The 72,089-nt window shown below is 35.8% G+C and overlaps 4 protein-coding genes and 1 non-coding gene across 6 annotated transcripts; 4 read left to right on the top strand and 1 right to left on the bottom strand.

The window, feature by feature from the left end:
* Positions 1-35,171: 35,171 nt before the first annotated feature.
* Positions 35,172-35,845, top strand: LOC116138917. The gene is made up of 2 exons (XM_031424594.1): positions 35,172-35,440; positions 35,535-35,845. Exons 1-2 carry the CDS (start codon positions 35,273-35,275, stop codon positions 35,634-35,636), a joined length of 270 nt encoding a protein of 89 aa, XP_031280454.1. The 5' UTR covers positions 35,172-35,272; the 3' UTR covers positions 35,637-35,845.
* A 2,416-nt stretch (positions 35,846-38,261) lies between these two features.
* Positions 38,262-40,427, top strand: LOC116138926. 2 transcript variants are annotated; one of them, XM_031424606.1, is made up of 3 exons: positions 38,262-38,506; positions 38,600-38,693; positions 39,924-40,427. In XM_031424606.1, exons 1-3 carry the CDS (start codon positions 38,339-38,341, stop codon positions 39,947-39,949), a joined length of 288 nt encoding a protein of 95 aa, XP_031280466.1. In that variant the 5' UTR covers positions 38,262-38,338; the 3' UTR covers positions 39,950-40,427. The 2 variants fall into 2 exon arrangements, with proteins under 2 accessions (XP_031280466.1, XP_031280465.1); XM_031424605.1 differs by lacking the exon at positions 39,924-40,427 and adding an exon at positions 39,039-39,796.
* Positions 40,428-41,796: 1,369 nt separating this feature from the next.
* LOC116138935 lies at positions 41,797-44,980 on the top strand. Its single transcript, XM_031424619.1, is given in 4 exon segments — positions 41,797-41,986; positions 42,612-42,750; positions 43,755-43,885; positions 43,990-44,980. Coding segments are annotated over 4 exon segments (1,170 nt in total). The 5' UTR covers positions 41,797-41,816; the 3' UTR covers positions 44,720-44,980.
* Positions 44,981-47,391: 2,411 nt separating this feature from the next.
* On the bottom strand, positions 47,392-49,762 carry LOC116138872 (CBL-interacting serine/threonine-protein kinase 10-like). The gene is made up of 2 exons (XM_031424538.1): positions 49,565-49,762; positions 47,392-49,437 (listed from the first exon to the last, which is right to left on the bottom strand). The coding sequence occupies exon 2, from the start codon at positions 49,069-49,071 to the stop codon at positions 47,656-47,658; it is 1,416 nt and encodes a 471-aa protein (XP_031280398.1). The 5' UTR covers positions 49,072-49,437; positions 49,565-49,762; the 3' UTR covers positions 47,392-47,655.
* Positions 49,763-66,745: 16,983 nt separating this feature from the next.
* On the top strand, positions 66,746-66,852 carry LOC116138948. The gene has a single exon (XR_004129374.1). It is a non-coding gene; the product is annotated as a small nucleolar RNA R71 (small nucleolar RNA).
* The last annotated feature ends 5,237 nt before the right edge of the window (positions 66,853-72,089 follow it).

Below are 72,089 nucleotides of genomic sequence, written 5' to 3'. Positions count from 1 at the left end.
GATTCTTTGTGAAGCTTATTATCTAGGGGGTGATAATAAACGAGCTAAGCTTCGAAAATATTTAACGTCACCTAAACAGAAAAAAATAAGGTCTATAAGAAATATGGACCATAAGTGACTAGATTATCAAAATTTATTACTTTATCAGGTCTAATTGCCAAATTAGAGTTCTGATTAACTAAAAGTATGTAAAGTGAAGTCAAATATTAACATTAGGTGTTCTCTAAATAAAATATCGTATGACATTTACAAGAAAAAGAGGACATGGCATCCATAGGAAAGGAGGAAATGTTGTAGACTGTGATAATAGAACATGTGCAAATATATGACATGGTGGGTATGAAAGTCAAAATCTCAAAATGTAACATTGTGTGAGACCTCGAGATCTATAAGAAAAATATCATAGGAGTACCATTATTACTCTATCTGTGTTCTGAAAACCTTATGTAATGATTGCATCGTAGCATGTGAAAGATTAAGATAAATTCTAATATGTTATTGAATTGACTTGGAAAAGCAAATTAACTGAAAGTTGCAAAAAAGAGAGGGGATAAGAGGAAATTACAATTTTTGGATTATATCAACACTACAATTCATGTTTGTATTCTTTGTGACCAATATGTTTTTTATTTTTTTATGAAAGACAAAACATAATTATGAGATACAATTATGTTTACTATAAATGATATGCGGTCCGAGGAAATGGGCATCGTACATATAGGGTATGTGCATACACATATAACCCAGGTTCAAAAATGAGAGTTTATATTCCTAAAAGAATAATGACTAATAGTGCTCTCGATTGTGATGCATGGGTCACATGGCAGTATAAAGAGAAACCTTGAAGAAGCACAGGAGAGAAATAGTCAACATCATGTGTGTGGGGATATATTAGATTAGTGGGACACCCATGGATAGGACCACCCAATCTATAATTGATAGTGTAAAGCATCAATGCCTTCCAAGACTTAATGAGCAAAAGACATTGATGTAGCTCCATCAAGATCATGAAGGACATCAGAGTGTTCCTAGGATACTTTCCCAGTCCAAACTTGTTCTTAAGCGCCCGAATCCTTAGGGGAAGTGGGGTTTGACGGACTTCTTTGTGAATGGAAAACTTACTATTCTTCCTGCACAAATTTTCTGGTGGGATCTTAGAATCGAGTATTTTCTCACACCGATTAAGTCATCTTCATTGAAGAGTATTTTGACTGCAATTCTGTTTAGCTCCCCCCCCCCCACCCCCCCCCCCCCTCCCCTACCTCAAGCAAATGAGCTCAAAGATAGTACGTTTTGAGAGCTGATGTCGTACTGCGCATCTAGTGTGCAAAATGATGGATCATGATGGGCTAGGATGGTTAGGTGTATCATGCCCTGATCGTTGCTCATGAGTTGGTTAAAATCAGACGATCGATGGTTGCCAGATGACATTGCATAGACGTCCTGCGAGCTTTGTGCGAGGTTGGGACTGCTTTGGCTATGGGGTTAAAAATTGGGCACATTGGGTTGGGTGTTTCATTGATCGTAGGGCAAGCATCCCTTGACAACCATACCGTTCATTTTCCTTCATGGGCATTTGCCTAGTACACCTTTCTATAGGGTTAACTCGCCCGTGGGACTACACGCTTAGTAGCGGGGAAGGACACCCTACAATGTTGGGGCATGACCAGTCGTACTCGGTGCCGAGACGAACCAGATTGGTCACAGTAGCGGTTATTTCCGAACCTATGTGGAGTAACCTTAGTGAAGCGTTGCGTGATCGAGGTCGTGGTGACAATACTTTTCTTAACTCACCACATTTTGTTGCACCGGCCATGTGCAGCAATCGTTCTTCTCATCTCCATCAATTGGCCATCTCGAGATTGAAAAGTCATACCCTTGCGTGATTTGTGAACTTGTTGCACTGCGGGCACTTGGTGGTTGACCTAGAGGAGTGATCTATAACCTCTTGGTGGTGGTCTCCACATTGTCCATGGTCCCGGTGGTTATTTTGGATCTGGTACGTACAGTGAAATTTAGGTAATCGGTTCACTAAAGTGCTTGTTTCTTATGGAACTAGGAAAGGGAGGCGGAGGGCCTCCTCTAGCATCAAAATGTTGATACGAAAACGCACCCAACCCTAGTGTCCCGATTGAGCTGGTGGAATCGAATCCGAGGGGCGTGATTAAAGTACTCAGCAATGACCAAAACAGTGCGTTAATAAGTAACGAGACCACACTCAATTTTAAAGCGTTTGGAAGTTAGAACTTGAGCTAGTCCAATGTTGTCTTATTGCTTTTTGATAACAGTACAAGAAAAACATTGAGTTCTGCCTAGATATATTGCCAAACCACTATCTATCATCTGGAGGGGGCTACATACAAGTGTGTAAAGAAGGAAAGAAGAACTTTATCGGGATCGGCAATTAAATTGAATTGCAATTTCTGATATCTCAGTGATTGTGCGCTAAGATCGCGCTTAGCTTGCTAATTCATCAGATCTTTCTGAAATATCCAAGATTTTAGCTTATTCGTGAGCTGTCGGGAACAATGCTAGAGTTAGTTGGGGATTAGCTGTGCTGGGTCGAGCTAATCTCAAGACGTTGTGCTGGGTTGGATAAGTGCTGTGAGGTCGAACTATTTTGATCGAATATAAATCCATCACGGGCTTTGACCTTTCCAAGCTTTAACAGGAAAAATCACACACACCCATTCCACGTTCGTATATGTTTGTACAATTTAAATCGTAAAAGAGCAGAAACTGCTTTAAGAAAAAAAAAAAAAAAAAACGTGGCCTAGCTTTAATAAAATAATACTTTTCTCTGTTTTCTAATATTATTGTATTCTTTCCTTAAATTATAAAATTTACTGTTTAAAAGATGATTTAACACAAATTGCAAACGGAACGTCACTGGACATATGAGAACAAGCTTGTCACAGAATACTGAGTAAAGATGAGTGGTAATTTTAGGGTTTTTATCGGTTGTCGAGGTGATTACTTTTGTAGTTTTTCATATTTTCTTTGGTGTTTAAGAAAATATGTGAAATCACGTTTTCAAATTTTTTCATGTTTTACATATATGTTACAACAAACATGTCAAAACATGGTTTCATTTTTAAGTTTCCAATCATTTTCAATATTTCAAATATGACATACAAAATTCATAAAAGAACTCACAATGTGAAAATAATTGACCCTTATTGTAAATAGGAAAGATTAAAAGTTTAATAATAAAAAACAAAAAAGAAAATATTTGTACAGTTAGTCTGGTTTATTTTATTTCCTTTATGTGGAGAGCATTTGCTTAGTATTAGTTTCATCCGGTTTCGTTCAAAACACTATTAAAAACACTCTTGAAGAAGGGGGTTTCTATAATGTTTTGAAGAGTTTGTTGATAGTTAAAGATTTTTTATATTATGAGCAGGCAAATGTGAAAGATATCAGTAGTGGGGAAAAATGAATAAAAAAGAGAGGAGGAAAGTGAGGCCCAAAGTACAGCCAAATCATTGGTTGGAAAGGCTAGGGCAGAAAGCGGCAATGAAATAAAAAAAACCAACTAACTCACGGTGCTTCAAAAACTATGACACAGCACCAATGCAAAAAACAAACATTCAGTGCTTTTGGCAAGTAGGAAGGTAAAAAATGCATAGCTTGAACACATTTAAACGTTTTTTTTCTTTAGCTTTTTATTAATGGGTTCGTTCTCAGCGATTGGTCAAGTAAACAAGTATTCTTGTCGTAGCCAAACTTATTTAGTTTTGTTGTGTACTTCATTGTTTGAGATTTCAAGGAAACCGCAATGTTTGTTTTATGGCCCACAACTGACTTAGATTTTACGAGTTGTAATGTTATGCGTTTCTGTCATTTGGATTTTTGGGTATTTGAACATTGAGTACTCGTTTACGCAGTTTTATATATTTTTTGTTTTTTTTTAGGGAGGAGCTGTAAAATCTATTGTTACTTGGATTTTCTGGACCGTCAAAGGTTCATTGTTGTGGTTAGACACGTGAGTGATTGTGTTGTGTGAAATGAGTATTGAAAATAAGTGCTAGAAAAGTACTAGAAGTAGCTTAAGGCTAAAACTCCATAGAAACTTAAACGTTCTAATGGGAGTCTAAAGAATTCCAAGAGAGAGAATATAAAAAGGTCCTAAGTACTGTGGACGATGTAAATTCGCAAGAAAGAGAATGGCGGGAAGAGAACTGAAGTCGAGCGGTAAAGATAAAAATTAGGAGGTCAGGAAGAGGAGTGATTGAGAAGGTTTTCCATGGAAGGTTTACCACCTGTAAATTTGATAGAAAGGAAGAGAATTATCACGGAACAAAATATGGGTGGGGTAGGGATATATGAATGAAGAGGTAGACAATAAGAAGCCATTATCATAAGATCGGGTATGAGTAGGGTCAAAAGTAATTTTGTTAAAGAAAAAAATGGTGACACATCTCGTACAATGTGGTTTCCAGTAGAAAAAGGATGCCAAGTTCTGGGACTAACGTTCTCTTCCCAAATTAGGATGGTGGTGGAGATGCACAAGTGTCCACTAGACAGAGAGGTAAGGAAAGGAAGCAGACAAAGTGGATGGTGGTAGGGAATGTTACATCGAAAGCAACTAAACCACAAGCACAATCTGTGTCAAATAAGGAACTGATGCATAGATCGGACAATACTAGATGTATCTCTCTTGAATTCATCGAAGAAAAACAGTTAGAACAAGGAAAGGTTTCACTGATGATTCAGGAGTCAGATGATCAGCAAAGAAGAAAAACGGTGTGATTCGATAGATCCATACGACATCTCCAAATAAGTGGCTAGATGATGAAATTGTGAGGGAGTAAGTTATTTGTGTCATTTGGGTGATGAGATCATTCATGTTTTTGCTCTTACTAATTACATGCACTTCTTTTAAACGGCTAAAATCGTGTAAAAAAAGATGTGGGGAACCAGAACCTTCCCCGATGCTCTACTTCTGATCCTAATGAACAATGTTACTTGTTTCTGCAAGACTCAACTCCTATATCTGTAGCATGGGCTGTAATTGTATTTAGAATTTTAGTCGAGTGGTGGTTGTAGTTAAATATATTGTGTGTTTGTTAAAAGTAATGAGAATTTGTTCTCTATTTTCGTCCCCTGGATTGGTGCAAGGACTGAAGAGAAATGTTATAAGTTGTAATGTCCAGATAAAATAATGATCTGATAAGTAGACACGATATTACTTTTGTTTGTCTGGGACTTTTCGATAGAAAAACAATAGCAATAAAGCTTGTGTATACTAAGATCGAGTGTTTATAGTAGGCATTTTTGCCCTATGTTGAGGCCTTAAGCATTGGTTCCTAAATTCTGATAAGGAGCTCTTAATAAGTGACATTTCTCAGCTGGTCCTTTTAGATGGCGATTCATGTCTTTCTTTTGGCACAATTTTTTTTTTTTTTTTTTTTTTTCTTTAATTTAACTGCTTACCTTGGTGTGTACCTTTGTGGAATGGAGGGTGATTGGTTTGTCTAAGGAATGTCAGAAAAACATTAGAAATTCCCTGTTATTGGCCTGCTTCTGGCTTGAATCTTTCTAAATTAAATGTCTCAGAAGTTCTTTTAGGACAGCGCTCTTAAGTTGTCGTGAACTCTTCAGGATACCAGCTGAGCTTCTGCTCAGTTTTGGTTACTTTTTACTTTATGTAAAGGGACATTTTGATTGCCTATTTAGAGATATTCCTAGACTCCTCTAATTGCCTTAGTTTAATTGTCAATTGCTTGTCTATTTATTATTTATTTACTTTTATAATTTTACCGTTCTCTTCCATTCTCTTTGTTCAGAGAGTGCTAAAGAGAAGAAAAAAGATTTGAGAAATGCTGAAAGCAAAGAATGCACACTTTCGTGCGAACAACCCCATCCCTCAATCATTTCCTTTGTGGAAGATAATGTAATTTGTATGGGTAGCCTTGAGATTTTACGATCTATTTTGATTATATCTCTGGACATCCTCATTCTGTATGTGATTCTGGATTATTGCTGTGGACAGTTATTGGGCGTAGACGCTTAATGGAAGCTGCGGAGAGCCGGATATAACATTGAGCTTTCTGAGCCTTAGGATATGTTCCCTTCTCAGCTAGTTCCGAGAGAGAGAGAATGGAAGGACCATGTAGGTTTGTAGGGACCGCATGTTCAGTTATCCATTTTTGTTTCTGATTTTAATTGACTTCTTAATCATATCGATCGATAATAAAAAATTAAAACAAGCTATGTGGACCGTGGATATTTCATTCAATAAAATCACTGTAAACTACTTCACAGCTTTTAGAATAAATTGAACATTTTCGCTGATGAAAGGTTTCCTCATCATTTCCCGTCTGATCTTCCAGAGATTGAATTGCAGGTAGAGATTAGAGATTTCAAATGGTCCCTTTTTTGTGTGCTGAACACTTCTTTCATTATTATCTCTTCTTTCTTTGTTTTATTTTATGATATTTGTGTTCCAAGTGTTTAAGTGCTGATTTAGAATATCAATATTTAAAAATGGCCAATCTTTGTTTGTCTATTGTAGATTTTTAACTTTCGAGTTAAGAAATTTTATAAATCCTAGTATCATATGCAATCGTCTCACTAGCACTTTTTAGTGGCTTAGGATGTCTGGAGAATTTAGTCAATTATGCTATTTACTTTTGTACGGAAACTCTTTGACAAAGAATGTTCACTAAGTTATAAATGCTGCTTCACTTTGCTATTTGGTCATCCAATAAAAGATTCTTTTTGGTTCTTTAATGGGTGTGTTAAAATTGGTTTCACTTTCTGACAGTGCTAAGTGGATATTTATATATTTTTATAACAGTTGTTTATGCAGGTTTTGTTGCCTATGTGATGCTTTATGTGATTTAAAAGGAACCTTTTTAAGAAATGACAATAATGAATAAGGCTTCTTAAAATTTATATGTCTATTAGGAAGGTCAAATGTTGGGAAGTATCGCTGTTAATGCACGAACACCCGACAATGGGGTGTTGTGAAGGACATCAGACAAGCCAGGCAGCACTCAGGTCTTATATTTTCGCAAACGGATTGACAGTTTGGAATTTTGCAGTATTAACAGTTTTTTTAACAGGACAATTAATTTTCCAACTGGGAACAAAAATCTGCTTGTTGATTGCCTGGCTGCCGAATGGGTTTTGCTTATGCGAAGGAGGAAGTAAAGATGCTGGGAGGGAACTTGTGAGTATATGGCAACTTTGTGGAGTTATTGTGGCATAGTGCTTTATTCTAAAGGTGTTTTTATATTGACATGATAATTCTGCCTCTGAGGTTAGTGTTTATCTGATCATCGTGTCATCAGTCAGGGTTTTATCTGACCTCATTTGTATGCCAATTAATCCAAAAAGTGGTATATATTTGTGGGTTGCTGCACATTAAAAGTGCTAGGACCGACATATTATGGTCAATTTTGGGCCGTATCACAATCTATCTCAAAGTTAGGGTCACTGCACTTAGGTGTGTTCTTTTCTTTCTTTTTGTTTTTTTCCTCAAATGATTATGTCTGGACTGTGTTTGTTCTTTTGACTTAATGTTTATTCTAAGAAAATTAGATTTGATCATTTTTCCTGGTAATCTTTTTACACCTATAATAATAAAAGTGATGATGTTGTTGAATCTTCTTTTTACCCATAATTTGCCTCCAGTTTACATTTGTCATCAAACCTTTCTCTTCATCCAACAAAGATCAGCATTCAGCACACTATCACCAAGTATTACTATTACTTTGCAGCAATAATCTAAATGTCTATTTTCTCATCAACCACTGACCACACTAAAAAAATTAATGAGGACAAATATGGCATTGTGTTGGTTTACGTGACTAGTTTGTTAAAGAACAAACCAATTAAACATTGATTCAGATATGAAGGAGAGGAAAAAGAAACAGATCATATAAAAATGCATTATATTGAGAACCGATTTCAATTTTGTATAAAAAAATAATGTAACCTAATTTTGGATGAATTCTCTTGAGTTGAACTTTTTTACAAAATGCAGTATGCCCTGATGATAAATGGATTACATTGGAAACTGCAGTATAATTGGTAGTGTTAGTCTTGTCACTTTTTCCTCTGTTCAAGGCTACAGAAAAGTGTTCGGTTAACAATAATACTTTCAGAGAATGTCTTTGTTACAACTTGTAGTTTCATAACTTTGAAGTATAGTGGTCGGTATGTGCTGTGGCTCCTTGAAGGTCTGATCGCATCATCCTCTATTCATGTGGGTGCAAGTTCAGATACATGACTAATGTGTATGATCTTCTTGTTTCTGATGTAGATCTAAAAATGTTAGTGTAAGTAAAATGTCGCATCAATTGTCTATGCTGTACCTTGCTCCTAAAATGTAAAAAATATAGGTAAAGGAGTATGTTTCCACAGAGTTGGTCTAAACGAGTTGCCTCTATCGACACCAAAATGGGGAAGAAGCCAAGAGAGCATGAACTTATTGATTTAATGGAAAAAGGTACCCTTCACAGTTTTCAATTGAGCTTGTTACATGATTAAAAGAGCCATATGCATTCCTTTTGTATTATGATGCCATGCTTCTTAATCTGCAATGGGGAAGCAAAATCGAGATATCTGAGACTGTCATTGGATAGTACGACAGACTTCATTTGGCAGGCTGGCGGTAGTGGTTACACTTAACATAGAGTATATAAATTGGCGATGGTTTCATATAGCAAACAACGCATTACCATATTTGGTGTTGCATTTTTATCCTTCATGTTCATAAAATATCTGGAATACTAAACTTTTGCACATACACGAGGGGTTAATCTCTTTCATGATTACTTTGCAGAATCTCAAACTAAATACCCGATTTGTATTAACTAAAACACGATACTGTGTTCCCAGTTGATGTGGCACGCCGCGCAATGCAATGAGAGGGTGAAATTTCCTTTTCTAGAAGTAGCATTTCACCATTATGCACCTTCGTGACTAACAGCTTCTAATTCCACTTATTATGCAAACCTCAAGGAACAAACAAGTCTATTGTTCAAGCCTGTGGGGTAAGACAACTCCTCATTGCTGTACTATTTGAATCTTTTTTTTTTTTTGTTCTAATTTAATATTAAATAAAAAAGGCATTTCTCTAATTGGCTTTGTTTTGCTTCAGATGATGGTAAGCTCGAAATCTGGAGCAGGTATTCGAAGCTTCAGAACAGTGCTCTTCTAAGACGCTCGGTTTGCCCAAACTCTAGGTGTTACTAAGGTGAATGCTGGGAAATTGTTTCTAAAAACTAACTCAGTTGATAATTTAACGAACTAAAATTATCAAAAAATTTGATTGCAGAAAGGAATGATTGATGTATGGCCGGCCTAACATACCCAGTTTAGCTAGAAGAAAGATATTTTGGTAATTGAAAGTGTTCAATAGAAATATATAATCTTTCAAAAGTATCATCTTCATAGTTCTGTATAAGAAAATTATGTTCTGCTCATCTGTATATCTTAGATTGAAGCTGAGATATGGAATTAATTCAAGTTTTTTGACTTGCCAAGCAGTGTGATAAGATAAGATTGTGGTGGGCCTTGTTGCAAGAAATTTGTAGTTTAGTAATTATTTAATTTCAATATTAGTGGACACTAAGTCAAATGCGAGAAAGGTTAAGTGGTGGATTAGTGGAACTTGAGATAAGGGCTGCTTAGCTTAGTCCACTCAAATAGGTTAAAATAATTTTTTCAAAATGGAGTTAATCATTTTGGTCCCTAAAGTTTAGTGTAACCAATTAGGTCAGCAAATTGAAAGTAACTCTTAATTCTTATTTAAAAATTAATAGAATTATAAAAAAATAAAAGGTGTAATGACAATTTTGTTAACATTTAGAACAGTTTGGTTATTATAAGAAAATAAAAATATTAGATTAGGGATGCTTAGAATTCTATAAAAATTCTTCAAACGATTGTTTACTGTTTGTGGAAAACAATTAAAAAAAAGATACAAAGTTTTTAAAAACAAAAATAGGACACTAAGGTCTGAAAACCGTTTAGTTCAACCTTAAAAAGGCTAAATAGTAAATTATTTGATTATATAAAGTTAAAAAGAGTTATATAAATATATTAAGCAATTAGAGATAAACATTCCTTCATACAGGAAATGTATATTACGATTATTTTAACTCTAACTGTCAAGGAAAAATATTAAAGAAATAATTAAATTGCCTTGGAATTACTAAGAGGATATTCTTATATAATATTTTACCAAAAAAAAAAAAAAAAAAAAGGCAAATAGGAGAGCCAGTAAATAGTCTAGAATACAACATAATTACCATTGTTAAAAAGAAATTAAATCAAATAAAATAAATTAGCCAAAATATTTTTTAATTTTTATTTTTGGAAATTATCATAAAGAGGACTGAAAATCATTTGTATATTGAATAAATATCATAATAGTCAACATAATAAAAATAATGACTATCTCATGCTAACTCATTTTTTAATTAAATCAACGGTTTTATACCATTAAGTGTCTTATTTTTGTCTTTTAGAAAATGTTGTCTTTTTTTTAATTATTTTCATTAACATATGTTCTATTTGATTTTTTTCAACCGTTAAGAATTTAATTTTACTTTTAGATTCTATTAGGTTACTGTCTTTTGTGAAACCTGAGCGCCAAAATGTCAGACCAGTTGAGGATCTTTGGACTGTCGTGGTATACAAGTGTAGGGACACCAATTGAGATTTTGTACCACGTGGGTATATGTATTTTTTTAATCCCTTATTAATCTTGATAACATTATAGAACATAGATCATATAATATAAAAATAAAAATGATTGAAGAAACTAATATGTAGAATGAACTTCTTAAACTTCATATCTAACAATTGTTATAAATATATATATTTAGTTTGAAGGTCTTTAATTAATTTTAAGGGTTTCATGAATTAGCTACATGTATGTATGTTATATGTATTTTGGTTAATTTAACTATGATTAACATTGGCTAATTGAGGCTACATAATACTAGATTTGACCTATGGACGAATATGCAAACATACATTTCCTACTTTTTTGAGGAATAGAATGAGATTTTAAAAAAAGCACATCCACTAATAATGATTACCAAGCTCTAGCCTAAAGGTAAATTCTAGGGAGAAAATTTAGCTGCCCGGTCATCCGAAGTTTCGATTTAAGAAAATGGCCGTGAAAAGTGTTTTCATTTTTTTTTACTTACAGAAAAATGACGTGGCACAGTTAGGATTAATTAAACAGGTAAAACTGGTGTTAAAATGAAAAGATTAAAACATATGTGGGTCCGGAATATAAATAATGAAGTTTTTAAATTTGAAATTTCTCAAAACAAGCCCCACCTATTCACCTCGCTAAACGAAATCATTAGGGCAAAAAAGCGATTTCTTGTAACCACAAGGGAGACTGCGATTTTTTCCGATCGAACCTGCAAATTTGCCACCCTAAAATCAATTTCTTCAACCCTAAACCGAATAATAGCCGTGATTTTCAGCAAGATAGTCGCGATTTCCGATGATTTCTTGAACCCTAAATGGATTTGTACGATGTTCGACGATACAGTCCACATTTCTGACGAAATTGAACTTTGACACCAAATTCAATCAACCATGGTTGACACTCACAATGAGGAGCGGAAAACCCAACCACTTCAAATCTAGATTCCAGTGGGCAAAGAGTTTAATGGCTAACTCGGTGGATCATCCGAATCAGGAGGAGGGTCCATAGCCGAAGAGACGCCGGTGCAAAGAACAAAGGGAAGAATCGGCAAACGGTCTGAAACGAGGAGTCAGGCGAGAATTCAGGCCAGAGAAGGAGTCCGGTGAGAATTCAAGCCAGAGGAGTTGTCCAAGGATTCAGGCGACGAGGAGGAGGCCGAAGAAAGAAAGGGTACATTGTTTAGGAATATTGCTTGTATGTCGCTTAGCGATCATTGTATCGCTAAGTGATAATCTGTTTTACCTATGATCGCACTCATGATCGCTTAAGCGATACAAGAGCGCTTAAGCGATTGAATTCGTTTAATCTTGGTCGCTTAAGCGATTTCAGATCGCTGAAGCGATCTTGTCGAGGCAGAAATAAGAATATAATAAACGATCTTGTTGTATCGTTTTAAGGATTCTTTCATTTACTCTTGGTCGCTTAAGCGATCTTGCACGAGCAGAGTAAGATCTCTGTAAGCGATCCAAATCGCTTAAGCGACTACATGGTAATTTTTTGGTGCTGATATTTTGTTTATTAGTTGTTTTGGTTTATTTTTGTTGCTGACATTTTGTTTATATCGATTGTGCAGATTGTGAGGATCGTAAATTGTAGAGACTACGAGTTGGAGCTTATAAGTAAGAAGGTACCCCAATTCCCTGCAAGGATGACGGTGAGGTCGAGTTGGGATGTTTTTGACAGAATAAGGGACATTTTAGCTGGAATGAGGCATGGTGAAAGAGATTTCCATCGCACTTGTTTCAGTCATATTGGAAAAAGGCATTTTAAGGGCAGGGAGTGTATTACATGTTGCTGCACTCAGTAAAATGAAAAAAAAAAAAAAATGTGGTTCGTGGTGGATGGAAAGCCACTACGGTTTGGGATGATGGAGTATGCCTTGGTGACGGGCTTAGGATGCGAGGAAGTGCTAGATAAGGCGGAGGCAAACGCAATAAGGACGAGTCCGAGAGCCATAAGGTTTCGTAAGAAGGTTTTGCAGGGGGCAAAGTCTATTACAGGAGAGGTTAGAAACAGTTCGGTTTAATGATGGAGAGAAGATAAAAGTGTGCTTGCTATTGTTTTTACATTCTATCTTATTGGCTAGTGACTCAACAAAAGCTGTTGAGAAAGATTGGTTGTTGTTTGCAAGCGACTTGGAGTTCTTTAATTCTTATCCGTGGGGACGGATATCATTTGAGCGAACTATCAACAGCCTGAAAAAACCAGACATGGCGTTAAAGCATACCTAATGGGTCGGGAAGGATAAACTAAGCACGTATAATTTGTTTGGGTTAACATGGGCAATGCAGGTAAATATTAATAGCTCTCTATTATATTTTTTATAATATATGTGTTCGAATTATGATATGGACTATTTTTTTACAATGTAGGTTGGGATGTACGAGGTCATCCCTGTCTTCACTAAGGCGGGGGGGAGGAGCAACAGTTTGGATGTGCAACAGCAATTTCCTAGGATGTTGTGGTGGCATGTCGGGAGGTGTAACCATTCAGATTACGACCAAATAGAGATTGAGATTCAAGCTGCTGGGGTAAGATTAAAGGATTAAGCTTTAAGGATTATGCTTTTGAATATGCAGTTATTTAAAATGTCGCTTCAATTTGATTGATTTTGTTTCTTATTGCAGGGAGTCGTTCGTCCCTTTCTCACCGCTACTGGGGATGAAGCGGAAGAGGACTATGTGACATCTTTCAAAGCACTGGAGGATGAAAGGGATGAACAAATAAACCACCTCATAGGGGACCTAAGAGGGGTCACGCATGTGACGACAATTGCAGGGCCATTTCTTGACAACGTGGTTGATGCCGATGATTATGAAGCTCCAATAGGCGGGAGGCCCGAGGATGAAGAGGAGAAGAGGGAGGAAGAGGTTCGTATGCCTCAGCAAACTGGTACAACAAGTACCGCTTTGCCGAGACATCGGCGTCGGGAGAATGAGGTTGTTGACCTCATAAACGGCTTGTTTGAGAGTTTTACAACAGCCGTTGATGCAAGGTTTGAGAGTTTTACAACAGCCGTTTATGCAAGGTTTGACAAGATGGAAGAGTGCATGAAAAGGGTGGTGGAGAAAGTGGATAAGCTGGTAGAGAAAGTTGGTACAGTGGAGGAGGAAGTTGGTGGAGAATTAAAGGCGATTGAAGTGCAAATTGACTTGAAAAGAGAGAGCCAAAAGAGCAAGTTTGTGAAATCGCCTTACATGGTAGTGACACAAGTAAAGAAGAAGAAAATTAAGAAACAAATGGAGGAAGAACCAGAAATGGAGGAGGTTGAAGAGGTTGGTGGAGGAAGTGGGGCGGTGATAATGGAGGAGGACGAGGTGGGAGGCGAAGGAAGCAGGGATGTAAAAATGAAGGAAGGGGGAGGAAGTGGGCTAGCAAAATTGGACTCAAATGTCGATTTGTATAGGCCAATAGAGGAAAAGAAAAAACTCTTTTATGTCTATTACAATGGATTAGGAAGTAATGTCCATATAAAGTGTAAGACAGGGGATTATCCCCCGGAATGGTTTGAGAAGTTGTTCACGATGGGCACATGGCTTGAGGACTCGGTGAGTTATTTTCGCTTAATTTTCCTTATTTTTGCCTATGTTTTCCATACTTATCTTGTTGTTTTTATTTGATGCAGCACATCGATGAGATATTGGCACTGATGAGGCTACGACAGACTACTGATGGTGATCTATTGTATCCCGACTATGCCATCACCAATGTGGCATTTAGCCAAACGCTTGTTTCGGCATATCGTACTTTAATTAAAAATGTCGTTGCTAGTGGTGCAGCAAAAAGACCGAAGCGAAAAAGATTGGCCCCAGTACAGTTGGACTGCATCCTTGATGATTTTCATTTTGATGACAGAATTATGCAGTATATACGGGGGGATCGGCCCAAATATGGCCACGGTTGGGCCTTTGTTAAAAGAGTGTACAACATCATCCTCGTCAAACAGATGCACTGGATAGCAGTCGTTGCGCATCTAGAGGAGGGGTTGCTGAAGATCCTTGACTACAACCCAACTATTTGTCAAGACAAGCAGTTGGAGGTCGAGTTGGAGCCATTATCCAGGTTGGTCCCCTGGCTGTTGCATGACAACGGGATGTTTGGACACTTGGGTGATCAAGTACTAACCGGAAAGTGGCCAATTAAGCACTCTACCAGCCCAATAAATGAGTCAGGCTAAATTTTGTATAAAACTAACTTACATAATACAATTGTTCTATAAGTTTATTCTAATGCTAATGTCTTCTTCCTATTGTAGTTCTGAATGTGGGGTATATGCCCTAAAATTTATTGAGTTCGACATGACTAACACCCCGATGGACGGGTTGAATGACAAAACAATAAGAGACTATCGGGGGGTTGGGATGTCGACTGCTTCCATAGGCAGATGGATCCGTTTTGAGTGAGCAGAACCCAATAAAAAGGTATGAAAGTTGGACTTTGAATTTTGTAGTTTATGTGATGTTGATGTTGATGTTGATGTTGATACTTGGGTTGTGGTGCTGATGCTACAGATATCATGCTTATATGGAGCTTTACCGAAAGACACGGACTGAGTGAACTTCTCACCTACCCACTCTGTAACTTTTTTACGTGTTTTTTTTTATTTACAAAAGTTGACGTGTCTGCAGGTGTGTGCCAGATAATTTTGCAAGTTCCTGGCGAACAATAAGAGGAAACTTCTCAAAGGCTGGTTGGCAAGAGGAGGCATCTGTAATAAAGGCTGTTGGGAAGGCATGGTACCAAACAATGATCTCAGAGAGGTTGCTGGCAAACAGAATTCGAAAACTTCTCAAAGGCTGGTTGGCAGGAAGAGGCATCTGCAATAAAGGGATTGTGCAAAGGTGTTAGTGACATTAAACTCTTTGGCATCAAAAAGTACATTAAAGGCACTATATAGGAAATTCTTGTGCTGTGGCTCTTCTTGCGACAGCCAAAAGCCTTGTGCCTGTAGAATCATTGTAAAAAATTGGATCTGACATTTAGGAGATTTTTTTTTTGTCCGTATAAGATATCTCATTAGCAGTTTGAATTTACTATGTATGGTGTGATCATTTGCTTCACCCAAGTTGGATAATGGTTTTTTAGCGTTTTGTTTCATTTTGTGTATCACTACAATGTGTGATGTACCGGTGTGATTATTTGATTCACCACAGTTGGAGCTAATGGTTAGCTTGTCCATATATTTCGATATTTGCCGCATCCCATGCCTATTTTTTATTTTGTGTTTCGATAAACAAGTTACATTGATGTCTCTTATATTTTGATTTGTGATGAATTAGATTGATATAAATTACTTAATTTTGCGATACAAATTCTTTTCGGATTTGGGAGGGAAATGAGTGATGTACAAATGTTTCCCAATCACAGTCATTTCAAAATTAATTAACTTAAAGAATGGCATGGTACCAAACAATTACATATATGACCGACCACATATATCTCTTAAATGACCAAGAGTCTATTATGAAGCATCACTTAAGCGATACGATTACCTATCTGGGCAGATGTTCATTCTGCCTTGGCCAAGATCGCTTAAGCGACAGAGACTCGTTTAGGAAAAATCGCTTAAGCGATACATAAGATCGCTTAAGCGATCATAGATCTGGGTAGATTCATTCTGCTTTGGACAAGATCGCTTAAGCAATCTCAGATCGCTTAAGCGACCAAGAGTCTTTTAAAAAATCGCATAAGCAATACAAATGGATCTCTGAAGCGATCATAGATCTGGATAGATTCATTCTACCTTGGCCAAGATCGCTTAAGCGATCTCAAATTGCTTAAGCGATCAAAAGTCTTTTATGAAAATTGCTTAAGCGATACAAATGGATAGCTTAAGCGATTTTCGATCTGGGCATCTGCCGCGTTATCGATCGCTTAAGCAACCATGAGTAAAAGCAAAGAATTGCTTAAGCGATACAGACGGATCGCTTAATCAACTAGAGTAAAAGCAAAGAATTGCTTAAGTGATACAGATGGATCTCTTAACTGACTGTGTAAATACAGAGGATAGCTTAAGTGATCCTATGTATTCGGATATTATTTGTTGTATTTCAGAGCATCGGTTAAGCGATTAACGCTATGTTAAACATATAGGGTTTACAATTCATTCAGTAGACTATGACCGTTATTATATTTATATTAAACATATAGTTCTTTTATGTCAGCATGAAACATATAAGGTGTAGAATGTTTACGTCTATGTTAAACATATAGGGTTTACGATGTTAGAGTAGATGCCCTAGAGCCAATCAATTATTGTAGAATTGACTCTTTGTAATAATGTTCATTAATCAATAAAAGGCATTTTATTCTATATCGCGTAAATCATTATTATTGCAATATGTATTGATATANTAACATTGTGTGAGACCCTGAGATTATAAGAATAAAATCTCATAGAGTACCCTTATTACTCTATCCTGTTTCTTGAAAACCTTATTTAATGATTGCTATCTTAGAATGTTGCCAAAAGATTAAGATAAATTCAATCTGTTATTGAAATTGAACTTTTGGAAAAGCAAATTAAATGAAAGTTGCAAAAAAGGAGAAAAGAGGAAGATTACAATTTTTTGGATTATCACACTACAATCATGTGTATTCTTTGGTTGACCAATTATGTTTTATTTTTTATGTAAAGACAAAACATAATTATGAATACAATATATGTTTATTATAAATGATATCGTTCGAGGAAAATGTGATCAGTAATCTAGGGTATTGCATACAACATATAACCCAAGTTTCAAAATTGGAGAAGTTATATATTCCTAAAAGATATATGACTAATATGCTCTCGATGTATGCATGGTCACATGGCATATTTACTAAAGTATAAACCTTGAAGAAGCACAGAGAGAAATAGTCACATCATGTGTGTGTGGGATATATTAGATATAGGTGGGACACCCATGATAGGACCCACCCAATTATAATATGATATTGTAAACTGCATCAATTGCCTTCAAGACTTAATGTAGCTCAAAGACTTGATGTAGCTCCATCAGATCATTGAAGGAATCAAGGTGTTCCCTAGGATCACCTTTCCCATCAAACTTGTTCTTAAGCGCCCGAATCCTTAGGGAAGTGGGGTTTGACGGACTTCTTTCGTGAATGGAAAACTTACTATTTCTTCCTCCAAATTATTCTGGTGGGCTCTTAGATCATCGAGTATTTTCTACACCCGATTAAGTCCTCTTCATGAAGAGTATTCTGACTGCAAATTCTGTTTAGCCCTACCTCAAGCAAATGAGCTCAAAGATCAGTCGTTTGAGAGCTTGCTCTGTCATGCGCTCTAGTGTGCAAAGTGGAATCATGATGGCTAGGATGGTAGGTGCTATCATGCTCCTCGATACGTTGCTCATGACGTTGGTTAAAATCAGAACGTCGATTGTTGCCAGATTGACATGCATAGCCGATCTCGCGAGCTTGCGAGGTTTGGGCCTGCCTTTGGTATGGGTTAAAACTGGCACATTGGCGTTGGGTGTTTCATTGATTAGGGCAAGCATCCCTTTGACAACCATTACCTTCATTTTCCTTCATGGGCTATTTGCCTAGTCACCTTCTAGGGTTAACTTGCCCGTGGGACTCACGCTTGTGAGCGGAAGGCACCCTACAATGTTGGGCATGACAGTCGCTCCTCGGTGCCGACGAACCAGATTGGTCACCAGTAGAGTTATTCCGACCTATTGGAGTAACCTCTGTGAAGCGTGGCTGATCGAGGTCTTGGTTGACCAACTACTCATTTCTTAACTCAACCACATTTTGTTGCACCGCCTGTGCAGCAATCGTTCTTATCATCTCCATCAATTGGCCATTCTCGAGATTTGAAGTCCATACCCCTTGCTGATTTGTGACCTGTTGCACTAGCGGCACTGGTGGTTGACCTAGAGGAGTGATCTGATACACCTCTTGGTTGGTGGTCTCCACATTGTCATGGTTCCCGGTGGTTATTTTGGATCTGGTACGTACCAGTGGAAATTTTAGGTAATCGGTTCACTAAAGTTGCTTGTTTCTTACTGGAAATAAGGAAAGTAGGCGGAGGCCTTCCTTCTAGCACAAAATGTTGATACGAAAATCGCACCAACCCTAGTGATCCGATTGACCTTGGTGGAATCGGAACCGATGTGCGTGATTAAAGATAATCAGCAATTGAACAAAACATGCGTAATAATGTAAAGAACACACTCAATTTTTAAAATGGTTTGGCAAGTTAGAACTTGAGCCTACGTCCACTGTTATCTTATTGCTTTTGATAAATTACAAGAAAAACATTGAGTTCTGCCTAGAATAATTTGCCAAACCCTCTCTCATCATCGGAGGGGGCTTACATACAAGTTTGTAAAGAAGGAAAGAGAGAAATTATCGGGATTGCAATTAAATTTGAATTGCAATTCTGATATTCTCGTGATTGTGCGCTAAGATCGCGCTATCATTGCTATTGATCAGATCTCTTCTGAAATATCCAAGATTTTAGCTTATTCGTGATCTGTCGAACAATTGCTAGAGTTAGTTGGGATTAGCTTGTGCTGGGTCGAGCTATATCTCGACGAGCTTATGCTGGGTTGGATAAGTGCTGAGTCGAACTAATTTTGGATCGAACTAAATCCTCACGGGCTTTTGACTTCTCCAAGCTTAACAGAAAAATCACACACAACATTCACGTTCGTATACTGTTTTCTTACAATTTAATTCGTAAAAGAGCAGAAACTGTTTTAAGAAAAAAAAAAAAAAAAAAGTGCCTAGCTTTAATAAATAATAATATTTTCTCTTTTTTTTCTAATATTTTATTCTTCTCTTCCTTAAATTATAAATTTTCTGTTTAAATCTAGATTTTTAACACAAATTTGCAAACGGAACTCCACTGTTGACATATTGAGACAAGCTTGTCAAGAATGAGTAAAAGAAGTGGTAATTTTANATCAATATGAAACATGTAAGGTGTAGAATGTTTACGTCTATGCTAAACATATAGGGTTTATGATTTGTTCAGTGGACTATGACCGTTATTATATTTATATTAAACATATAGTTCTTTTATGTCAATATGAAACATATAAGGTGTAGAATGTTTACGTCTATGCTAAACATATGGGGTTTACGATTCGTTCAGTGGACCATGACCATTATTATATTTCAAAGGTAACCATGGAATCTTAGTGAACATATATTCTTCTTCTTTGTTCAGAACATAAATGGTGCGTTTGGTTGAATATTCCTATAAATATTACAAATCCTATTCCCAAAATATTTCTTTGTTTAATTATTTAGGAAATATTAGTATTTTTTTAATAAATTTTAACCCATTAACTGAATTAATTTCATTAATACTGCTTGAAAAAGTTTAAAAATTAACAAAAACACCCCCACCCACCCAACTTCCCAGATTTTGGCTACCACCGACAGCTACGAACGATAAAAAATGGCCAGTAATGCCAGATCCACTGTAGATCTGGCCAGAAGAGGCCACATCTGGCTGTCATCGACTTTCAAAGAAATGGCCAACATTGACGGTCAACGACTGCCAAATCTTGGGCATCGTTGACCGAAACGACGGCCATATATTTGGCCATTGCAGGTGGCCAGATGTGGACTTTTTCGTCCATCAATGGCTAGTTCTGGCCGTGATCTTGCCTTTTTCGGCCACATCCGTGGTCGATCTAGCTGGAAAAGGCCATATCGATGCCCTATCCGCTTGATCCGACCGCTATGCGTCGTAACACCCTTTCCTGGTAGGATTCCAACGGTGGTGGCCAAAATCTAGGAAGTTGGGTAGGTGGGGGTGTATTTATTAAATTTTAAAATTTTTCATTGGTCAATTAAGCGATTGTACTAAAAGGAACTTCGTTTACACAAGGTCACTTAAGCGATCGTAGATATTGCTTAGGCAATTCTTTTCTTTTTCACTTGGTCGATTAAGCAATCGTGGATCGCTTAATCGATCATGTGATTGGCAGAATCAAATCTGCCCATGTGCATGATCGCTTAAGCGATCCGAGATATCGCTTAAGCAATTCTTGTCTTTTTGTCTTGGTCGATTAAGCAATCCGTGATATCGCTTAAGCGATACTGTTTGAAAAATCCTTTGTCGCTTAAGCAATATACTTAGTCGCTTAAGCGATCATGGGCAATATATACTTTTCCAGCTTTTCTCTTGAATTTTGACAAACTAAAATTACCAACACGTATTAATTCCATACTTTCTCCTCAATTTGTGTCAACCACACAAAATGTAATTACTTAAGAATGGCTAGGTACAAACAATTACCTATAGACGACCACCTATATCTCTTAAATGACCAAGAGTCTATTATGAAGCATCACTTAAGCGATACGATTACCTATCTGGGCAGATGTTCATTCCTGCCTTGGCCAAGATCGCTTAAGCGACAGAGACCTCGTTTAGGAAAAATCGCTTAAGCGCTACTAAGATCGCTTAAGCGATCATAGATCTGGGTAGATTCATTCTGCTTTGGACAAGATCGCTAAGCAATCTCAGATCGCTTAAGCGACCAGAGTCTTTAAAAAATCGCATAACATACAAATGGATCTCTGAAGCGATCATAGATCTGGATAATTCATTCTACCTTGGCCAAGATCGCTTAAAGCGATCTCAATTGCTTAAGCATCAAAAGTCTTTTATGAAAATTGCTTAAGCGATACAATTGATAGCTAAGCGATTTTCCGATCTGGGCATCTGCCGCGTTATCGATCGCTTAGCAACCATGAGTAAAAGCAAAGAATTGCTTAAGCGATACAGACGGATCGCTTATCAACTAGAGTAAAAGCAAAGAATTGCTTAAGTGATACAGATGGATCTCTTAACTGACTGTGTAAATACAGAGGATAGCTTAAGTGATCCATGTATTCGTATTTATTTGTTGTATTTCAGAGCATCGGTTAAGCGATTAACGCTATGTTAAACCTATAGGGTTTACAATTCATTCAGTAGACTATGACCGTTATTATATTTATATTAAACATATGTTCTTTTATGTCAGCATGAACATATAAGGTGTAGAATGTTTACGTCTATGTTAAACATATAGGTTTTACATGTTAGAGTAGATGCCCTAGCCATCAATTATTGTAGAATTGACTCTTTGTAATAATGTCATTAATCAATAAAAGGCATTTTATTCTATATCGCGTAAATCATTATTATGCAATATGTATTGATGTATGTCCTTAGAATGGTAGAGCCGTGACGAGGGTATCAAGTGTTTCAATCTTGATAGTGGAACCCTATGAGCACATGGTGGCCATTCTAGAAACGTCCGTAGCCCCAGTATTAATTGAACTAAGGGCAACAGATAATATGTAAGGCTATCATAGTGTTGAACACCCTGTCGAAGCAGTGACTGATCTCACTTGTCAATGTTTTTTGGTGACAACCTGTGCAACACATGGGTGTTTGTTGTACGATTACACCCAACCAAGTTCACTGGACTGACCCACCAGAGGATTCCATATGGATGGTAACCCCAATGTCTATGGAACAAATCCTCTAACGAATGGTGGTGCATGTGATCCTTAGACTTGAGATCACCGGAGCGCTTGTGCACCGATTGGTTGTAGTGACCTACCTAACGCAGTTCTTTTCAAGCTGTCAATACGGTGGTGATTGCTGTATCAGGAGTGTATCAAGACTATGGTGGATTGACAGAGGATTCATCACTCCCGGTACGGAGAGAAGTTATCTCACGGCGCAATTCATTATACGCAAGGACACTAAACTGGGCCATAGTGGGATTGAGTTGTTGCTCTATCCAGTTTATATAGGGTCATTGGTCCAGAAACTGAATAAAATATCGAGAGTACCCGAAGGTTGACCTATTTCTATGCCTTCGTCTCGTCGAATAACGTATTGATAAAGGATCGAATTGTACGGTAACCATATCGTGACAGTAGCTACTTTGCTGAATCCGAATCTATCGAGTGGCCATGATGCCTTGCTAGGGGCCAATCTTGGTCTGTGTATAGTGAGACGATTAATTGGTGTTAATCGCAATACTATACACTGCCGATATGAGGAGCCTAAGGGTCCACACATAGAACAATTTAAGATGCAGAAAAAGAAGGATGTTTTCGTCTTTTAAGCGAAAGGTATTTTGGTAATTTCACAGTGCAATTAAATTTGCTGAGGTCGTAGCCTTTATTTATATTTGTTAGAAAAATTAAATAAGTGAAATTACGTTTAAATGTGTGTTCGCACATATTTAAATATATTATCATATTGTTAAATGTTATATATATTTAATTAATATATTAATTGATTTTAATTGAGATAATGATGGAAATTAAATAAATCAAATTGGGAGTGTTTGGCAACATGGGCGTTTGGGTTTGACCCAAGCCTATTCCGTATGGGATTAGGGCAAATTGTTTTTAAATATAAAAGGAAAAATGTGTGTGTATTTAATTAATGATTTTTCTTTGTAAAACCAAAAACCACACAGCAGCCCCCTTTTTGAATACACTCCCACGGCAGATTGATTAGGCTTTGGAATCAATTTCATTGATTTCTTCTTCTTCTTAATCTTGAAGCCAAAGAGGATCTAGCAAATCCCTCTTTGGTTCTTTTAAGATTGTCTTCGTGTGGACCACGCAGGTTCGATCCTACACTTGGATCGGTACAAAACGTTCGACGACAAATTTGGAGGAGCCTTCAACGTGCGTTTGTTTCTCTTAACTCATGTTGTATATATTTATGCAGATTTTATTTAATATAAATTGTTAAATCATACCCTTGATCTGGCTCATGTAAACGATCCTGTATATTAATTTTTCGTTTCCGCTGCGTATTCGGGACCGTTTACTAACATTACGATTCGTTCAGTGGACTATGACCGTATATATTTATATTAAAATATAGTTCTTTTACGTCAGTATGAAACATGTAAGTGTAGAATGTTTACATCTATGCTAAACATAGTTTATGATTCGTTCAGTGGACTATGACCGTTATTATATTTATATTAAACATATAGTTCTTTTACGTCAGTATGAACATGTAAGGTGTAAAATGTTTACGTCTATGCTAAACATATAGGTTTTACGATTCATTCAGTGGACTATGACACGTTATTATATTTATATTAAACATATAGTTCTTTTACGTCAGTATGAAACATGATTAAATGGTTTACGTCTATACTAAACATATAGGTTTATGATTTGTTCAGTGGACTAACCGCTATTATATTTATTTAAACATAAGTTTCTTTATACGTCAGTATGAACATGTAAGGTGTAGATGTTTACATCTATGCTAAACATATAGGGTTTACACCCGTTCAGTGGACTGTGACCGTTATTATATTTAATTAAGCATATAGTTCTTTTACATCAAAACATGTAAGGTGTAAATGTTACGTCTATCTAAACATATAGGTTTTTATGATTCGTTCAATGGACATGCCGTATTATATTATATTAAACATCATTCTTTTACCCATATAAAGTGTAAGACAGGGGATTATCCCCCGGAATGGTTTGAGAAGTTGTTCACGATGGGCACATGGCTTGAGGACTCGGTGAGTTATTTTCGCTTAATTTTCCTTATTTTTGCCTATGTTTTCCATACTTATCTTGTTGTTTTTATTTGATGCAGCACATCGATGAGATATTGGCACTGATGAGGCTACGACAGACTACTGATGGTGATCTATTGTATCCCGACTATGCCATCACCAATGTGGCATTTAGCCAAACGCTTGTTTCGGCATATCGTACTTTAATTAAAAATGTCGTTGCTAGTGGTGCAGCAAAAAGACCGAAGCGAAAAAGATTGGCCCCAGTACAGTTGGACTGCATCCTTGATGATTTTCATTTTGATGACAGAATTATGCAGTATATACGGGGGGATCGGCCCAAATATGGCCACGGTTGGGCCTTTGTTAAAAGAGTGTACAACATCATCCTCGTCAAACAGATGCACTGGATAGCAGTCGTTGCGCATCTAGAGGAGGGGTTGCTGAAGATCCTTGACTACAACCCAACTATTTGTCAAGACAAGCAGTTGGAGGTCGAGTTGGAGCCATTATCCAGGTTGGTCCCCTGGCTGTTGCATGACAACGGGATGTTTGGACACTTGGGTGATCAAGTACTAACCGGAAAGTGGCCAATTAAGCACTCTACCAGCCCAATAAATGAGTCAGGCTAAATTTTGTATAAAACTAACTTACATAATACAATTGTTCTATAAGTTTATTCTAATGCTAATGTCTTCTTCCTATTGTAGTTCTGAATGTGGGGTATATGCCCTAAAATTTATTGAGTTCGACATGACTAACACCCCGATGGACGGGTTGAATGACAAAACAATAAGAGACTATCGGGGGGTTGGGATGTCGACTGCTTCCATAGGCAGATGGATCCGTTTTGAGTGAGCAGAACCCAATAAAAAGGTATGAAAGTTGGACTTTGAATTTTGTAGTTTATGTGATGTTGATGTTGATGTTGATGTTGATACTTGGGTTGTGGTGCTGATGCTACAGATATCATGCTTATATGGAGCTTTACCGAAAGACACGGACTGAGTGAACTTCTCACCTACCCACTCTGTAACTTTTTTACGTGTTTTTTTTTATTTACAAAAGTTGACGTGTCTGCAGGTGTGTGCCAGATAATTTTGCAAGTTCCTGGCGAACAATAAGAGGAAACTTCTCAAAGGCTGGTTGGCAAGAGGAGGCATCTGTAATAAAGGCTGTTGGGAAGGCATGGTACCAAACAATGATCTCAGAGAGGTTGCTGGCAAACAGAATTCGAAAACTTCTCAAAGGCTGGTTGGCAGGAAGAGGCATCTGCAATAAAGGGATTGTGCAAAGGTGTTAGTGACATTAAACTCTTTGGCATCAAAAAGTACATTAAAGGCACTATATAGGAAATTCTTGTGCTGTGGCTCTTCTTGCGACAGCCAAAAGCCTTGTGCCTGTAGAATCATTGTAAAAAATTGGATCTGACATTTAGGAGATTTTTTTTTTGTCCGTATAAGATATCTCATTAGCAGTTTGAATTTACTATGTATGGTGTGATCATTTGCTTCACCCAAGTTGGATAATGGTTTTTTAGCGTTTTGTTTCATTTTGTGTATCACTACAATGTGTGATGTACCGGTGTGATTATTTGATTCACCACAGTTGGAGCTAATGGTTAGCTTGTCCATATATTTCGATATTTGCCGCATCCCATGCCTATTTTTTATTTTGTGTTTCGATAAACAAGTTACATTGATGTCTCTTATATTTTGATTTGTGATGAATTAGATTGATATAAATTACTTAATTTTGCGATACAAATTCTTTTCGGATTTGGGAGGGAAATGAGTGATGTACAAATGTTTCCCAATCACAGTCATTTCAAAATTAACTTAAAGAATGGCATGGTACCAAACATTACAATATGAGACACAATATCTCTTAAATGACCAAGAGTCTATTATGAAGCATCACTTAAGCGATACGATTACCTATCTGGGCGATGTTCATTCTGCCTTGGCCAGATCGCTTAAGCGACAGAGACTCGTTTAGGAAAAATCGCTTAAGCGACATAAGATCGCTTAAGCGATCATAGATCTGGGTATTCATTCTGCTTTGGACAAGATCGCTTAAGCAATCTCAGATCGCTTAAGCGACCAAGAGTCTTTAAAAAATCGCATAAGCATACAAATGGATCTCTGAAGCGATCATAGATCTGGATAGATTCATTCTACCTTGGCAAGATCGCTTAAGCGATCTCAATTGCTTAAGCGATCAAAAGTCTTTTATGAAAATTGCTTAAGCGATACAAAGGATAGCTTAAGCGATTTTCGATCTGGGCATCTGCCGCGTTATCGATCGCTAAGCACCATGAGTAAAAGCAAAGAATTGCTTAAGCGATCAGACGGATCGCTAATCAACTAGAGTAAAAGCAAAGAATTGCTAAGTGATACAGATGGATCTCTAACTGACTGTGAAATACAGAGATAGCTTAAGTGATCCATGTATTCGGATTTATTTGTTGTATTTCAGAGCATCGGTTAAGCGATTAAGCTGTTAAACTATAGGGTTTACAATTCATTCAGTAGACTATGACCGTATTATATTTATATTAAACATATGTTCTTTTATGTCAGCATGAAACATATAGGTTGTAGAATGTTTACGTCTATGTTAAAAATATAGGGTTTACGATGTTAGAGTAGATGCCCTAGAGCAATCAATATTGTAGAATTGACTTTTGTAATAATGTTCATTAATCAATAAAAGGCATTTTATTCTATATCGCGTAAATCAATTATTGCAATATGTATTGATTATGTCCTTAGAATGGTAGAGCCGTGACGAGGGTATCAAGTGTTTCAAATCTTGATAGTGAGAACCCTATGAGCACATATGGTGGCCATTCTAGAAACGTCCGTAGCCCCAGTATTATATCGAATAAGGGCACAGATAATATGGTAAGGCTATCATAGTGTTGAACGCCCTGTCGAAAGGCAGTGACTGATCTCACTGTCAAGGTTGTTTGTGACAACCTGGTGCAACACATGGTGTTTGTGTAGGCGATTACACACAACAGTTCACTGGACTGACCCACCAGAGGATTCCATATGGATGGTAACCCCATGTCTATGGAACAAATCCTCTAACGAATGGTGGTGCATGTGATCCTTAGACTTGAGATCACGGAGCGCCTTGTGCACCGATTGGTGTGTTTGACACTAGCCTAACGCAGTTCTTTTCAGAGCTGTCAATACGGTGGTGATTGGCTGTATCAGGAGTGTATCAAGACTATGGTGGATTGACAGAGGATATCCACTCCCGGGTAGGGAGAAAGTTATCTCACGGCGCAATATATACGGCAATGACACTAAACTGTGGCCATAGTGGGATTGAGTTGTTGCTCTATCCAGTTTATATAGGGTCATTGGTCCAGAAACTGCATAAATAATATCGAGAGTAACCGAAGGTTGACATATTTCTATGCCTTCGTCTCGTCGAGATAACGTATGATGAAAGGATCGAATTGTACGGTAACCATATTGACAGGTAGCTACTTTGCTGAATCCGAATCTATCGAGTGGCCATGATGCCTTGCTAGGGGCCAATCTTGGTCTGTGTATTAGTGAGACGATTAATTGGTGTTAATCGCAATACTATACATCCGATATGAGGAGCCTAAGGGTCACACACATAGAAGACAATTTAAGATGCAGAAGAAAGAATGGATGTTTTCTCTTTTAAGGCGAAAGGTATTTTGGTAATTTCACAGTGCATTAAATTTGCTGAGGTCGTAGCTTTATTTAATTTGTTAGAAAAATTAAATAAGTGAAATTCCGTTTAAATGTTTGTTCGCACATATTTAAATATATTATCATATTGTTAAATGTATATATATTTAAATATATATATTAATTGATTTTAATTGAGATAATGATGGAAATAAAATAAATCAAATTGGGAGTGTTTGGCAACATGGGGCGTTGGTTGGAGCCAAGCCTATTCCGTATGGGATATAGGGCAAATTGTTTTAAATATAAAAGGAAAAAGTGTGTGTAATATTAATGATTTTTCTTTGTAAAACACAAAAACACACAGCAGCCCCCTTTTGAATACACTCCCCGGCAGATTGATTAGGCTTTGGAATCAATTTCTTGTTTTCTTTTCTTCTTAATCTTGAAGCCAAAGAGGATCTAGCAAATCCTCTTTGGTTCTTTTAAGATTGTCTTCGTGTGGACCACGCAGGGTCGATCCTACACTTGGATCGGTAGCAAAACGTTCGACGACAAATTTGGAGGAGCCTTCAACGTGCGTTTGTTTCTCTTAACTCATGTGTATATATTATGCAGATTTTATAATATAAATTGTTAAAATCATACCCTTGATCTTGGCTCATGTAAACGATCCGTTATATTAATTTTTCGTTTCCGCTGCGTATTCGGGACCGTTATTAACATTACGATTCGTTCAGTGGACTATGACCGTTATTATATTTATATTAAAATATAGTTCTTTTACGTCAGTATGAAACATGTAAGGTGTAGAATGTTTACATCTATGCTAAACATATAGGGTTTGATGCGTTCAGTGGACTATGACCGTTATTATATTATATAAACATATAGTTCTTTTACGTCAGTATGAAACATGAAGGTGTAAGTTTACGTCTATGCTAAACATATAGGGTTTACGATTCATTCAGTGGACTATGAACCGTATATATTTATATAAACATAAGTTTTTTACGTCAGTATGAAACATGTAAGAGTAGAATGTTAGTCTATACAAACATATAGGGTTTATGATTTGTTCAGTGGACTATGACCGCTATATATTTAATTAAACATATAGTTCTTTTACGTCAGTATGAACATGTAAGGTGTAGAATGTTTACATCTATGCTAAACATATAGGGTTTACAACTCGTTCAGTGGACTGTGACCGTTATTATATTTTATTAAGCATATAGTTCTTTTACATCAAAAACATGTAAGGTGTAGAATGTTACGTCTATGCTAAACATATAGGTTTTGATTCGTTCAATGGACTATGGCCGTATTATATTATATTAAACATATAGTTCTTTTACATCAATATGAAACATGTAAGGTGTGAATGTTACGTCTATGCTAACATATAGGGTTTTGATTTGTTCAGTGGACTATGACCGTTATTATATTTATATTAAACATATAGTTCTTTTATGTCAATATGAAACATATAAGGTGAGAATGTTTACGTCTATGCTAAACATATGGGTTTTACGATTCGTTCAGTGGACCATGACCATTATTATATTTCAAAGGTAACCATGGAATCTTAGTGAACATATATTCTTCTTCTTTGTTCAGAACATAAATGGTGCGTTTGGTTGAATATTCCTATAAATATTACAAATCCTATTCCCAAAATATTTCTTTGTTTAATTATTTAGGAAATATTAGTATTTTTTTAATAAATTTTAACCCATTAACTGAATTAATTTCATTAATACTGCTTGAAAAAGTTTAAAAATTACAAAAACACCCCCACCCACCCAACTTCCCAGATTTTGGCTACCACGACAGCTACGAACGATAAAAAATGGCCAGTAATGCCAGATCCACTGTAGATCTGGCCAGAAGAGGCACATCTGCTGTCATCGACTTTCAAAGAAATGGCCAACATTGACGGTCAACGACTGCCAAATCTTGGGCATCGTTGACCGAAACGAGGCCATATATTGGCCATTGCAGGTGGCCAGATGTGGACTTTTTCGTCCATCAATGGCTAGTTCTGGCCGTGATCTTGCCTTTTCGGCCACATCCGTGGTCGATCTAGCTGGAAAAGGCCATATCGATGCCCTATCCGCTTGATCCGACCGCTATGCGTTCGTAACACCCTTTCCTGGTAGGATTCCAACGGTGGTGGCCAAAATCTAGGAAGTTGGGTAGGTGGGGGTGTATTTATTAAATTTAAAATTTTTCATTGGTCAATTAAGCGATGTACTAAAAGGAACTTCGTTTACACAAGGTCACTTAAGCGATCGTAGATATTGCTTAGCAATTCTTTTCTTTTCACTTGGTCGATTAAGCAATCGTGGATCGCTTAATCGATCATGTGATTGGCAGAATCAAATCTGCCATGTGCATGATCGGTAACGATCCGAGATATCGCTTAAGCAATTCTTGTTTTTTGTCTTGGTCGATTAAGCAATCCGTGATATCGCTTAAGCGATACTGTTTGAAAAATCCTTTGTCGCTTAAGCAATATACTTAGTCGCTTAAGCGATCATGGGCAATATATACTTTTCCAGCTTTTCTCTTGAATTTTGACAAACTAAAATTACCAACACGTATTAATTCCATACTTTCTCCAATTTGACAACCTAATTCCAAACTAAAATCACCAACAAAATTAGGCCATGTAACAAGAAATATAAAGAATGATTATTAAAGGTAACAATAAAATTTAAAACATCAATATTGAAAACAATAACTCATCAACGGTTGGCCTTCGCAACTCCCTAAATTTCATCCTTCTTCGAACCTAATTGTCTAGATCTGCATGTGATTACTTCTGGCAACTGCTTCTCTGTGGCTAGGTTACTTGCAAATTGAGCACTTATTATCTTCCGGGGAACCTCAAAGGCTGATGGAATACGTTTTAACTCTTTTTCTCTCTTTACTGTCTTCTTGAATGGCGGAGGATGATAATGTCAGCCAACTCTGGCGGCACTACCCCTTGCTCTCCTAGAGGCACTGGATATATTGTTTTTGAATAAGCTAGCATGTAGTGATTGCCATATAGAGAGGGGAGCAAAGTTCCATGTAAATTCTTAAACCAAAATCCAGCTTCCGTGGTGTTTCAGTGCTGCTAGTGTATGAAGACAAGGTAAACATTGAATGTCAAGCACTTTACAGCTACAAGTTTTACTAACAAGGTTAACTAGGGCATTTGGACCATAGCCGCACACAATGAACTCTTGAGCATTAAGAGGATAGGCAAACAGTGCATTTGACAGTTCCATACGTTCTCGCAATAATTTTTTAGCTGACGGAACAAGGGTTGTAGTAAAATTATCTGACTCCGTACAATGCTCATGGAACCACCGTGACAATGTCCTCGGATTGCATCAAAAAGTGCAACTATTGGAAACTCTCTTTCTATTACAACTTTGAATTTATGACTCCGCTATATTCGTGGTCATGACATCAACCTTCTTCAGAAAGTAAGCTCTACTCCATCGCTCAAAAACACATCATGCTCAAGATACTTACAACTCTATCATCCTTGATTGGATTTGCTGGAAGTGTTCCTCGAACTCATCAACCTGATAAGCTTTTGCTGCCAGTAATATGTCTGAAGGAGGCCAGCCACACTTAAACTTTTATTTTATGTTCTCACCAAGGTGCCTCATACAGAATCCGTGATGTGCTTGACGATAAATAGTGGCAATCCCTTCTTTATAGAGTTGTGCCTATCGGATATTATGCCAACTCGTCACTGTTAGGCACTATTACGTAATTGCTGAAAAAACCAAGTCCACGACTTGTCATTCTCAAAGTCAACCACATACTATGCAACAGGATATGTATGATTCTCACTGTCCTGTGCAGTGGCCCAACAATGTACCTCCATACTTTCAGTCGAAAGCAACCATCAACAGCCAACACCTTTCTCATGTTTACAAAACCCCTTATAGCAGAACCGTAAGCAACAAAAGATATTTAAACATCATATTCCTGTCCCATTTCAAAGCCGTCTTGCTACCTTGGTTTGTCAACTCAAGCATATAATGGTACGTTTCTAATACTGTATACCCGTTTCGGCGTGCCCCTCACAAAATCTTGTGCATGTTGTCTTCCTTTCCAGCATTTCCAGTAACTAACAACACATCCTAATCTTGTGGGCACAAGTCTTTGAATGTCTTTAGAGAGATGGACCTTTCCCTTCAACAAACCGACTTTTCACAAATTGTCCATAACATCAGCGGACACTTGTCGATGCTCACCTGAAATATGTCCCAAACCACATGTGTGCTCAGGGGTATATGTGCTAAGAATAAATTTTTCCGACTCCGCCAACCTCTATATAAACCCGCTACTTGCACTTTCGGTCACGACATGCAACCGTCACAGCCAATGAATTTGACTTTTTGGTAATGAACTCAAAATTACCTCTAGGCAACAAGTTTTAGCTTCCTCACTACTTCCTCTTTGTTGTCAATAAATACTCTATGCGCAACTCCGATCCATCTGTAAAAACATGAGCTGATTCATTACTATCTCCATTACCCCCTCTGAACCTGCATAAACAACCATAGTGTTCTCTTTCTCACATCTACGCCTTTACATAATCTAGTATTAAAGGAATCTCTACATCTGTGGGAACATCGGGGTCCTCTCCTCAACATTTTCATCTGCCTCCTATCACCAACCTCTTCTAAAGTGTCCCCCTCACCACTCAATTCACCGTCTACTCTTGATTTTTACAACAAATCAATGGCCTTGTAGTTCAAATTAAAACCAGGCAAATCTCCACCTACTGCCTCGTTATCCCTTCTTTTAACCAACTTCCACAGTTTTTCTACAAAAGAAACCCTTAAAATCAGCCTCGAACCTTATCAGCCACATCAATCATATATAACTTCACACTTTCATCCGACTTTAATATAGTAGGAGGTACCTTATAATGTTCAGAACTCTGCTTAAAACATACTTCACACTAATCACTATGCAGCAACTCAATTACCTCTTCTAATTTTCATTGATCAACTCATCAAAACTAACCTCTGTGCTACAGAAGTTGTATAACTTCTTTGCTCTTCCAATCCACTTCCAACTACTTTCTTCCTCAATACACTCACCAAAATATTCAACACCCAAAACAACTTGTCCCATGTGTAATAATAGCCAACTACTTGTAATGCAAGAAAAAAAAATATTCTTAAATGCTATACTAAGGGTTCAAATATTTTAAAAAGAATCTGCATAGTCGCTTATATGGTCTGCTGTATCGCTTAAGCGATCATGGTTATTTATACTGGATCGCTTATAAATAACCATGATCGCTTAAGCGATCTTATGCCATTTACTGATCGTTTAAGCAATCTGCTCCTATACACCTGACTTTTACTAGATCGCTTAAGTGATCTTATGTCACATACCTGATCGCTTAAGCGATCTATCTGCTGCATTACCAGACCTACCAGATCCCTTAAGCGATACACCAGATCGCTTAAGCGATCCATCATACCTAGAACACATTTTCAATCATCTCTACCTACAATCAATCCATCATACCCAAAACACATACCCAGAACAAATTTTCAACAAATTTCACTCCTTTCAACTTGCATTACATCAAACACAACCCAACCACCTAAACAACTAAATCAAAATCATAACCCAAACACCATCCATTATTAAATATTTGTAAATCTAAATATAAAATGTAAAGAGGAGATACACATACTTAGACGAAATGTGAGGAGGAGGAGGAGGAGGAGAGGGATCCTTCGCAGAGAAGATGTTAATGGTGGAGGAACAAGAAAGTGTTAATGGCGGAGGAACAAGAAGATATAGAGGAATGAGGAAGAAGAAGATGTAGAGGACGGAGGAAGAAGAAGATGTAGACGAAGAAGAAGATGTAGACGAAGCTAAGAAGAAACAGCAACCAAGGTAGAGATGCGTTAATGGCGGGAGGAAGAAGAAGGTGTTTGGGTTTGTTAGCAAGAATTTCGGGTTTTTGGGAATATAATATAGTTTTTAAAAGATTACATAATACTTCATTAATCCTAATTAAGCAGTAATTAAGTTTAATTACTCTTAATCAATAATATGGCTATTTAGTTAACACTCTAAAACTTCATAGCCTTTTAATTAAATTCAAACTTCAGCTGTCGTTTTAGTAAACTGCCCCATTCTAGAGGTATGGAAAATGAGGGAAGAAGGGAGTTTAAGCCACTCTTACCAGGTGGTGAATGAGGGCAGTCAGGGGCAGATGCTACTCTAGTTGAGTGCCCACCCTCAATTTTTTTTTTAAAAAAAATATTAATATGTATAATTTCTAAATTTTGGCCCACCCTAACAAAAATATTAATATACAATTATTTTTTATTTTGACCCACCCTAACAGAAATTTCTAGATCTACCCCTAAGGGCAGTGATAGAGAACTAGAGATTGATAACGACGCAGAAATGCTGACGACAAAAGGGTAGAACCACAAGAAGCAGCAACAAGGGTGGAAGATGACAATGGGCCAGCGACGGTGTTGGAACGAGGAGTTCTGTTTTCAATGTTTTGCCATTTGCATTGCGATATCCAGATTTGATAGGTTTGAATTTTGATAATTTAATCTAGTCATCTAAATGCCAAATAAGTGAATAGAGGCAAAAAGAAAACCCTAACTGATTTGGTTATTTGTTAAGTAATAGACTAATGGTCTAAATAAATGTATAAAAGAATTTTAAGTACACTAAAAACCAAAGAAGCTCATTAGCACAATTGGATAAGATCTCATTACTAAGGATCTAGATTTAGAAGTCTAGTGTTAAATTACTATTGTTCTTATCTTTTTTATTTTAAATGAGAGAGTCAGTTCTAAGCTAGTTCCAAATCGGATACCTTATTCTCGGTCCTAGTTCCTTAAATTGGTGGAATCTGAAACCTACCCACACAGTATCAATTCCTTAAATTTGAGATCGAAAACCTAACCTATGGAAGGTGACTCCGGGTAGGAATCGAAATTGCAATGCCCAGTACCATGTCGCTTCGGGCCTACCCTATATTTTTGCTCACCCTTACCTACCATGGTCAATCACAATAAATGCACCTCTGTGAAATTCCAATCTTACTGCAAAATCACTTAACTCTCGATCACGATCATTAGATTCCGGGGGGGTAAATGCTAGTAAATCAAACATAGGACTTGGTAGTTGGTGATGGACCTAAACCCCAGGGGGGTCAAGAGAATTAACTCCATAAAAAAGTGATGGGTTAGGTCAACTGCTTCAATTTGCACAAATGAGTCGTGTTTTTATTACCAACCATTTTTGACGATCAAAAACTTCAACTTAACCATTTCATTTCATTTCATTTCTCAGATCTGAATGTCACAAAATTAGCACCAATGTGTCCTCTCAGACTCATTCTTGTCTTCCTCTCCGCCACTCTCGCCGGTTTTTTCCTCCTGAGGAACCTTAAATCTCAGCCCCACAATGTTCTTGATTCCGACAACGACTGCAACAACACCACCAATTCGTCGACCCAACAACCCCCCGCCACTCCTTTCTCCAAGGTTTTCAAACTTTTAATCTGGTCCCTTTTTTATTTCTGGGTTTAATGTCTTGGTAAATTAAATATGTATATTTTTTTTTTACTCTTTTTTGCAGGTTCGTTTAACAATGGAATCTGGGTTTTGGTCTTTTGTGGACATGGCTAGTGGTAAATATTTGTGGAGGCATTTGGTTTCTTCTTCTCCAAAACGTGCGTAGTTGAAAATTTTCATCTTGATTTTGTGATTGTTGTTGTTGTTGTTTTTGTAAGGAAAAAAAAATTGTCATTACATGAATTACTCGAGCAATTTAAAAGGGTTATATAAGATGGGTTGTGGGAAATGAAAAAACTGAACAATAATTGTATTTTTAGTGTTTGTATGATTGGATTTTGGTAAATTATCAATATTTGCTATTGATTTGATGAAGTGGTAAAATTTTGGTATTTATAACAAGTACTTTTGGTGGGCGGGTTTAATTAGACTGTTTGATCAAATTGGGAATTATAATTGGATCAACTGGATGCGGTTAATTTTTCAGTTTTGTGATGTGTAGAAGAAGCTGAATGGAGATTCTATTTCATGACCTTATCTTGCTTGCTGGGACTTTAAGTTTAGAATAATTTTTGCACGCAAACTGATGTGGTACAGAATCAGCGGAAGAGTAAACGTATTAGTTTGTGTACGGAATTTATATTAGAATTACTCTTAATTTTATCTAAGATGATTTGACTCGTATGTGGAAAAAATTTTGATACTCTTCTTATTGTGATTTCATCATCTGTTATGGGTTTTATACAGCAATCTATAGATCTTTTTTTTTTTCATTTTGCACCATATATTCCCTCTTCTAGTTTGGTGTCATCTATGAAGGCGGTTAGAATGGGGAGTAGTCATTAATGTTTAGGATGTTGGAATCATTGGTTCTTTTTAAGGATTTATTGTTTTAAGTTATTATATCTTGTGTGAAGATTGATTTATGGAATAAATGAGTTATGGTGTACTTTAACATCTAAATTTGTTTCTTGTTCATGTTCATATGATTATTATTTGTCCTTTTTATTGGGGTTCAGAGGAGGAGTTTGTATGTTTTGTGGCCTGCCTCCTCTCCTTCTGTCTTTCTTAGGAGATTGTTATATCTAGTCTTTCTAGTCATCAATGATCTCCATGCCACAGTAAGATAATCCCAATACTAGATCGTCCGGTTTCTATGGTCACCCATCTAAGAATGGGATCATTTCAAATCCTTGAGACTCTTTCTGTCTTACATCTGGATTCTGAACCTAAAAAATCCAAGCATCTAACCGTTTTGTGCTGCCATAGATTGTTGATACATATACAATGGATGGGATAGCGATCTACTAGTCTTGCCAGTTTGGAATTGGATGTAGTCTTATAAAGAACATCTGATTTTGTGACATCCAGTTTTTCACGTCTGCAGGTCATGAAGATGATTGCTTATACTGAAAACAGGAACTTCTTAGAAACAACTTCTGTGAAATCTCTTAACACTTCATCACTTCTATATCATAGCCAAGCATGCCAAAAAAATAACAAAATCGCATGTGCTGTCTAAGAACATTCCGTTGCAGTAGAAATAGATTGCAGGGGTTAGTTAAGAACAATTTTGTTATTCACCTGCATTTTCATTGGTATAGTTCTGAGTTTTGAATGTGATTTGATAAATACTTAATATGAGATTAGTCCTTTTCCCTTTTTTTTATTTTTTTATTTTTTAAATTGATCATGTTATTCATTATGCTGAAGAACATGAGTTTCATTTTCTGTCTTGTTAAGGGCTAAAGAGAATCTGTAAGTAATTGCTTCTTTCTTCACTAACAGTTTCTGTCATCTGTTTTACTTTTTTCTTTAGTTGGTGAGAATGGTGAAGTGAAGGCCTTTTCTCTGCTAAAGTTTGACAACAGATTCCCTAATTTTAGTTTAATCTCTGTCTCATGTGCGGTGGTTTATATAAGTTGAAAGTTTTGGAATATTAGAGATAGCTTTAGCATTTTCATTATCATCTTAAACATTTAAATTAGTTAAAAGTTCTATTAATAATTTCTCTAATTAATTAAAGGGATGGGATGTCGTAACTTAAAAAAAATTTATTTAATTTTTTTGATATTCTTTGTGAACCGTTCATCTGTTTAAATCCAACACCATAATTTTAACTTACTAAATCCTCTCATGGTTACGAATAACATAGTTACAAACAAACAAAAGTTTCTTAGTTTAAGGACATCGGTAAGAAGAATGTTAATTTTAAATTTTAACAAATTTTATTTAAACTCATTAGCACAATTGGATAAGATCTCATTACTAAGGATCTAGATTTAGAAGTCTAGTGTTAAATTACTATTGTTCTTATCTTTTTTATTTTAAATGAGAGAGTCAGTTCTAAGCTAGTTCCAAACCGGATACCCTATTCTCGGTCCTAGTTCCTTAAATTGGTGGAATCTGAAACATACCCACACAATATCAATTCCTTAAATTTGAGATCGAAAACCTAACCTATGAAAGGTGACTCCGGGTAGGAATAGAAATTGCAATGCCCAGTACCATGTCGCTTCGGGCCTACCCTATATTTTTGCTCACCCTTACCTACCATCACAACAAATGCACCTCTGTGAAATTCCAATCTTACCGCAAAATCACTTAACTCTCGTTAACGATCATTAGATTCCGGGGGGGTAAATGCTAGTAAATCAAACATAGGACTTGGTAGTTGGTCGTGGACCTAAACCCCAGGGGGGTCAAGGGAATTAACTCCATAAAAAAGTAATGGGTTAGGTCAACTGCTTCAATATGCACAAATGAGTCGTGTTTTTATTACCAGCCATTTTTGACGATCAAAAACTTCAACTTAACCATTTCATTTCATTTCATTTCTCAGATCTGAATGTCACAAAATTAGCACCAATGTGTCCTCTCAGACTCATTATTGTCTTCCTCTCCGCCACTCTCGCCGGTTTTTTCCTCCTGAGGAACCTTAAATCTCAGCCCCACAATGTTCTTGATTCCGACAACGACTGCAACAACACCACCAATTCGTCGACCCAACAACCCCCCACCACTCCTTTCTCCAAGGTTTTCAAACTTTTAATCTGGTCCCTTTTTTATTTCTGGGTTTAATGTCTTGGTGAATTAAATATATATTTTTTTTTTGACTCTTTTTTGCAGGTTCGTTTAACAATGGAATCTGGGTTTTGGTCTTTTGTGGACATGGCTAGTGGTAAATATTTGTGGAGGCATTTGGTTTCTTCTTCTCCAAAACGTGCTTAGTTGAAAATTTTCATCTTGATTTTGTGATTGTTGTTGTTGTTGTTTTTGTAAGGAAAAAAAAAATTGTCATTACATGAATTACTCGAGCAATTTAAAACGGTTGTATAAGATGGGTTGTGGGAAATGAAGAAACTGAACAATAATTGTATTTTTAGTGTTTGTATGATTGGATTTTGGTAAATTATCAATATTTGCTATTGATTTGATGAAGTGGTAAAATTTTGGTATTTATAACAAGTACTTTTGGTGGGCGGGTTTAATTAGACTGTTTGATCAAATTGGGAATTATAATTGGATCAACTGGATGCGGTTAATTTTTCAGTTTTGTGATGTGTAGAAGAAGCTGAATGGAGATTCTATTTCATGACCTTATCTTGCTTGCTGGGACTTTAAGTTTAGAATAATTTTTGCACGCAAACTGATGTGGTACAGAATCAGCGGAAGAGTAAACGTATTAGTTTGTGTACGGAATTTATATTAGAATTACTCTTAATTTTATCTAAGATGATTTGACTCGTATGTGGAAAAAATTTTGATACTCTTCTTATTGTGATTTCATCATCTGTTATGGGTTTTATACAGCAATCTATAGATCTTTTTTTTTTTCATTTTGCACCATATATTCCCTCTTCTAGTTTGGTGTCATCTATGAAGGCGGTTAGAATGGGGAGTAGTCATTAATGTTTAGGATGTTGGAATCATTGGTTCTTTTTAAGGATTTATTGTTTTAAGTTATTATATCTTGTGTGAAGATTGATTTATGGAATAAATGAGTTATGGTGTACTTTAACATCTAAATTTGTTTCTTGTTCATGTTCATATGATTATTATTTGTCCTTTTTATTGGGGTTCAGAGGAGGAGTTTGTATGTTTTGTGGCCTGCCTCCTCTCCTTCTGTCTTTCTTAGGAGATTGTTATATCTAGTTTTTCTAGTCATCAATGATCTCCGTGCCACAGTAAGATAATCTCAATACTAGATCGTCCGGTTTCTATGGTCACCCATCTAAGAATGGGATCATTTCAAATCCTTGAGACTCTTTCTGTCTTACATCTGGATTCTGAACCTAAAAAATCCAAGCATCTAACCGTTTTGTGCTGCCATAGATTGTTGATACATATACAATGGATGGGATAGCGATCTACTAGTCTTGCCAGTTTGGAATTGGATGTAGTCTTATAAAGAACATCTGATTTTGTGACATCCAATTTTTCACGTCTGCAGGTCATGAAGATGATTGCTTATACTGAAAGCAGGAACTTCTTAGAAACAACTTCTGTGAAATCTCTTAACACTTCATCACTTGTATATCATAGCCAAGCATGCCAAAAAAATAACAAAATCGCATGTGCTGTCTAAGAACATTCCGTTGCAGTAGAAATAGATTGCAGGGGTTAGTTAAGAACAATTTTGTTATTCACCTGCATTTTCATTGGTATAGTTCTGAGTTTTGAATGTGATTTGATAAATACTTAATATGAGATTAGTCCTTTTCCCTTTTTTTTATTTTTTTATTTTTTAAATTGATCATGTTATTCATTATGCTGAAGAACATGAGTTTCATTTTCTGTCTTGTTAAGGGCTAAAGAGAATCTGTAAGTAATTGCTTCTTTCTTCACTAACAGTTTAGGTCATCTGTTTTACTTTTTTCTTTAGTTGGTGAGAATGGTGAAGTGAAGGCCTTTTCTCTGCTAAAGTTTGACAAGAGATTCCCTAATTTTAGTTTAATCTGTGTCTCATGTGCGGTGGATTATATAAGTTGAAAGTTTTGGAATATTAGAGATAGCTTTAGCATTTTCATTATCATCTTAAACATTTAAATGAGTTAAAAGTGTTATTAATAAGTTCTCTAATTAATTAAAGGGATGGGATGTCGTAACTTAAACTTTTTTATTTAATTTTTTTGATATTCTTTGTGAACCGTTCATCTGTTTAAATCCAACACCATAATTTTAACTTACTAAATCCTCTCATGGTTACGAATAACATAGTTACAAACAAACAAAAGTTTCTTAGTTTAAGGACATCGGTAAGAAGAATGTTAATTTTAAATTTTAACAAATTTTATTTAAAAGGAGGCTTACTAAGAGTTTTGGTGACACTTCTCCGTTTAATTTTACAAAAAATATATGTAACCCTCTATCTAAAGGACGTGATCCTCTTGGGTGCCGTTTGGCACTGGTGGCTAGCGGTCGGCTGTCCTCTTGAGTGGTTAAGGTGTTTTAGTTAACTTTTAAACTTTTATTGTGAGAGTGTTTAGTAAATTAATAAAAATAAGAGGTTAAAAAATAATCTATAATAGTAATAATATAATAATAATATTAAAATAGAAAAACAATTCAATAATCTATATAATATACTCTCCAATTTATTTTTCTCGACCAAACGTATAAATATAACATACTTATTAATTTATTTCAATCTAACTAAACATATTTCTTTAAACATTCTCAATAATTTTTAAATAATCTATATTTTCATTAATATAACATTCTAAATAATATAAAATTTTATGACCTAAACGCATTCTTAGGTGTTAAAATAAATAGAAAAAAATAAATTTAATAAATATTCATTAACTCATAATAGGTATAAGTTAATGCTTAATAAGGCACTCTTGTTATTACATCAAACCTTAAAGAGGTTAATATTTCTATCTCAAAATATTAAAAAATAGAACTAGAAGTTGCAAAGACCTTGTTTCCCCCTTAGGTTTTTCTAAATAATAATTTATTTATTTTTCTGCAGGTATCTAAATAAAAATTTATCCATGTTGTCAGTATTTCGTTAGCGTTTCGGTGTTTATTTGAATGGAGCAGCTACTGTAACATGTATAAGTCAATTACCGGAAATCCTAATGAAACAATGATAAGAGGGGGTAAATTGTTATACATGATACCTGAGGGAAAAATGTTTAATTTGATGGAACCTCAGGGGTAAATTTAACTCAAGTTACAAATAACGAATCCAAAAGAAAGGGTACTATTGTAATTTCGTTTTTAGATTGGAAATTATTTAAAATTTAAAATTCAGTTTATAAAGCAACGATCAACGGTCAATTGTGTCGAAGTTTATAAAGCAACGATCAACGGTCAATTGTGTCGAGAGAGAAAGGAGATGAGGAAGAGAAAAGAGAGAAAGGGAATTGAGTGCCGCCCAGAAACCCTAAACGCAAATCCAATTAAAGAAGAAGATGATGAAAAGAAAGGCAAAGAAGGAAAAGGGTTCTTCGCTTGCTATCTTTTAACTTCTCTCTGCCCCCGTTACAAGGGCCACACCTAAACATCGTTCCGTTCTTTTTTCAATTACTTATCCTCATTCTTCAATACGACGCCTTTTTTTTTTTTTTTTTTTTTTTTTTTTTTTTTTTTTTTTTTTTTGTTTTTTCTCTATATCATCATTGTATCTGCTCAGCCATATGAATTTTTAACTGTAAATTCAAGCTCACTCCTGATCTCATATCTACAGTTTATTGGATTTTTTTTTTAAAAAATAGGATATATTGATTGCTTTTTCATATATTTGAAAATCTTATTGTTTGGATTCAAAATAAAATCTTATATTTGGACTGCTTTCTTTTTATTTTACTTTATTTTTATTTGATCAAGCGCTGCATGATTTTGTGCTCTTTGTTACATATTTTGTGGCTTCTGATTTGATTTAGTTATTTATTTTCCAACAAGAGTTTATTTTTAATTGTGTTTGTGAGGTCATTTTATTTTATTTATGATCTGGCAATTTTAGCTCATTTTTTAATGATCTGATAGTTACAGTGTATTGGATTTTTATTTTATTTTTACAATTTGTTAATTGCTTTTTTCTATTGTGTATGAAACTTTTTGGTTGTTTTTGATCCAAGTCAGAAACCAATATTTGGGCTGTTTATGTAATGGCAGTATTGGATAATTGCAGATTCACTGTGAATCCGAGCCGTCGAATAAGGCAGCATAATGGTGAAATAAGGTGTGGCGCTTTTAGAACGAAGACGAGACGCCCTTGGGAAATGGTTTTATGCATTTATGGCTTCCCAACAAATGTGTCTGCTCTTCAGGTTATGCCTATAATTCTCTAACTTTTATACAGTTTTTCCGTAATGTGCCATGTCTTGTAAAGTGATGAATGTTTAGCTGTCTTCAAGTCATATTGTTTTCTTTTTACATGTCCTACTTGATGAATTGTATTCAGTGTCCGTCTCACATTATTTGATTCTTGTGTCTATGTCAATGTAAAGTTCTACATGGGTAATTGAGCTAGTAGAATTCGAGATTGATGCTCACACTGCTGATGGCTTCTATTTTAGACCGAAAACTTGGTAGGCTGTATCTGTCGCATGCTTTTCTGACCTATATTAGACCACCTGGTTTTGAAAATTTATAACCATGTTCTCCAATCCTTTCTATTCACCCTTTCCCCGTATTTTGTATGCATGAAAAACAACTTTGACCATTATCATTGCATCTTTTTGTCTGCATTTGCGGCAGTGGGATAGCTTTTAACCTATTGGTGAACTCTGGTCCAAGTCAGAGAAGTTCTAGTGCTTGCATAATCAAATTTTCGATGAATTATTATTTACAACATTTTTTTTTTTTAAATGATAGAGCCACCGAAGGTTACGCACCGAATATGTACACTGAATGATGTGACAAAATCCTGACCGTTAGATTCATTATAACTGATAATGAATCAACGGTCAGAATTTTGTTACGTCATTCGATGCGCAACCTTCGGTAGCTGTAGCATTACTCTTTTTTTTTTAACCGGATTGGAATTTGTTATATGCTGTATGAGATTCCAGTTCATGAGGAGGTCAACGTAAGTAGCTAATTTGAGATAAGTAATGTAACGCAACGCAAAGACTTGTTGGATTAAATAGAGTTCCAAATTTGTTAAAATTCTGTTTCAACTTAGCCCTTAATTCAGAATTACATCTTCATTGCTTATTTAGAGTGACGGAATGATTTTTCAGCCCATATTAGAACTAAATAATATGTCAAATCAGAATTCTACAGAGTAATGCTAACCTATTGAAGTGGCCAATTTGATTGATTCTTGCAGTTTGAGTGGGCCTGGCAGCACCCAGCAAAATCACTGGCTGTGAGGCAGGCAGCAGCAACTTTTAAACCCTCTGGAGTTGCTAATAAGATTAAACTCGCATACACAATGCTCAACCTCCCCAACTGGCAGAGGTAAGATTACATTTTTATATGCAACCATAAATGTATATCATCTTGGCTATTGTCTTAACTTCATGATTAGTTGGTCTTATACAAAACATGCCTCGTGTTATCAGCCTGAGTATCACTGTAAACTATTTTTCAACGAAGTACATGAAACATGCTGCTAGTTGCCCAAGCCTGCCAGATCATATGAAGGTCCAAGTTCGTTCAATGAATGGTCTTCCCTGCTATACGAGAAGAGAGGAGAGTTTATTTGGGGATGAAGATGGTTGGGGTGATGAGGATTGTGATGAAACTAGCGACAACAGTGGAAGTTTGGAGGAAACATCAACTGATAAATCTATTAATGCTTCAGAAGATTTTTCACATGGCAATGATGAGGCTTTCTGTGAACAATTAGCGCAGGTTAGACAGTACGGAGATGGGCAACCAAGAGACTCATCAAGTCTAGAGGTAGACTGTCAACAGTCTTTTGGTTCGATCAATTTCCTAACTAGAACAACATCTTCAGTGGTTACCAGCATTCATTTTACAGCAACAACAAAAGAGGCAGATACGTTTGGATTTATTCATGGGAGTACAAATGAATTCGGTCCGCAAAAAATTGAACAATTTGGTGCTGCAGTAAACACAGATGAAAATCAACCACCATGGCTGAAGGAGAAACAACCTAAAACTACTGATGTTACTAATAAAGATCAGCAAACAATCCAAACTTCTCAAGTTTTTCCGAAAGTCGAGATTATAGATTTGTTGACACCATCTCCTAGCTGCAGAATCAGGCCATGCGATAAGAAGAGAAGGGTTTCTAGTTTTTCTCCTGTGATCATTGATTTGACTTAGGCCTACCTCTCAGTGGCGTCAAATAAATAGGAAAAAGAATAAAAGAGGAAAGAGAATGATAAATGTTGCACTACAGTATTTAGTGTTTCTCCTGTACTCAAGAGTCTAGGCTTCCAGTTTCGTCCAATAATATTATTTTGGACATACTGCTATCAAATAATCGTGAAAAGAACAAAAATGAAAACATTCATTGTACTCTGATGATGTTTATTACGTGGAAATTCTTTTTCATAATAACAGATGATTCGTCCCTCTTGTTCTCATGAGTGTTTTGAGTATTTTTGGCTTTGCACCGGAGGTCTGGAATTTAGTCCTGTACATGAAATTTATGGATATATACTGTAAAACCTCTCAAAAATCATAATAACGAGACTAACTGATTTTATTATTATAAGGAGGTTATAACTTAATAGAGGTATAATTAAAAAAATTTCTTATTTCATAATTCATGTTTTAATAGTACAATATTATGATTTCAATTCATATTTTAATAATATTAAGGTTTCAATTTAGCGCTTCAATTGCCTACTTTTAAAACGGATAAAAGATCGTATTTTGAAACCAACAAAGATAACTATCCTTGATGGAATTGTAAATGCATTTGCTGCATGACAATTGATGTGAAGCCATAGACAATTGTCAATTGTTTTAAGCATTACAAAATTAGGATCCCCAATATCGATGAATTGCAAGTTACAAATGAAGTAGATGAGGAGAATCAAAGAATCATTGTAGAATTGAGTAATTAGATTCGATAACTTCACTACACTAATCGAATAAATATTAATATCTTCATTAATCATCCAAATGAGTAACAAGTCATGTATGTTTTAACCAAAGAAGAAATCATTTATACAATTAAACAAGAAGAGAAATAAAATAATTATGAGGATAATAGTACGGAAATACAAAAAATTTCATGTCAAGAAACTATAAATATGCTTGAGAAGCTGGAAATATTTTAGCTTTAACAAGAAAATGTTCATGCTAGATAATGTACTCGTAAGTTAAAAGATGTAATAACAACTCTAAAACATAAATTATTGTCTCAAACAACTTCAGATAAATATTTTATTTCATCTTAAACCTTTAATGTACACATCATATTAGTTTTTGCAATATACAGATAATTATTATTATGTGGAGGCAACTTTCCTTAAGACGAGAATTAGAAAAATTATAACTTATTACATTGTGAAGTTTATTCTTATTTATAACTATCCCAAATCGAAAATATAATTTTTTATGACTTTATAGAGTTTATTCCTATATAAATTATTATTGTAGAAAGATTTTACTATATAAAATTATAACTACGTAAAGTTTATTCTTATATAGTATGTCATTATAGAGAGGTTTTACTACGTGAACTATAACTATATAGACTTTATTCTGAATATCATTATTTTGAGGTATTACTGGAAAGATTTTATTGTATATGAGAATTGTAAACTGCAGTTTTCTTAAAGTTATGACATAATGGTACTTAAGTTTGGTAAAGCAGATCTAGAATATCTGCGAACTCTCTGCTGTTGACATAAAGATGTTTCAAATTGAAGTCTATCTCTTACTTTTGTTATTACAAAACATACATATTATTAAAAGCTGGGGCAATTCAGTGTTATCTTCTTCTGATGTGGGAACCCATTTCCTAATAAAATCTTACTACTATCAGCTACGACAAGGAAGTTCCGGAATTTACATAAAATAATTTACTGCTTTATGAGTATACTAGTATGTTTAGGATTGTTTTTAAAGTATTAAGCCATTCTTTTTATTTCAGATATTTGATTGAAAAGACAAAATGTTTTTTCAAATTTAAAAATATTCAACTACTTTTTGAAACGGCACTAGATTCAATCAAATTACTTGATAAGATTTTCAATAAGAAAAGGAGGTTCTTTCTTTTATGTTATTGAAGTTGCTTGTTAATATATAATACTTAATTGGTAATAATATAGTCCAAAGAACTTTCTTGGGAACATATAAAACTTGTGATTGATAATGAACATAATAGTAATATATTAGATGTCCTTCAAAATTCCAAATGTCTTTTTGAAACCATTTCTGGCTGTTGCCAAATGACCAACACTGCTTGTCCCTGCAACAATAACTCTGAATTCACGTGAAATGAAAATGGTGGCAATATTATCAGCCTCAAATCATGGAGGCCAATCCTTATCAATCACATGATTAATGCACTGCTATGTTGCTTTAACTCTACTACAATAAGAATCAATGAGGGACCTGCACATCATTTTTGCCCATTTCACACAAACACAAGGATTTTCTTCAAAAAGCTTGTTAGGTACATGTCCTGTGGCCATAATGTCAAGTCAAATGGTATCACAAGGAAAAAGTGTACAACAAAGTATTATGCAGGGAAGCAATTATTAATTACATTCTCCAGACTACAACCAAAACTTGCGTGAAGAATTACATACGTGGATTATATCCACCAGCATGCAGTAATAAATGCAAACAAACACTCAATTGATCAAAGCATTAAGTACAGATACCAAACAGCTAAAGATGTCATTACGTTTGTCTAATGCAAAACAAGAAGTATTTGCTGCAGTGCAAGATGAGGTTCGACAACTCTGGTAACTACAGAGAAACTTAAGGCTTGCAAAGCAACACAGATCTCTTACTAATTCAACAGAACTATATATAAAATCAAGGAGAAGATAGCTAAAGAGGCATTAATATCAGTGGACAGTCCCTCTAATTGTATTAAACTAGAATAAATTTACAAGACAGTGTAATATACGTGAGTCATTGATCACATATACAAAAACAATAAATTCATTGAGATGGAGACATCACACTTACAAGGGCAACAATAAGTTAAGAAATCAACTGAAAACATACAAGCATAAGATACCATGAGAATCTGGCGTTATGAGAAGAATAAAAAAATGCAACAGCTGCGGCTGCTATTGTTCTTGTTGATGTTGCTGTTGCTCTAACTGCTGTTGTTGTTGCTCTAACTGCAGTGTTTGTTGCTGCTCTAACTGCTGTGGTAAATGCTGCTGGTGCTCACCCTGCCAAACCCAAACAATATCGCGGAGACCAGGCCTAATACACTCTTTCATCATCTTCTGATATTCCAGTGTATCTCCATTAGATTTCTTCATCTCCACCAAATGAAAAGTTGGAGTTATCTGAAATATCTCTGCATCAATGGACAAGATCCCCTTCTTACCTTCCTTTAGTCCTTCCAACTTCAACAAACCTCCCTCCTTCTTTATCACCTTCAGCCTCAGAAATTTAGCAATTTGTACCAGCTTAGAGATGATAATTGAGGCAGGTTGTTTGGAAGTAAATCTTGCTTCTCTCTTTTGAGGATTTTCATCAAAAAACCCGGACAGGTCAAACCCAGCAGAAAGAGAAATAATATCAAAAGCATTCAAGTTGCGAAGTTGGAGCAACTCTTGCTTTACCTCTGCAGTCATATTACCATTCTCTTGAGAACCAGAAGCACCTGTATCTTGAGGAACTACATCCTTGCTTTCTGATTCACTTTTGTTCTGTTTGGGGTTCAATCCTTTTCTGAACCAAGAACTCTCCCTAATCTTCGATATTGAGATCCTAGTGCCGGGGTTTGGATCCAATATTTTGCACAGCAGCCTTCGTACTTCCTGAGGAAACCAATGAGGGCATCTAAAGTCGGCCTTGCCAATTTTCCTATACATCTCCATTAAGTTTGAGTCATGAAATGGGAGATAACCTGCCAATAGGACATACAAAACCACTCCACAAGACCAAACATCAGCCTTTTCACCATCATAGCCTTTCCTGTTAATCACTTCAGGTGCAACATAAGCAGGAGTGCCACAAGTTGTGTGGAGTAATCCATCTTGACGCTTGCAGTCAGAAAGCGCACTTAACCCAAAATCAGAAATCTTTAAATTCTCATTCTCATCCAACAACAAATTCTCAGGCTTTATATCCCGGTGATAGACACCTCTACTGTGAAAGAAATCAACCGCATTGATAAGCTGTTGAAAATATTTCCTCGCAACATCTTCCCTCAACTTCCCTTTAGCCACCTTGTTAAACAATTCACCGCCCTTAGCATACTCCAGCACAAAATATATCTTACTCTTGGTGGCCAAAACCTCATACAACTGCACAACATTAGGGTGTCTAACAATTCTCATCACGGATATTTCTCGTTTGATCTGATCAATAAGCCCAACTCTAATAACCTTTTCCTTATCTATCACTTTAATTGCAACACTTTGATTCGTTCTAATACTCCTCCCATAATAAACCTTGGCAAACGTTCCTTGCCCCAGCAATCTCCCAATTTCATATCTCTCAGTCAACACACTAGGTTTATGATCCATCCCAGCCCACACAAAACCTTAATATACAACAATTCAACTCAACAAAAAACTACTTAATTTACAACAACACTCCGACATGTAATTTCTTTATTATATTTGCACAAATTAACATGATCAACCGTCTTCACAAAGATCATAACACATTCTTAAACAACTGTTAATCCCACAATTACTCATACAACCAATCTCATCAAAATTAAAACAGTTTTCCCCAATCAAATCCACAACACAACCATTATAATTAACTCCAGAGATTCCTGATTTCTCAACGCTTAAAAAACACATCTTTCAGCATTCCCAATTCGATACCCTCGGCCAAGATTTAGCTGAAAGATCCTTTTCAATTCTCTCCTCAACTCAACTAATCTAATAATTCACAGAAAAAAAAAATTTAAATTTATCAATTTCCACCACAAACAAATTCAAATTCAAATTCAAATTCAAATTCATATAACGAAACTTCAATAAAAAAGAATTTGGAAGAAATTGGTACCTTAGAGAGAAGTTTTCTGAGTTGCGGAGCGGCCGAACCTGACCGGAGAAATTAATTTTGTTTTTCTTTATTTATCGGAAAATCTGTGACACCCCTGACCCAACCTTTTATTTGTAATTAGGTTAACGACCGATCAGGACGGATTGGCTAATGTGTTTGCGTGCCCATGATAAGTATTATCGGGGTTTTTATCATGATCGTTGGATTGAATTGAAAAAGATATTAATGTTTGAACTGTATGTTTGAAAGGTTGGGTTTAACGGCAAGTTACGCGGTAAAGTGTTTTCAGTTCATAGATTAGGAGAGTGGGCCCCGTAGTACTAGGAGATTTCCGATATTAAGGATTTGCATGGTGCACGTCTAACGAATTTCAAAAATTACTTTTATATTTATTTTATTTTATTTATATAATAATATTTGAAAACTCTTGAAACTAGACGATATCTTCCAACGGATGAAATTAACTTTTATAATAATAATTAGTTTTTAAAAAAAGAAAAAGAAAAATTAAAAAAAAAGATTTATTCACCTACCTTGTATTGAGATTGAAATTGTTAAGATTCCCCAAAAAATGATGTCAAATATGAATGCTGGTTAATAGTTATCAACCAGACAAGAAAACTAAAATAGATGTTTGTTAAACTAATTATTTTCCATTTTAAATTTTATAAAATATAATAAAATTCATAATTTATGATATATGATATATAAAAAAATAACTAAAATAGATTATTTATTACATTATATTTAAGATTATTCATTTTCATAGATAATTTTAATTTATTAATTTTTCAACACTTTTTTCTTATAATTTATTTTGTACCATTTTTTCTCTTGTTTCTACAACATCCTTCTTGATTTGAAAATAATAAATAAATAAAAATTAACTTTTATATCTCTTCTTGAAAGGATTATAATAAATTTAGTATGTAAATTAGATATTCTAGTTTTTTTTTTTTTTTTTTATACTTAAAATCTTTGTTATATTTCTCAAAAATTAATTCTTGGGTTTGCCCCGATTCCAAATTTCGTATTTTTAAAAACTTGAGATAGCCTGATTCTCTTCCAAAATTTTCATAAAGTTCTTCTTAGTATAAAATGTTTAACTTCATGAAAGAGTAAACGAATTTTTTTCCCACACAAATAATTGTTTAATGACATTTTTTCACCTACAGACTTATAAAATATCACTTTACCACCTAAATTTATATTCCGTTTTCAATTCCAGCATCGTTGCAACCCCACACAACTACTATTCTCTTTCCCGATCATCATTCACTAAAACCCTTCAAACCCTACTCTCATCGACCCCGCCAATCATCGATAATCAAGCAATTAGGTTCAGCCGCCCCTCCTAAGTCAAATTCCGATCAATCTTAACTACCAAAATCTAACATTTGACTATCAAAAAATTCATCGGCCTTCCTTCTTTAAAAGTCTCAATAGTTTGGATCGAGTGTGCTCTCTGTTCGCCGTCGAAATATAATTTTAGATAGGAAAGTGGTGTTTTAAAAGTCTATGAATAGAAAAAATATCATTAAACCATTATTTGGGTGGGAAAAAGTTGTAACTCTTCTTGAAACTCTAATAACATGAAAGTTTAATTTATTTTCGCTTATAAAAAATAACCCACCAAAGACTAATTGGACCTAACATAAAGACTAAGGGTGGAAAAAACCGGTTAACTGGTATCTTGAATTGAACCGGTTTTTGGTTTAAAAAAAAAAATTGAACCGAAATCGGTCCGATTTCGGTTATAGTTAACCGGTTAACTGGTTTTAAACCGGTTAATTATAATGAGCTGCATTTGTTCGGCCCAATTCGGTCAAACCCTTTACTTTGGCCATTTTTTTTCCAGGTTTTTTTTAACTTGAATTAAAGTTATATTTATTGTAATTGAATAATTTGAATTCATATAATTTTAATATACATCAAGTATTAATAATTTAAAATTAAATTAGTGAAGACCTAGGGATAAATTTTTTAAAAATACGCAAAATATAAAATTATTTTTTTTTAAATTGAATTTTGGAAAATGCGCATTAGTGAAGACCTAGGGATAAATTTTTTAAAAATTGAAAAATATAAAATTATTTTTTTATTCATTAAACCGGTTTAAAAATCCGGTTCGGTTAACCGTTTTTGTTATTTTAAAAAATGGAAATCGAACCGAATATTCGGTTTAAAAAATGTGGCAAACAGAATTTTTGGACTGGTTTTGGTCCGATTTTTCAGTTCGGTCCGGTTTTTGATTTTCTTTTTCGACTCCTAATAAAGACAAATGGCTAGGGTTACCAATTCATACGTAGTGAGGTTGACCACAAAGCCGTTTAATGACTAGAATAATCAAACATCACATGCGTCAATAAAACAAATAATAAAGGATCTCATCTTTGTATACATTGCATTATTCAATGATATGATGTGTAAAATAATGTCATGTCACATGCTAAGATAAAATCAATATTTAAGTATTTAATCTATATGAGCCTAACATATCTCTTACCCAAAATCAGTTGACCTAATCAATCTTTGAGGGCTTATTTGTGAGAACGGGTGACAGGAAAATTAGTTGAGAAACCTGCCAAGTGTCATGGGCCTAGAGTTTAAATTCCGTACGACATCCCAACATCTCACTTGAGAGAGGATAAGTCCATATGCACGCCATTGATAGACTCAAGGTCTATTGGTTTCATCCTGCCATGGACTCATCAAGGAAACGGATCCAACTCTCGACTAGTTTATGAAGAGAAGACCTAATCCCTTATTCATTGTAGACTATAAAGAACGACTTCTAATGGCTCTTGCACTCCCTTTTCATAGTGCACCTCCCTCATATAGAGTCTTATAAAACATTGTCAATGTGCTAAAAGGGAACACACCTAACGTCTCGACTGTCACACTCTACGTAAGAGCTTCGAGAAATCCCTCAACCTCATATGCTCTCCACACTTGTAGCTCTTGTCATGGCGTTGTAGAACAAGGTTGTGAACATATGAAAAATGGTGAAAAATTATATAAGCCTAACCAAAAAGTTGTAATGTTTGAGCGATCACTTTATGTAGATAAAATTGTTTTTTAAAAAATAGTATGAAACGTTCATATACAATATGAAAATTGCTAGTCTGTTGAACGCTTCATATCTTGTGCACAACTTAAAATAAGAAATCAAGTTCCAAATATGTAATTCACTTTACTTTTAGTATGTCGTAGTTGCATGTCAAATGTCACTTGAAAATATTTGACATCTTACTCCCGATTAGTTTTGTGGACCACCTCATATATTAAACATGTCACTGCTTAGTGTTTGGGTGACATTCGATAAAATACGAAGGAGCCTTAACAAAGAAGAGTGTATTTGTGATAAAGAATGTTAGAACCTTTGGGTAGGATGGACTTACGATAAAATATTTAAAGCCTTTTGGTATAGTGGACTTTTGATATGCCAATTGCCTTGATACAAGAGGGGCTTATATTGAAACTACACTAGAGCCTTAAAAATTGGTAGACTTACGATAGAGTTTGTCAGAGCTTTGATTGGGGTGAACTTGTGTGAACTTGTAGCCAAAGTCTTTGGTTACGGTGAACTTGTGGGATATCATTTGTTTTAAGAAATGGTGGTCTTGTATTTGAAATATTTTGCATTACCCAAGTATCAAATATTTTTTAGCTTGTGGTATTGCATAACCTGTAAGTAAATCGATGAGTATACACAGGGGAAAACAAAAAATATTTCCCATCGATCACTCTGATTAACCCAAGATCATGCTTTGATATGTATATATTTTACATACTTAAATTGAAATAACACAGATCCAAGAAAAAATTAGATTATACCAACGTCTGGAGGCTCCGTCAATATCACTGAATGTGATTTCACTACAAATTCAAGAGTAGAATCGAACCCATGTCGCCCACATGAAAACAGTACAACAGAGACCAAAGATTAACTTTGCTAGAGTTAATACTTGGCTTTAAGCAGTATGATATTTTGGAAGAATGAAGTGAAGAGAAGAAGAGAGAATATTTCTCTCTAAAGTTCACCCACGGCCAAGAATGAGAAATTCTTTCTCAAACCTATTTTTGCTTTCCTTATATAGAAAGCAAAATATCCATTCCACCCCCAAAGTTTAGCAACAACCCAACTTATGTGGCATTACACATAGGTCCCTGTTTAGTTATTTAGTTAAATATTGATGTTAACTTCAATAATTGAATTCGTAATTTTGCTAAATTATTCCAATAATAAAATTGGACACAGGCTACAATCTCAATAAATTTAATTACACAGCAAAATTACTAATATGCCAATTCGTCCAAAAGACGAATATATCTTTCCATAGTTAACCATCCTTAAATTGTCTTCTTAGTCTGTGACTCGTAGGCTCCTCATCATACCGGCAGTGAGTAGTATCGCAATTGACACCAATCAATCGTCTCACTACACATAGACCAAGATTGGCCCCTAGCAAGACATCATGGCCACCCGATAGATTTGGATTCAACGAAATAGCTATCTATCAACGATATAGTTACCATGCAATAAAATCATTTCATCATCTGTTATCTCATCAAGACAGAGGTATAGAAATAGTGTCAACCTCAATTATCCTCGATATCTTTGTATTCAGTTACTGGACCAATGACCAGAATAATAAATTAGATTAAGCAACAACTCAATCCCGCTATAGCCACAACTTTAGTGTCATTGCCATTTATTGAATTGCACCATGAGATAACTTCTCCTGTACCTGAGAGTGATGAATCCTTTGTCGATCCACTATAGTCTTGATACACTCCTCGATGCAGCCAATCACTACCGTATTGATAGCTTTGAATAGAACTACATTGGACTAGTGTCAAACTACACCAATCGGTGCACAAGGCCCTCCGGTGATCTCAAGTCTAACGATCACATGCACCACCATTTATTAGAGGATTTGTTCCATAGACACTGGGGTTACCATCCATATGGAATCCTCTGGTGGATCAATCCAATGAATTTGCCTACAACAAGCACTCATGTGTTGCACCAGGTTGTCGGCAAACAATCTTGACAAGTGAGATCAGTCACTACCTTTCGACAAGGTTGTTCAACACTATGATAGTCTTACTGTATTATCTGTGTCCTTGGTCGGAATAATACTGGGGCTACGGACGTTTCTAGAATGGCCACCATATGTGATCATAGGGTTCTCACTATCAAGATTTGAAACACTTGATACCCTTGTCACAATTCTACCATCCTAAGGACATATATCAATATATATAACTATGATTTACATGATATAGTAGAAAAATGCCTTTTATTGATTAATAAACATTATTTCAAAGAGTCAATTCCACAATAATTGATTGGCTCTAGGGCACATACTCCAACATAACCCAAATGACAAATTATTTTAGGCTTGATATATAGAAGGAGCCTTTCTTAAGTTATAATTTTGACTTGGGTTAACATAACCCCCTAAGGTATGATATAATAATAAAATCCTCCTAAGGTTTCCAAAGTAACAAAAATTTATCTACTATTAATGAACTATTAAAATTTATTTTGTTATGAGTTAATAAATATGACTAAATTGCTCTTTTACAGTTTATTTCAATACTTAAAACTTAATGCTAGAGGATTTCTATTGATGTGTGATTTTGACACCAACGACTTCACACGTGCAAAATGCTAAGCGGATCTTAGAAGCTACACGTGATTAATTTAAGAGTTAGGATAATGTTATAGTAAAGTGTAAAGACTAAATAATAAAAGAGGTAGTAAGAATTTTATAGTGGTTTGGATGCTTAAAGCGATCCCTACATCCACTGTTTTCTTTTATATAAGTGTTCTTGGTTATTAGCCAAGTTGCAAGAGGTCGCGAGCAGTGAACAGAGGTGCAAAATCTTGGTATTCAGCCAGTCTCTTTCTCCTAGGCTGTCTTTGCTATTTGTTTTCATGAAAATTAGAGATCCCAATTTTGTGAGGGGGAGTATTCTATTTATAGCCGTTGAGTTCAAGGTAATGATTACATGTCTGCAAGTGGGTAAGTGTCGTGCAAGTCCTGCCTTGCATTTGATTGGTTGATAACTTAGGAAATATCCTTAAATTATATGCGGCTTGGGTAGGTGTGTGGACCTCATTCATTCACAGACAAAACTTGAGCTTGCTGAGTTGGTGATAGCCATATTCTCTCTATCTTAGGACGACGTGGCAGATCCTGGATGGCGCAAAGCCTTCTTGAACTCAGATTGGTGCTTGCTGATTTAAGCTTACGTCAGCCCTAATTTTTTAGGCATAACAAAAGCTCCCCGGTTCTTGAGATTCAAGGAAAGATCTTGAGAACTTCATGATTATGTCGTGACCTGATTTGTCTTCAGAAATGCTTGCTCAAACTGAAAGCTGAGAGTAATCACATCGCTGTAGATGACGTAAAGTTGACTGATTGATCTGATTAGCACACTGACTGCAGGTCGTGATCTATATCTTGAGAGTAACACAAGCGACCTGACATGATCGTTTACTGAGATCTACTGACCTAAGCTTGATCTTGTCTTGCTTCATCGGGATGTGTTTTGAACTCTAATTGTCATCCATGACTTGAAAGCACTTAGAATATTTTCTTGTTGAAAATTATGAATCATCTTGTTTGGTGTTCGAGTTCGACATGTTGAATAAATGTCTTTTTGAACGACTTCTTCAAATGTTATTTGTTGCGCTTGACACCTGGCTTGGTCAATAAAATAAACTTTATCTTACAGAAGTGTCTCTAAGTGCAATAAGTGTCAACTATAAGCATTAAATGCAAGCCATACTGAAATGACATTCCCTTTTGGTGCATTAAATGTGGATGAAGGCACATTTAATGTGGAGGAGATAATTACATTGGCGATTTACATTTTTAATAAAGAAAAGCGTCGTTTGATTTTCACGAAGCGTGAGGGTTACTCTTCATGTAGATTGATGACACGTGGTCACAATCTACGGTTGAGAGTGCGTTCCCACGCAAACATCGCTTATAAAAGAAGCTATAGCGTCATCTTCCATCCTATAAAACCCTAATTTTGCCCCAAGTTTCTAGAAAACTCAAATTTTTCAAAGAGAAAACAATGTTTTCAAACTCCAAAGAATATGTTCCTCCTCTACCAATTCATATGAACCCAACCCTACAACAGAGCACCCATCCCAACCAACCAAGAGGTACATAAATTTCTTCCTTTTTCTCCTTTTTCCATTCCTGCAAAACCTTCTTTTTTATAGTCATGGTGGTTATAGGTGTCTGGTAGGCTTAGACAGGGAGCATTTATGGGTATTGTTCGAAAGAGACACTTGAAGGCTCAAAACTTAGGGTAAAGGGTCCTAGAGGATCGTTTTAAAAGTTTTTAGGGTTTTAGGAGCTTTGACGACAATGGAAGAAAAACCAGGGTTTTTTTTACTCCTTCGAGTCATCCTATGAGGTAGATTTTTCAGGGTTTGAGTCTCCCCTAAACGTCGTACCTTTATAGACTCTAAGGGCAGCGAAGATCCTTAAGATGAGAATAACTAGAGAGGGGAGTTCACATTCACCGGGCACCTCGACAAGTCCCGGAAAGGTGATATGATCCACCGTCACAATGAACGAAATCCAAAGTGCACTGGAGCAATATGTGATCAATGTGGACGTGCACCAAAATCGGTCGTACACTACCTAGAAGCCTCCCGAGGGAATAGGTACGATCTCGTAAGCCATCTTCAAATGTGGAGTAGGGATACCCTTCCACCCCTACATTAGGTCGATCCTCAACCACTTCCAGGTTGTGCCATTCCAACTGACATCGAATGCATATATGATAGCTATCGTTATGTATATATTATTCTACGAATATGAACTTGGGGAGCCAACAACGTTGGAGCTTGCTTGCGCTTATATCTCGAAGAAGAGTAAATATAAGGACTCGTACTACCTCTCCAAATGATCAATGATTGAAGGAGGAATATTTGGTTATCCCACCAATGTAGGGGCTTATGAGACCAAATATGTTTTCTTCAAGCATGACAGTGTCTATAAATCTAAGGAACTAAGTAGGTTTTCCTTTCAAATTTCAAGTTGTGTGCCTTTTAAACTTAATTCTTTTTCAGACAATAAGTTGACAAACTTACCCTTTTTTTTTTTTTTTTTTTTTTTTTTTTTCAACTACGTTTTCTTCGTTTATTTAAATTCCTGGGATTTTTTTTTTCTTTTTTTTTTTTTTTCTTTTAAGGGTTGTCATACACTCCTCAATCATGTTTTACTTATTCAATAGCTAATGCAAAATGCATTTAATACTGTATTTTGGGAAAAAAAAAAAAGGATCCGAGCACTCATAATTTTCTCGAGAAAAAATGGTCTTAAATTTAAAAAAAAAAAAAAAAAGACACTTCAGTCTGTTACATAGTTAGACTCTTTTTGCTGACGTGTTCGTATGCCATGCAGTAGCCATGCAATCGAAGAAGTCAAAGAACTCTACGGGAATCACTTTCCCAAGGCTAAATCTAGATGCACCAGCTAGAGACCTCCAACAATGTCCCTGTAACGAGGACACAAGCTAGTTGATGCATGATTTGACAACATGCAATGTGTAGTGATGAGAATGCAAAATTTCATATTTACCCCCTTTAATGTCTAGTCTTATACTTATTTGGTGCCTAAATGTGCTCATTATTATTCTATTTTGATTTAGGATGCAAATGGAGGCGTTAAATGCAAAACGGAACTAATTAGGTGAATTCGGACAGTTTTGACATTGCTTCGTAATCTGGGCATAACTCTCTCATCCAAGCTCCGATTGAGATGATTCAAAATGGTGTGGAACCCTAAGAAAGAGATCTACAACTTTTATGTTTTGAGTTTGCAAAGGTATTCAATGCATCAAGGTTGTAATCGGGCTTGAAGTTGACGTACTTGCACTGCTGACATTCTGGAACATTCTGCCCTATCATGTAAGTCTATTAGGCAGTTTATTATTGGAAGTTTTGAAGACCTGTTGCACGCAACTTACAGCTGGAAACACCACTTTCCTATTTTACATTAGGACTTTATTTTATTTTCAATTAATCAGATTAGGTTAAATATTATTTTAGGATATTAGAATATTTTTAGGAGATTTAGTAGATATTCCAAATTCGAATTGGATATTCTTAAAAGGGGGAGAGAGATCAGATTAGAGAGACACACACCTCTCTTTCTCTCTTCTAGAATTTTTCTCTTTGAGTTTTGATTATGGCCATGAGCAGCTAAAACTTTTATAACTTGGTTGAAGGAAACGGAGGCCTTGGAATCAATAAACTGTGAGATCTAATCTGTTTTTTTTAGTGTTCAATATATGTTTTGAGTATTGGATATTCTTCCATGCCTGTTTTCATGATTGTTTCATTTAATTACTAGGAGGCCTACTAGTTTATTATTTGTTGCAATCTATTGCTTAATTAGATATCAAATCCGTAATTGTTTGATCCCTTTAATTCGTGAGTAAATAAGGGTTAAGAATTTGTTGCGTCAGGAATTATTAATTCTTAAGAAGAACATTCGACTGAATTAAATACAACAGCTTGTGTTTGTGTTGTTCAGCTTCATCGATCTCTCTAGTTCTTAAGGCTGCTACTAGACTAAACCTTTAGCGCTTGTCTAGGGTTGTTTAGTATTAAGATTAATTAGATCGTTTGTTTCCTAATTAACTACAACCAAGAAGAGATAGGAAAATAGTTCTAACGGTGAATATTCAAGGTATGAATTGATTTATATTTGCATTGATGATCAGTTTAAAATTCTGATGGTGGATGTTGACTTAGACCAAGGTTTGTTATTTTGATTGATAATTTAATTTGAATTGTTTTTTTTCCTGAAATTGTTTCTGTTTTACTCAAACCCCCCCTAGCCTTGTTCACGTAACATAAAACTCAGCTAGACACTCTCCGTGGGAATGATCATTACTCACACTACTACATGTGTTTTTAGGTTTTAATCTTGGTTGCCTACGACAGCACACCATGTAGCAAGTGCACTAGTTGCAAAAGTAATAAAATGATGAGAAGAGTATCGTTCCCATGAGGATTGCGTGTTAAGTACTAAATTTCCTAGTTTTGTAACTAGTTGAAGAGCACGAACATTGTTGGATTTGCGGGAGACAATAAAAGCAGTAATTAACACAAAATCAATAACGTAAATTAAAATCTAACTAATTAAGAAAATATCAACTAATTATGAAAATATCAATTCAAGACAAAGAGGTTAGGGTTTCGACTTCACTAGGTTGATTTAATCAACGGTTGTTGTTGCCTTTAAACTCAAATGCAAGGATTATAAATCGGACACCCTATTCTGCAGAATATACCTTCTCAGGCTATACTCTCCTACTTATCCCTATTAAGCTTCCGCATCCAACAAAAATGAAGATTAACAGTTCCAAGTCTATTAAGCCAAATGGAATCCTAAAGTGATTTCATAGATCTCTGAACCTATCTCTGGCGTTCATTTAATCTATGACATTTACTCTAAGAGGCTAACACATGAATCACTTCTCAGTCTCATCATGCTCAACATTTAATTGAACTAGAGAAAACTCAACATTCAATTGCATTAAGAACAATAATAAATACAAAATCCAAGCAATAGAACATAAAAACATCTATTTATAGATTAAACCATTGTAATCCAAGTTAGATCAAAACCCTAACCCAAAAGTGAGTTAGTTCATATTCAAATTAAAGAAAATCGGAATATATACTATAAGTAAAGAGTTCAACATGCTAAAACAGTAAGAAAAGAATGAAATCTTCCCTAATTGAAGACCCAAAATGCTTCCAATCTCTAATTTCTTCCTTTTCTTTCCTAAAAATCACAAACTCCCTACAAAATGAGCTAAGGCTCTCTTAAATAGTCGGCCAAAACCCTAGGATTCTAATCTAATACAATTAAAATGCAACATTTTACAAACAGAAAATTTGCAGTTTTTGCCGCGGCATCGAGTTGAATTCTTGTTGAACCATTTGACCCGAGGCTAGCTTGCCGTGGCATCAAATTATCTTCGCCGTGGCAAGCTTTGCTGAACTTTTATGCAATTATGAAACTGCCTTCCGCTTGCTTCTTCGCTTGAGTCTTTGATCTTCGCGATCCCCGATAGGAACAAGCTTCATAGTGCTTCCAATCCGCATCAAAATTCCCCCGATTCCTGAATTTCTCTTGATTCCGGGTCCAGAAACTCAGTTTTGCTCGGTTTTGCTCCAATTGTATGTTTTGGCTTGAAACGTAAAAAAATACAAATTTAAGTTGCAATTCAGGCACAAAAATTAATAAGAAGTATCCAAAATCCTACCAAAAAGTATAGAAAATACAGTATAATCCTAAGATTATCAAATACCCCTAAACTTAAGGTATGCTCATCCTTGAGCATCAGGCACAAAATGAGACTAAAGAAAAACAACAAAATGAAAACAAATTGAGGAAGGTAGCGGAAAATTTAAAATCAAAATCAAACACAAAAGAGATGCCTAGAATTGATTGCAAATGCAAGTCTAAAAAATTGTTGAAACATTATTACAAGAAAATGCTTAACACTTCAAGAAGTTATACATTGATTGACTATCTTTCTCTATCGGTCCCCTAAGTAGGTAATCCCCACTTCAATCCACTTTCGGACTTCCTAGACTATTTTATGCAGAAATGTAAAGTTTATCAAATGGTGGTAGACTCCATAAGTCTAAGTATCGAACTACTCTTCACTAATGTGGACTAGACATCACTAAGGATCAAAAGGTCTTTGCAAGCTTGTAATGTTAGGCTCGGGTAGTGGGCTCCAAGGAAAAGGATAAGATAATCAAAGTAGGAGAACTTGGTTTTCCTCATGCAAACACTAAGAGCTACATCAATCTCCACTTTCTTTCTCAACCACCGATCAAAGTGTCAGCCATTTTTCAACCTTCAAACTTATGCATTTCTTATTTTTGATTTTGAATTGAACTAGATATATATATATATTTTAAACTTAATATTGACAACATTGAGGTCTATTGCCTCTTCTTCTTGCCCTTTTTGCAACCCCCAAACTTAGAATTTTGGTCCATCAATTATTCACACACCTCTCCAAGCTCTTTTGTGTCATACACTAGGTCCATAATTCTCCTAAAGGGTATGATAAAGTGTTTAGGGTATAGGGATTGGACAATTTATGATAATCTCATAAGGCTCAAATGGGTGACTAGGGAAAGATTCATTCATGGGTCGGCTGGAAAGGCTCAAACATTCCGAAAAATGCCTAAATCATTTCCTCAACAATGTCTAACTCTAGAATTTCGCCTCAAATACTTCTTAAATAGGTTCTAGAGTCCACAAACATTATCAAGACTTCACCTAACCACATAAAATGTTTCTAAGCATTCCGAAAGAATGAAAATGGTGGTCGAACCACTCAACGAACCTCAAGCTAAATCAAGTCAACCAACCTAAACTTGAAGCAATGCTTCGCATTTTCTATAAATAATATCCCAACAATCAAAATCTCATCATGGACTTATGCAAATCATCTAGGAAACAAAAATAACACAAACAAACTAAATCAACACACAACCCAAAAACAGTAAAACACATAAAGATAAAAGTCAATTAAAACATGCAAAAATTTCCAAAATTTTTCTCTACCCCCAAAACAGAAAATGACATTGTCCTCAATGTCAATCAATAATGAACATAGGAGTAAAAAAAAAAAAAAATGAACTTAAGGTAGGAGAGACTCCCCTAATTAATCCGTGAAGATAGAAGTGAGCTCAAATTTGGAGATCCCTTCATTGTCTTCTTCATCAGTGATATCTGTCAAAACACATAAACTCAAGGGTCCAAAATGTGTTAGAAAACCTCACAGATTATGGAAAAATTACATCTCATTCTGAAACCCTAGCAAACTAAACCTAAAACCTAAGAATGAAAAACAAACTAAACGTAAAAACAAGAAATAACTAAGTTTTACTTGTACAAAAATAAAACTAAATGTATTTCTGGCTTCATTCATCTTCATCCATGGCATCATTATGAATTTGATATTCCTCTTCCTCTTGCCAATCTTGCCATTGGAAATTGGCTAAATTAATGCCCAGATTGGAGCAGCACTTGTATTGCATCTCGTACAACATAAAGGTCTGATCTACCATCCAATCTTGAAGTCTTTCCATTCTGTCCATCTTTTTCAGGATTTGTTGTAACAACTCTTTTGTCATGGATGATGGAGCAGGTGCTGTGGTAGTGGTTGTGGTTCCTGGTCTTTTTGAGCTTGAATTGGCTCCTCTAATGGTAGGTCTATCTTGGAGCTTATGAAAATAGACTTGGTCGAGGATTAGGGCAAGATGACGAAGTGGTTCATCATCTGCCTTCTTGAGTCCAACTTTCATACAAATCTTAGTGATGAGATGTGGGAAGGCAAAGCTAGCTCTCACTAGTTTGGCTACATGCCTTATATTCTCTATTATGATTTCACCCACATCCATCTTTATTCCAATGGCAATGGCATAAAGTAAGACTGCTCTCTCTAAATCCACTGAACTATAGTGTGTTTTTGGAATCAACCTCGCACAGATAAAGTATTGCCAAATTCTAGCCATGACCGTCAAATCAGTCCCTTTTAAGCTTCTCCTTCCCTTCTTCGAGAAATCCCAAGAGGTACATGGCTTTGCTATAACCTTAATTATTTCATCATAATCAATCTCCTTAGCCTTGAATTCTACATACTTATCACGTTCAATTGGATTAATCTCATACAATTCATTGATGATCTTTGCACTAAATGGCACCTTTATACCCCTCACATACATGTGCCCAGGATCACACTCAAGGAAGTTCGCGTAAAACTCTCTTACAATGGGCTCTGCGGCTAGATGCTTAGGTTCTAGCAGAAAGGTTTCCCAATCTCTCCTTTTGACCCAATCTTCCGCACAGATATTGGTCAACCCTCTCTCGGCAATAAAACCCTTGTCTTTGCTCTGAATGGCTACTCCATATCACTGCCTAGCCTTATCGTTCACAAACCTATTATCAACATGCTTGCCCTTACCCTTTGGAACAGTTTTGAGTGGCATTTTCTCTCAATAAAATTCTCTACAATCTACTACCAAAATCAGTGATTCAACTCCCAAATCCAACACTACTGCACACTTCTCACAACCTAAAATTCAATTCCTCACTTCACCCTTTAACTTTCGAAATCTATAATCACACCCCAAAATCACCAAACTTACAAATGCACTCAACCAACTTCACAAGTACACACCTAAACTTCCTCAACACAAACAATTCAAACTCCACAATTCGCAACTCAAATCTACCTCACAATTCGCAACAATTCACACTTAAGCAATTCAATCAATTGTCAAACCTAAAGCATTTAAAGAACCAAAATTAATTGAATACAAAGCTAGATAACATGAATTCATACCTCCCCCACCATGGATTCACCTTGAATTTTGCCAATTTCCGCTCAAATTGCAAGATTACCAATTTTTAGAAAACCTAGGGTTTCTTCACTTTCTTCAATAATTTGCAAAATTCTTGAAAAGACAAGGTGATTGGATGTTTATGGGAGTTCTAGAGTGGAGAAGGGTGCAAAATTTGACAGGGAAGGCTTAGGAATTGAAAATGAAAATCTTTTGTTCTTGGAAGCTTTTTGGACACTTGTGAAAAATGAGAGACTGACGCGAGTTTATATAGAAAATGGGTTTCACCGCAGTGAAGTTCTTGAATTTCTGGTGTGAACTGCTCGATGCCGCGGTGAAGTATTTTTCTTACTGTAGCGAAATTCTTGAATTTCCTTAATGATCACAATGTGTACATTGCCGCGGCGAAAATCATTCCTTGCCATGGCGAAATTCTTGAATTCCTTAATGATCACAGTGTGTACATTGCTGCGGTGAAAATATTCTTTTGCCGCAGTGAAGTTTAGAAATTAAAAAATCACACATTTGGCACTGTATACGTTGACACGGCGATATTATTCTTTTGCCGTGACAAAGTCTGGAAAAATTTTCTTCATGCCAAATTTTGATCATTCCCCTGAAACACAAAAAGGAAAACGAAATTAAGCTATTTCCTAAGTCAGATAACACATAAACAAATGTAAAACAACACAAAATGAGATCACTTGGGTTCCCTCTCAAGAAGTGCTTGTTCATAGTCAGAAGCTTGACTTTCTCAAGTCATTCGTTTTAGGATTCGAGCATTCTCATCGACACCTTTTCGATATTTTAACTTTCCATTAGCATTCTTGAACTGAGAAGGTGTTGAAGTGATCTCTCGGTTAGCATTCTTTTTTAGCCCCACTTTCGTCTTGCATGATCTTATACCTAAATCTTTACAATTTCGTCCCTTGTGAAGACATTTGCTTGATTGTGGCTCGTCTAGGTATGTTGTGTAAACTTTTGGTTTATGATCTTCTTCTTCGATTTGCTCTGACTTGACCATGCATTCCTTAAATGGCGATTTAGGATCATCAATCTTGGAAGTTTTAATTGCCGGCTGATCCACTGAGTCAATTTTGAAACATGATTCTTGCTTCGATGGAAATTTTAGAGTCTCAAGGACGTTGAATGTCACTTCTTCGCCTTGCACCCTCATGATCAACTTCCCTTCTTGTACATCAATTAAGGCTCTTCCTGTAGCAAGAAATGGTCATCTCAAGATAAGAGGTATCTCCTTGTCTTCTTCCATATCCAACACAAAAAAGTCTGCCGGAAATATAAATTTATCCACCTTAACCAGTACATCTTCAATAATGCCCCTTGGATGCTTGATGGATCTATCTGCAAGCTGCAAGGATATGGTTGTAGGCTTCACTTCACTAATCCCTAGTTTCCTGAAACTAGAAAAAGGCATTAGATTAATACTAGCACCCAGATCACATAAAACTCTATCAAATGTAATATCTCATATGACACAAGGGATAGTGAAACTCCCTGGATCTTTTAGTTTTGGTGGTAGCTTCTTTTGCAGAATGGCACTGCACTCTTCTGTAAGCATCATTGTTTCTTCCTCTTCCAACTTTCTTTTGTTTGACAAAATTTCCTTGAGGAACTTGGCATAGCTTGGCATCTGTTGCAAGGCATCTGCAAAAGGAATTTTAATGTGCAGTTTTTTAAATACATCAAGGAATTTCGTGAATTGCTTATCCTGATTTTGTTTTCTAAGCCTCTGAGGAAAAGGAACAGGAGGGGTATGATGTGCCAACTTCGGTGGTATCTTAGGAAATGACAATTTTTCCTTCTTTTATTTTGGCATCTTTTCCCTCTTTGATTCTTCTTTTCTAGGACTTGTTGGCTTCTCCTCAACAATAATTTCTTCCTCGATTTCTTCATCGGACTCTTCCTTTTCTTTTGGTGGGTTCTCATCTTTCCCTTTTTGTTCAACCTTTTCCAAGACTATTCCACTTCTTAAAGTTATTGCATTTACTTGTTCATGTGAATTTGTCACTGTGTTACTTGGCAGGGAGCCTTGAGGTCGCTCATTCAACTTTTTGGCTATTTGACCCATTTGTACTTCCAAGTTTGGAATCGATGCCCCTTGGTTTCTGAAATTCGCCCTCATCTCACTCATAAAACCTGTGGTCTCTTGCATGAACTTCCCGAACATATCCTCCAATTTCGTCACTCTTTGATCCCATGGTTGATGGTTCACCCCTACTTGATTGTTTGGCACTGTTCTTTGATTCCATTGATTATTCTTATTGCCCTAGGACAAGTTTGGATGATTTCTCCAACCAAGATTGTACATGTTAGAGAAAAGATTGTTCTGTTGTATTTGATTCCCAACCAAATAGTTGACTTGTTTTGATGATGAGGACGTTACACCAAAATTGTTCCCCACTTAGCATTTAATGCTCACATGAATACCTGCACAAAAATCACATGTTACTTAAGGTGTTTGAATTGAATTTACTTGCATACCTCCTAATTGTTTCTGAAGTTTTGTTAGTTGGGTTGAAATGGCTATGTAAGTATCAACTTCATGAATACCCATAGACTTCTTTGGATGAATTCTTTCATTGGATCTTTGATAGTTGTTACTTACCAGGACTTCAAGTAACTCATAAGCTTCTTCAGGTGTCTTGTTTTGCAATGCTCCTCTAGATGCTGCATCCACCATTGTTTACACATTTATCAACAAATCATTATAGAAGGTTTGGACTTGCATCCAAATAGGCAAACCATGGTATAGACACTTTCTCAATAGTTCCTTATATCTCTCCCATGCTTCATAAAGTGACTCGTTCTCTTCCTGTAGAAATGATGTGATATTGTTTCTCATCTTTACAGATTTTGCTGGTGGGAAGTATTTAGTCAAGAACCGTTGTTCCAATTCATTCCAGGTGGCGATTGTTCCTATTGGTAGTGTCATTAACCGTCCCTTTGCTTTATCTCTCAATGAAAAGGGGAATAATCTTAACCTGATGGCATCATTTGACACTCCATTTGCCTTAAATGTGTCGTATATCTCTAAGAAGTTTACAATGTGTGAATTTGGATCTTCCTTTGCATCTCCCCCAAATTGTACTAATTGTTGGATCATTTGGATGATTGCCGGCTTTATTTCAAAATTTTTGGCTTGCATCGGTAGTCTAGTGATACTTGGACCACTACCATCAATTGAGGGCATTGAGAATTCCCTCAAAGTTCTATTTTCAACCATTTCAATAACTATTGCTTCTCGTTTTCTTCTCTCTCTGATAAGTCTTCTGACAGTTTTTTCTATCTCTGAATCAATGGGAACCATTAGATGTTGTCTTGCTCTTCGCGTAAACTACACAAGACAGAAAGAGAGCATGAGATCACAAGTGAATGAAAAGAAACACAAAATTAAACTAAAACTAATTAAAACAAAAATTAAACTCCAATCTAGTGAAAACTAGAAAACTTCAAAATTGACATTAAATCAATCCCCGGCAACGGCACCAAAAACTTGACGCGTGATTTGACAACATCAAATGTGTAGCAAGTGCATTAGTCACAAAAGTAATAAAATGATGAGAAGAGTATCGTTCCCACGAGGATTGCGTGTTAAGTACTAAATTTCCTAGTTTTGTAACTAGTTGAAGAGCACGAAGATTGTTGGATTTGCGAGAGACAATGAAAGAAGTAATTTCACAAAATCAATAACGTAAATTAAAATCTAACTAATTAAGAAAATATCAACTAATTATGAAAATATCAATTCAAGACAAAGAGGTTAGGGTTTCAACTTCACTAGGTTACTCTGATTTAATCTACGGTTGCTGTTGCCTTTAAACTCACATGCAAGGATTATAAATCGAACACCCTATTCTGTAGAATATACCTTCTCAGGATTAACGCCCACATATTATATTTCCCAAGTATACTAGCTAGAAAGAGTTACCACATTAGGCTATACTCTCCTACTTATCCCTATTAAGCTTCCGTACCCAACAAAAATGAAGATTAACAGTTCCAAGTCTATTAAGCCAAATGGAATCCTAAAGTGATTTCATAGATCTCTGAACCTATCTCTAGTGTTCATTTAATCTATGGTATTTACTCTAAGAGGCTAACACATGTATCACTTCTCAGTCTCATCATGCTAAACATTTAATTGAACCAAAGAAAACTCAACATTCAATTGCATTAAGAACAAGAATAAATACAAAATCCAAGCAATAGAACTTAAAAACAATATCTATTTATAGATTAAACCATTGTAATCCAAGTTAGATCAAAACCCTAACCCAAAAGTGAGTTAGTTCATATTCAAATTAAAGAAAATCGGAATATATACTATAAGTAAAGAGTTCAACATGCTAAAACAGTAAGAAAAGAATGAAATCTTCCTTAATTGAAAACCCAAAATGCTTCCAATCTCCAATTTCTTCCTTTTCTTTCCTAAATATCACGAACTCCCTACAAAATGAGCTAAGGCTTTCTTAAATAGTCGGCCAAAACCCTAGGATTCTAATCCAATACAATTAAAACGCAACGTTTTACAAACAGAAAATTTGTAGTTTTTGTCACGGCGAAGAATAACTTTCGCCGCGGCATCGAGTTGAATTTTTCCTGAACATCTGACCCAAGGCTAGCTTGCCGCGGCATCGAATTATCTTTGCCGAGGCAAGCTTTGCTGAACTTTTCTGTAATTATGAAACTGCCCTCTGCTTGCTTCTTCGCTTGAGTCTTTGATCTTCGCGATCCCCGATAGGAACAAGCTTCATAGTGCTTCCAATTCGCATCAGAATTCCCCCGATTCCTGAATTTCTCTTGATTCCAGGTCTAGAAAATCAATTTTGCTCGGTTTTGGTCCAACTGCATGTTTTGGCTTGAAACATAAAATATACGAATTTAAGTTGCAATTCAGGCAGAAAACTTAATAAGAAGTATCGAAAATCCTACTAAAAAGAATAGAAAATATAGTATAATCCTAGGATTATCACTAGTGCCGAAAGGTAACCAATTGTTGAGCAACGTGAAGAAGCTCCCCAGCCTCTTTCTGCTCACCCAATGAAGAAGAAAACCATGGCCTCGAGGAAAAGGAAAACAATAACAACTGAAGCATCTAAGTCTGAGTCAGATGACTTCGGAATATTGTTAGGCGGGCTGCAACCTACCCAACTTCCTACCTCGAAGGTCGCCTCAAAAGGCGCCATTCGCAAAGGAAAGAATGTCTGACCACTAAAGAGGAAGCTGGTCGAGAGCAAAACGAAGAAGTCCCCACCATAGAAGGTTGATAAGAGCTTGAATGTTGATATTTTGTTAGTGATTTAATTGGTTTATTTATGGAAAAATGTGCTTAAAGTGTGGAATTTGGATTATTTCTTTCATAAACACCATTTATGGGATCACGGGTGCACTTTAAGTGTTTTCAGGCTCAAACAGGTTGTTAAAGGGAAAAGAATGATATCGATGTATTCCCGAGCGTTAGGAACAAACGGCACAAGAATCAGGGTCGAAATGAGGGAGTTGTGGTACGTCGAAGATGTTACGGAAAATTGGAAATTCTCATCATGAGTATGCCTCGATGTTTCTATCATAACTTGAGCTATAGAAGTCGGAATTTGACGATTATGGTGGTGTGGGAAGCTATCAAAGAGCTACAAATGTTTGTATGATTACTTCATCTAATTCTGAAGTTTACATATGCTTTGTATAGAAGGAACGATCGCCGCGGCGATCATTCTTACGCCGCGGCGATGGGTCACGGGTTTGTGTTAATTCATTACCTAATCCGAATCTGAATGGGCAAGTTTTCTAATTTTTCCTAAGCATGACCATAACCCTAGGGATATAAAAGAGAGTTGTTAAGAAGTTAAAAGGGGATTTTTGAAGAAGGAAAAAGGACGGCCACTACTTTGGAGATCGGAATTCTTGTGATTTCGTTCACAAATTAGAGAAGTGTTTCTATTTTCCGTTCTTGGAACTCATGTTATTCAATATAATGGTTGTTTTCATTACTTTATTTAGAACTAATTCTCTTTCTAGGGCTAAAGATGTAGCCCAATTTATGAATATGTGTTGACTTTATTGTTGTTAATTCTTATTGAGCATTAATTCTAAGTTTTATATGTGTGTAATGCTTTAATTCTTAAGGATCGAGAGTTGAATGATATCATGGGTTGGGTTGAGATCGAGAGATGAAACCTAATTTGTCTAAGGTAATAAAACCATAGATGAGCGAACGCTAGAGAAGGTTACCGCGATCTGTGAGGCTCGGGAAATTACTAGATTTAATGATCTCTTAGCTCCTAAAATCCATTAGGAGATAACTTGGGTTGTTGCTTAAGGGTTAATTTGCTAATTGCTCGAGAGAGAGTTAGTGGAATATTAGGGGATTTGGCTTTTAGAATAGGCTTAATTAGGTTAACAACAAATATCAATACATAGGATTAAATTGGTGCGAAATCTATGCCCTAGGTTTAGTCATATTGATTTTTACTTCAAAGTATTTACAAGTTCTACTTTTATTCAGTACTTAATTTTTAGTTGTTAGTTTATTTACTTTTTCATTAAATTCATTCTTAAACTTCAGTTTAATCAAATAGCAATAGAATATAATAGTTTGGTACTTGGTAGGTAGTTCCCTTGGGATTCGACACTCGTTTACTCGAGTTTTACTACTTGCACGATTTCGTACACTTGCGAATAGCCTGTCAAAGGTCAAGATCAATCTATGCTAGACCTTTTGGGGTAGATGCCAAACCATATAAGGCCAATGGTCTTCATTGTTCTGGAGTGCCAACTGGCATCAACCTTTGAGAGGTACTTAGCCTCTTGTCATTCTAACCTGGTGGCCACTACACTCCAAATGCAAAGCCAGGTAAAACAAACCTTTCTCCTTGTAAACTCTTTTATATTGGTCAAACTCCTTAGCTTTTTTTTTTTTTAAAAAGAAAAAAATAACTCTTTGTCCCTTTCTTTTGTAGTCTCTGTTTGCCCTGAACATTGCTCACAACAAAATGAAGATCAATTCTGGTGGAAAACTTCATGAAATGAAGGAGGAGGTTTCCAAATCGAAGCAATCCCTTGCGACCTCAACGAAGCCGCAAGCAATGCTTAGGTTCAAGCGAGCACATATCTGGCAGAAAGGGACTTTGCTCGGTGAACAGTAGAGTTCCAAAAGCATGAGCTTTAAAAGAAGGACAACGACACCAAAGAGCTCCAGTTGACAATAACGAAGCTCACCAAAGATTTGAATCAAAGAGAAAAGGGGCTGCAAGAAAGCATAAATCGCGAGAAGGCAATAAAGAACTGAGTTGTGGGAAAACACAAAAAATAAAAGAAAAGCAAAGACACAGAGCTGGAGATGGCTCATGGGCGAATCACTTCGTTGATAGAGCAGATGAAGCAACTGAATAGTGAGATGGAAAGAAAAACTAGTCATTGGGCATTGCAAGTTATTCATAGCTTACGATTGAACAATCCAAACTTTGATATTTCTAACCTTCCCGAAGAGTATTAGATAACACTTACATCAATGCAATCTGTGGACAAACAGGAAGATCGAGAATCCGCCCAAGAGGAAGATCAACAAGAAATAGAAAACCCTGAAGATCAAGCAACCGACCCCGAGGTCGTAGCAACCAAAGTCAGGGATCTTAAAGTTCAAGACAAATGATCAACCTCTCTTCCTCTTATTCTCAAAAAGTCTTTTTTATTTCTTTTCGCTTTCTTTTGTAGCTCATTGGCCGTTCATATACATATTTTGAAAATTTATAAATAGACTTTTGAGCATTTGTGATAGCACTTTTATAGTTTAAGTACTTCACAAAACAAATATAGCTTTTCTTATCATAAAACTTGTAAAACATTGTAAGTAATAAGATTATTAAAACTTGAGATTATGACACAAGTAATTCTTGAAGAAGAAATGGGATAATCTTATTCATGATATTTACAAGTAAAATAGATAGCATAAGCTATACAAGAGTTTAGAATTACTGATAATAAGGGCGTAGATGCTTAGCATTTCAAGCTCACGGTACTTTAGAACTATTAAGCCTTTTGAGATGATATGTTCTAAGTCATATCACCTTAGCGACACGATAT

Source organism: Pistacia vera, unplaced genomic scaffold, assembly GCF_008641045.1.
Source record: "Pistacia vera cultivar Batoury unplaced genomic scaffold, PisVer_v2 Contig344, whole genome shotgun sequence".
Lineage (NCBI taxonomy): Eukaryota > Viridiplantae > Streptophyta > Magnoliopsida > Sapindales > Anacardiaceae > Pistacia > Pistacia vera.
The sequence above is the reverse complement of the archived record's forward strand: the minus strand, read 5'-3'. Positions and strand labels throughout refer to the sequence as shown.

Excerpts from the sequence above, each read along its gene's own strand:
- LOC116138872 (XM_031424538.1), bottom strand. The coding sequence starts at position 49,071 with ATGGATCATAAACCTAGTGTGTTGACTGAGAGATATGAAATTGGGAGA.
- LOC116138917 (XM_031424594.1), top strand. The coding sequence starts at position 35,273 with ATGTGTCCTCTCAGACTCATTCTTGTCTTCCTCTCCGCCACTCTCGCC. Across the intron at positions 35,441-35,534 it reads CCGCCACTCCTTTCTCCAAG|GTTCGTTTAACAATGGAATC; the intron begins GTTTTCAAACTT and ends TCTTTTTTGCAG.
- LOC116138926 (XM_031424605.1), top strand. The coding sequence starts at position 38,339 with ATGTGTCCTCTCAGACTCATTATTGTCTTCCTCTCCGCCACTCTCGCC. Across the intron at positions 38,507-38,599 it reads CCACCACTCCTTTCTCCAAG|GTTCGTTTAACAATGGAATC; the intron begins GTTTTCAAACTT and ends TCTTTTTTGCAG. Across the intron at positions 38,694-39,038 it reads GGTTTCTTCTTCTCCAAAAC|AAGAAGCTGAATGGAGATTC; the intron begins GTGCTTAGTTGA and ends TGTGATGTGTAG.